The sequence below is a fragment of the Rhinolophus sinicus genome, linkage group LG02, assembly GCF_036562045.2.
Source record: "Rhinolophus sinicus isolate RSC01 linkage group LG02, ASM3656204v1, whole genome shotgun sequence".
Classification (NCBI taxonomy): Eukaryota; Metazoa; Chordata; class Mammalia; order Chiroptera; family Rhinolophidae; genus Rhinolophus; species Rhinolophus sinicus.
Window position 1 is genome coordinate 130900745 of NC_133752.1, and position 72089 is coordinate 130972833.

A 72089-nucleotide genomic window follows, 5' to 3' on the forward strand; every position below is an offset into this window, starting at 1 on the left:
ATATCCTTCCAAATTGTTTTTCACTATAAAATCATATATATATATATATATATATATATATATATATATATATATATCACATTAGTAATGTGTTAAGTAAAACAGTAATTATATATATAATTATTATGTCCAGCACATAGAACAGCACCAAGTATTTAGAACAGTGCCTGAAATATTATAGATGCTCAATAAATATTTGTTGAATGAATTAATGATTTGCTTTATAAAAATGGGATAATTATACATGTATATATAATTATTATATATCATTTTAATATAATTATATATATGTGTATATATAATTATCCCATATTTATCTGGCTTATATCACTCAATGCCTCTAGGTAATCTCTCCATACAGATTTAATTAATTCTTATGAATGGTTGCATAATATATCATGGCATGAAGGTAACATCAATATATTTAACCATATCCTTAATTGGTAGTCAAGATGCTTTTATTTTTCTGTCACTATAAATAAATAAGAGCCAACACCTATTGAGTGTATGCTATATGCAAAGCATATTTTTTAGCACTTTACACGTACAAAGTCAGAGTGAAGGTTATTCTGTCCATAGTGGAAAACTGAACAGGGATGGATAAGAAACTTGCCCAAGCCTATATAGCAAACTAGTCAGTGTGGCTCCAAAGCACCTTTCACTGAACTATTTCTGTACAAAACAGTAATCAACACAATTGTACATACAGTCTAATGGAATAGTGCTTTATTGCTAGTTGACAGTTTCCCAGGAGTGGAATTACTGTGGAAGAATATTTATATATTTTATATTAACAGATTGCTTTGCAGTAACAGTTTACATTTCTACCAGCCTATGACAGTGTTTTTTCCTGTAGCTTTTCCTCAATTAACATAACCAAATATTATTATTATTCCTTTTTTGCCAATCTGGTGGGTGAGAAGTGATATTTCATTGTCTTACCTATATGCTTTCCTGACAGTAATGAGGTTGAGTGTAATGTTTATTAGCCATTTGGATTTGCTCTACTATAAATTGCTGTATTAATCGGGATTCGCCAGAGAAACAGAATATATACACAGTATATTCATGTGATTACGTACGCCTGGCTAGTCCAAAATCTTCAGGGTGGGCCAAGAGGCTGGAGACCCAGAGAAGGGTTGCTGCTGCAGCTCAAGTTCAAAAGCTATGAGGCTAAAAACCCAGCCCTCCTTGCAATGGAACTACTAAATGGTCACACTGCCTGGACTGGAAGTTGAACTCACCACTTATTAGTGACTGTTCCTGAAGTAAGGATAATAAAAACTTGCTTCATAGGGTTTGTGGGAACATTGAAGGATTGCTTCTCACTTTATAACTTTTAACTGTTTCTTGTTCTATTATAGAGATTTGTCATTTTGTTTGTTTGTTTGTTTGTTTGAGCAAATTTTAAGAATATAGGCATAAAATCACTGCCTGTCATTTGTAAGACACACAGGATAAAAGCAAAAATCTTAACATAATCGTGTGTTTTGAGATCTTCTGTCCCTAGGTAACAGTCTGTTTTATACATGTGCGTCATAAAAATCTTTTATAGAAGATACACAAGGGTGGATTTCAGATAAATGTTCCGTTTCACTGAGGCAAGGAATTCCACCTATCAAAGACTTTCCCTATTTGTGATGCAGAAAAAAAATTTTAGTGGCAAAGATAAGACCAATCATCAAAAGAAGTCTTGTCTTTAGTGAGTCTAAGAACTTCTAGATTTGTAGAAGTGTAAAGGTTTGTAGTAGTGATGAACCTCTCACATCGTAGTCAGCTTGTATTGGGCTAGATAGGTATTAGTCACTTGGGGAAATCTTAGGCTAGGTGAAATACTTCAGAAGTTTTGCTTAATTACATCCGTCTGGCTTAGAAAGAGAAATACTAAGACCCTAGAAAATCACCACCAGAAACAAGAACTTTGAAAACTTACCTTCCAAAAAGTTATCCATCTTGTTTTAACTTTGGTTTTCTTACGTTACAACTTTGATTTTGCTTTAAGGATTAGAAATAATACACATAAAGTGCCTCGCACAAAGTGGCCTCACATTAAATGGTAGTTATTACTGACTGTCACTTGCTGCCATCAAGACCCACGTATTGTCATATTCGTACCTCCTCCCAACGCCTACCACATATTTGACGATCATACGGTATAAATACTTATCGAATGAGTGACATCAATCATAGGTTGCACTTTGCAGCCAAACCCTGGAGTCGGTCGTCCGGGTTAGACTCTGAGGCCACGGGAAAACTATGGATAAAACGGTCTCCAACTTGCACACAGTGCTAAACTACAATTCCCAGCATGCAGTCAAACTCTGTGGTTGCAGTGCATCCGAGAAAAGTCTCCGGCTCTCCATGGGCCACGTAAGAAAAACGGTGTAGTTTGCGCAAATGACTCGGGCTCTAGCGTACGCACACACGGAGACTGCGCAGATCAACTCGTCTGAGTTCTGCGGAACTCATTTTGAGCACAGGGACATTAGCCGGAAGGATTTAAAAACCGTTTCACTTCCGGTAACACGGAAAGCAGTTTAAACATGGCGTCCTCCAAATTCAACGGGTCAGCCTCAGCGCTTGGGAAAAGTGAATTTCGTAACCAGAAGCCGAAGGCGGAGGACCGAGGTAACGTTGTGTGAGAATCGAAGCCTGGCTTTGGGTGTTGAGTTGCGATTGTTTTCTTTCGCTTGCTGGGAACGTGTAATGTAATGCCGTCTTGCGTCTGTTCTCTAAAGTCGAGTACCTGTAATTGCTGACGATTGGAGGTGTTGGCCGGCTTGCCAAACCTCAGGCCAATGTGGTGTCGGCCACGTGTTCCTAACCAATCGCTCTTACTAGATGCCTCTAAAGTGAAGGTGTTGCGGAATACACCGTCTGTAAAATGATGAGGATTGGGAACTTGTGGAGGGCACTGCGGGACCTTGTGCTCGCGGCGATGGCTGAAGTCGTTGACAAAATGAAGGATGCGGTGGAAGGAGGTCATTATGTATTTGAGTGAACGCTGATAATGAAGAAATGAGGCAGACACAGTGATGTGGAGAAGGGGATCTCTGACGTGTCCTGAACGCTAGTTTGTCAGTTAGTGAAGAATTTTTGGAACACGTATAATTATTCCTGTTTGTCAGATTGCTAAAATATCAGTGGACATGGTTCCTACTCTTTGCCCTGCTTTTAAGTTGCTTCCTTGTTTTGTAGTCTGGTTTTATCCATTTTCTTCAGTATGAATGACAGGAAGAGAGGCTAGGGAAATAGGCCAGGACCTGAGGAACCATTCTTACTGGTGTTAAAAACCTTTGACTCTTTATTCTATAGGCCTTAAAAAGGTTTAAAGATGTTTTGTTGTTTTTATGCACGTACGTAGGAGAGTACAGCTTAAAGAATAAAACCAACACGTGAGAAAGGAGCACTCAGACCATTGGGCAGAATAAAGCATTACCATACCCCCAAAGCCCCCTACAAACACCTCTCAGATCATTTTTTTTTTCCTTTCTGAGACATGAAGTAACTATTCTAAATCGTGTTGATCATGCTCTGCTTTTTCTTCATAATCGTTATCACCTATACACAAAATTGTTTAGTTTTGCCTGTTTTTCAATTTTCTATGAATGAAAGGACAATAGGCATTCCTCTGTGTCTTAGGCTTAACATTGTATTTGTTATTCAATCAGAGCAACACTTGAAGCTGTGGTTTGTTCTTTTCACTACTGTATGATGTTCCCATGTATTAGGTTGGTGCAAAAGTAACTGCGGTTTAAAAGGTTAAAAAAAATAATAAAAATTGCAAAAACCGCAATTACTTTTGCACCAACCTAATATGAATATATGCTAATTTACTTTCATTTTACCATCGATGGACATTTGGGTTGTTCCCATTGTTTGCTATTATAAATAATGCTATAAACATCTTTGTACAGACCTCCAGGTTTACATGTTCAAGAGTTTCTGTAGGTTATGTACATGGAATTGGAATCCTTGAAGTGTAGGGTATGTGCTGGTGATGCTAAACCTCTGCCAAAGTGTGGCAGTTTATACTCCCACTAGCAGTGGATGAGAGTTCTCATTGCTCTTCATCCACACTAACACTTGGAATTATGTGAATTTTGAATTTCTTGTCATTTTGGTAATTATAACATGATGTCTGAGGTTTTAATTTGAGCTTTCTTTACTACTAGTGAGGTTGCACATCTTTTCACATGTGTATTTTTCACCAGTTTTTTTTTTTTTTTTCCGTAGCCATTGAAGCATTTATATTGGGTAAAGACTTGGTCAGATGTGCATTTTAAGTAATGACCGTTGTAGATTTTGAGGGTTTTGGGGTTTTTTTAGGATATTGGGAAGTGAATGATAGATGAAGACTACCTAATTCTCAGTGATTTGATCGAGAAATAGCAAAATGGATGTCAGTATAAGAAACAGAAAGCACGTTTCGCTGACCGGGGTGGATAACGTGGACCTGCTTCTCAGGCATAAGAATCTCCTAATAAGATTGTTAAAACAGATTCTCTAATCAGGGACAAATCTCATCCCTGAGATTCAGATTCAGTAGGTCTGCAGTGGAGGCCAAGAATTGCATTTGTAACACACTCTCAGTTTATGCTGATGGTGCAGGGGTATGGATCATGCCTTTGAGTAGTGCTGATTTAAAGTATAGCTGTTGGATTTAAAAGGTTCCTAAAATTCAGGACCAAGAGTTTTAATCAATGATGTGGGAGATAATTTATGGTCCTTCCCCTTAGGCAAGTCACTAATCTTTTTGGACTGAATGTCTTTTATAAAATGTGGAAAATAATCCTGATTTCTTCTACCTCTTATAGTTGTCATGAAGGATACACAGAAAGAGGCACATGAAAACGGGAAACCTAGAACCCTATACCAGTGATTATTAACTGAAAGCGTGTACCACAATATCAGCTTTTAAAAGTTTTATGCACATGCACACATGCAAATACATATACGTATATACACACACATACTCAGGCTTCAACTCTAACGTAGTGTATGTAGTGCAATAGAAATTTCTTGAGTATCCAATATCTGTCAAGCATATATTAATTAGTGTAGATCCAAGGAGGGTCCCTGCCCTTAAGGACCTTTGTCTTATGAACCTTTGTCTTATCTGAACCCTGTACGATAATTTTGTGTTGATGATAATGATAGAGGCCTGGATTTTGTTGAATAATCTAAAAAGCATAAGAAGAAATGCAAGACGAGTATGGGAAGCTTGTAAATGTATGCATATTACGTGTTCAAAAAGTGCCCAAAAATAGGTTAAAATCTGGTATGTAAATTTTTTCCTGTAGATGAATCAGAACTTCTCACTGTTCCTGATGGTTGGAAGGAACCAGGTTTTTCCAAAGAGGACAATCCTAGAGGACTCTTGGAGGAGAGCAGTTTTGCAACTTTGTTCCCGAAATATAGAGAGGCTTACTTGAAAGAGTGCTGGCCATTGGTACAGAAAGCCTTGAATGAACATGTATGTATGTTTTATGTATTTCTTTGAGGTTTTGCTTTTGCTTATACCTTTACTTTTATGTAAGTGCATGTGTGCTGATGGATTTTTTTTTTTTTTTTAAGGTGCTAGCATAACTGGTTAATTTGATTCCACTGGTATTTTAAACAGCCTAGATAAGCTTTATTCTGGTAACTCATTTGTTTTCAATTTTGTGAGTAATAGATTACTTTGAAAAATTCACATACCTTTAAAACTGTTGAGATTTCATGGACTGTCTGAAACTCCTGTGAACTCCAAGTTTCAGAATGCCTATTCTGCGCTATGGCAGTTGCCATGCACCTGTGCAGTTTGGGTTGAGGCATGTTCCTGTCTAATTGCTTAATTTTCCTTTTAAATGAAAGATGTGGCTGTGCCATCTTGTCCATTTATTGCTGCTGCCGTGCCCCTAGAGCAGAGTGTTTGTTTTTGTTTGTCAAACTGTGGATTGAGATCCATTACTGGATCCAGAAGTCATTTGGTGGGTATAATGAGTCTTTAAGAAATGAATGTATCGCATGTGGTCAGGATCATTTCCTGAAGCTTTTGGTTCATTTATATGTGCATGTATATGAGTGTGTATATGTGTACTAGGATGTGATATGAAATATATTTCATATCTGCTCTGGAGTAGTTTGTGCCCATGGGTATGAGGGGGGCTTGGCAAGCTGCAAGCAGTATTTTACAGCTGTCTATTTCTGGGATTGGACCGTGGGTGTGTGTGTGTGTGTGTGTGTGTGTGAACTCATAGAGACCCCACCTTATGTTGATCACTCACTATGTTGAAATATTTTTCAGAATATGCTCGCAAGTCAGAAAATAGCGTGTTTATTTGCTTTGTTGAAATTCGGTTCTTCCTATTGAGAATTGATGCATAATTTTTCAATTATTGGTTCTTTATGAGCCTATAATAATTTGTTTTTACTTTGTATTTAGCTAATACAAACCAGCTTGAAAAATGTTTGAAACGGAAAGTCCATTCTCACCCTAAGGAGCAGATGGTGGGTTAGCACTAGGTCCAGGATAGGGGAGCCATGTAGCTTTACGTTTTTACCGTAGATCTTAAGTGTGGCCTCATTTGGATTGATACATATTTTTTAAACTAGAGATAATCTTTATCCCAGTAAGTACAAAGTATTTTAAAGCCAAGTAACTGTAAATGGTTTCAATCGTCTGAGTTTCTATATTCCTTGAAGTATGAGAGTAATCAAGTATTCTTTATATTAATTACCCAGCTTCTTTAAGGAGGGAGTTGATAGAATTTCAGAGAGAGCTTAATGCACAGTAATTAATAGGTTAGGATGGGCTCTGTAATTATCTGAAGTTGAGTTCATTTTACACAGCTCCTGTTTGCTGTTTCCTCCCTGTAGCATGTCAATGCAACCTTGGACCTGATTGAGGGCAGCATGACTGTTTGTACGACAAAGAAGACTTTTGATCCGTATATCATCATTAGGGCCAGAGACCTAATAAAACTGTTAGCAAGGAGTGTTTCATTTGAACAGGTAAATTTAGAGTTACAGAGGTTTTGCTTTATTTGTGACAAAGTTAGAGGCAACGTATAACACTGCACCCATCCATCCCTGCCTGCCTCCCTGCTTCCCTCCCTCCTACAGTTTTCGTTATTGTGCTTAGATATCAGTGTAGGCTTTGAAAAGAAATGTAGTTGTAAAGAATATTGATGGACTATTTTCTTTATTTTTTCAAAAGGCAGTACGAATTCTTCAGGATGATGTTGCATGTGACATCATTAAAATAGGTTCTTTAGTAAGAAATAAAGAAAGATTTGTAAAAAGAAGACAACGTCTTATTGGTCCCAAAGGATCTACATTGAAGGTACTTTTTATCAGTAGAAAACTTGAATATCTTCCTCTGTCATTAGTTTTTCAGTGTACTTCAACTGAATTTCAACTTACTGTTCTTTTGATATAGGCATTGGAACTCTTAACAAACTGTTATATTATGGTTCAGGGAAACACGGTTTCAGCTATTGGACCTTTTAGTGGCTTAAAAGAGGTGAGAACTACTTACTATCTTCAGTTAATTTTCAGCAGAGAACAAATTAAATAAACTGTTTACAGTGTAATAGTTTGTTAAATAATATATTGTTTTATAATTATTGTATTTTTTAAGAATATGCTTTGTTCGATTTCCCATTAGTAAATACTTTGTACTTCATAGAATGTGAAGGAATCATCACTCCTGGACCCTAACATATTATGGCCAACTTTTGGCAATTACAGAGACATCCATTTGTCAGTTAGAAGGTCTGCACATCATCACTCCTTCCACGACAAATTTTAAATGAGTATTTATTTAAGGTCTTAGTCTGTGGCACATATGAGACACACGATGTTACATGTGCTCAAATATTAGAGAATTGAACAGGTCTTGTTATTTGCAGTAACCTATACAGCCAGTAGAGCTCAGACTTTGGAAACTTCTTTTCCTTCGAGATATATTTTCCTTTGTTAGAATTTAGTGTAATGTTAAATGTTTCACCTGCACATTTTCTTTAGCTTGCCAAATTAAATATTACGAGAAAATCTGTGGAGCAGGTACTGCTTCAGTTACCGCCTTTTGCTGCTGTCACTGTCTGGGTCTGGCTGTGAGGGCCTTTAATAGTAACTTTATTGGACCTCATTCTTGCAAATTATCTGCTCTTTTCTCATGGGGGCAATATAGTGAATACTTTATAGTTTTATAAAGTATAAATATACTATCATATTTAATTCTTGCAACAGACTCTTGAGGTACTTTCATTTCCATATTACAAATGAGAAAGCTGGAACAGGAAAATTAAGGGGCTTTCCCATATGACGTGGGCGCCCCATTATTTGAGCCCTCGTTTTCTGACTCTAAATCCAGCCGCCTTCCCCCTAAATTGTATAACCAGAGTGTTGTACTAGTTATATATGTCAATTTTCGTAGTACAATTGAGAAACTTCATTGTACCCAAGGGAGGTTAACTATTATGAAAGCTCTAACAGCCACTAAGAACAGTTGAAGGAACTATTGTATTCAATTTGGTAGCCATTGCCTGGTTCGCAGGATATTTTGCAATATGTTAATCCCTGTCTACCTTCTACCTAGTTCATTAAAATCTTTCAAAGTGACTAATTCATTTTTCTTTGCAAATTTCAGGTTCGAAAAGTAGTCCTAGATACTATGAAGAATATTCATCCAATTTATAATATAAAAGTGAGTGTTAATTATATATTGCTATAACAGTGGTTGTCAGACTTCTTTTAGCTATTGAAACCTGTCTTGAAATTAATTTTTTTAAATGACCATCTAATATACAAAACAGATAAAGCAGAGCTATTAGAGGTGAAGTTCAGCCCACTCAACTCTACTCCAGTCCTGTAGGTACCATGTTTTCCTGAAAATGAGACCTAGCCAGACTATCAGCTCCAGTGTGTCTTTTGGAGCAAAAATTAATATAAGACCTGGTCTTATTTTACTATAATATAAAACCCGGTCTTATATAAGATTGAGTCTTATATTAATTTTTGCTCCAAAAGACGCATTAGAGCTGGTGGTCCGGCTAGGTCTTATTTTCGGGGAAACACAGTACTTCTTGAAAGCTTAGGTCTCGGGAGCCCAGTATTAACGGGGACACTGTAATGTACTATATAGTTCTAACACAAAGAAAAGCTTCATAGAATTTGTTATAGATGATGCCAATCCAATTTTCTTATATTGTGAGCCCATGTACTATATTTAAAGATATGATTTTTCAGAATTCTGCCTTTTTCTATTAAATAAAGCCTGGAGTATTTCAAATTGCATTAAAACTTTTTTTGTTTGTTTGTTTTTTGGAATTGAATACTCTAATTATTTAGTGTTAACCTTTTGAAAGAGACCTGTTATATCCCTGTGTGCACAAATCATGATTGTACTTGGAAATGTAACCATGGTATAATGAGTTGTTTTACGATGGGTATTTGTTGAGCAGTCCACTTAAATTTGATGAATTTAAGTTAAAAACTCTATTGGATTAAGGTGAAAGAACAATTTTGAATACATTGGGACATTAAAGAGAAAGAGAGCTAGTTGTGCATCTGATGTCTGGTTTGCATCTTCTCATGTCCCAATGTGTATAAAATTCAAATGGAGTGGGAGAAAGGTGAGAATATTGGTTTTGTCTGATCATGGGAAAGTTTGTTTTTTCCCCCTGTGATGTTTCAGGTGCTACTGAAAGCTTCCCTTCCTGCAGGGAACATTACTGAAAACGGTTCCTGCTATTATTAAGTTGAATTTTAAGGTTTCAGTGAAGTAATGGTTGAAAAGCTGAATTAGCCTCCTTTACATCTCAATTTGTTTGAACAGTTCTGCATTTCTTAATCTAAATTTCTAAGGATTTTATGATGCTTGGTTAATTAAGCATGTTTCAGATTACCTATTTTTTCTTTATGGAATTGGTTGAATTCTACCGAAGAGACTAAGAATTAGTTACCCCTTTTGTTAATTTTATTATTTATAAGAACAATATTTGTAATGTCTTAGTTTGACAACTATATGATTTTTGAAATTAAAAATTTTTACACTGTTTGTACATTGCATGACTATAGACATTAATGATTAAACGAGAGTTGGCAAAAGATTCTGAATTAAGATCACAAAGTTGGGAAAGATTTTTGCCGCAGTTCAAGCACAAAAATGTGAATAAACGCAAGGAACCGAAGAAAAAAACCGTTAAGAAAGAGTATACACCATTCCCACCCCCACAACCAGAAAGTCAGGTCGGTATTAAATGCTGAATTTTGTTACATGAGGGGGAAATTGTTAGAATTGATTTTGTCAGAAACTTTATTGGGGGTATTTCAGGTGGAGTGTGTGTGCACGCGCGTGTGTGTGAGTGTGTAGAGATAGAAGAAGGTAAGTGTAAATATTAGGCTAATTTTGAGCTAAGTGCATGGGGGTGGTGATGGGGTTTCACATTGTGAGCATAAACTCTATCAAGGTGGTTGGGTCGCTTCTGTCTCTGTAAGTGTTCCATGGATAAAACAATTTAGAGATTTCACCCACAGTGCTCTCTGTTCTGCTTTAGCATCATTCTGTGACTGTGGAGCAATATGACTGCTCCAGTTTTGAAATCTTAATATTTATTATCTACCTTTTTTCTAAGTTATGAGTACCTCTCATTTTGTCAATTGTCTTCTGGCTTCATTTCCTTTCCAAAATTTCCTTTTCTGTCATGCCCATCATTGTTTTCTTTCATGCTCCCTTTTCCTTCCATCACACCTGCCCAGCAGAACTCTAAAACTTGGTTGGAGCAGTCATAAAACTGGAGTTCTTTCCCGTAATATCGTTACCAAACGGGTGGAGAAGGTCATCCCTTTGGATTATGTCCACTATAATTTATGTTTCCAACCTGAGTTAGATAGTCCTCAGTATTGTCGGGCAGTCCTGTATATCCTCTTAATTCTCTAGGCACCCTCCCACTCCTAGCAAATGACACTGCATTTTATTTTACTGTAATATTTCAGACCATCAGACAAGAACTCTTTCAACTTCCTTTTCTCTCATCTACATTACTTTTTTCCATCTGTAGCAATCCTTTCTTTACTTGCTCTTTTAATTCTATCTTTACCCATCTCCTGAGGGATCTTGCTTCATTATTCCCTCCTTTGGAAACTCTTCCCTTTCTGCCAGTTCTTTGTGCTCAGCGTATAAACACATCCCATTCTGGGTACTGTCTTGTCTTCTACACAGCCCTGTGTTTGGAGTTTTTTAGGTAAGGTCTGACGAAAGGTCAAGGGGGAAAAAGGAATGATGATCATTATGGTGAACAGTGGACGTGCTGTGTCCAGAGGTCTACTCTGGAAGGGAACAAAAGTGAAGCCAGAAAGAAACTGATAGTTGGAAAGTGGAGTGATCTAGTTACTAAAGCCTGTGTCCATAACCCTGGCTATACTTCTGATGGCCCTACCCTGTAGTTAGTAATTGTCTTTTCTTTCTCCCCTGTAGCTGTAAGCTTCTTGAAACAGTGAGGTCTCAATTGATTTATTCTGCCACTTAGTTGCTAATAATTTGTTTAACCTGTGCGTGCGTCAGTTTTCCTGTACATAAAATGGGGATAATGATAACACCTATCTCAAAGAATTGTTAATGAGAATTAAATGAATTAGCAATTGTAAAGAGATTACAACTGTAAAGAGTTTAGAATGTTACCTTAGATATAATAATACTACGTATGTATAAGATAGATCAGTTATCAACGTTGACTATATATTGAATGAATGAGCTACAGCTTTCTCTAATTACTGTTTCATTAGTCACCAAATCCTGACAATTCTGGCTTTTCATTTTGCATGCCACTACCTTTATTCCAGGCTTTTATCTCTTCTCCATTCTTCTGTACCTTCTAAAATGCTGCTTTGGTCTCTTCACTCTTCTCAGAAGCTTCAGTCGTTTCTAAATCAGGTCCTACGTCCTTCGAAGGCCTGGCATTCAAGTTTCTTCAAGCTTCCTCAAAACTGTCTTTCTAGTTTCCTCTTACACTTTTCTGAATCACTGGCCTTCCGCCCCACTGAAAGCAGTCAGTTGTGTATTCCATGAACACATCACCTACTTTCCTACCTCCATGCTTTTGTGCCTGTATTCCCTTCAGCTTAGAGTACATTTCATTCTTTTTTTTTTTGGTCACTCCTTGTATGAATTAATCAGATTTTTGACCCCACTGTCTTTATCTCAAGGACGTTGTGACTTTCTTAGGAAATGACACGTTATTTCTGATGTAATTGTAAATACTGGTTTCAACAGATTGATAAAGAATTGGCTAGTGGTGAATACTTCTTGAAGGCAAGTCAAAAGAAGCGACAGAAAATGGAAGCAATAAAGGTAAGACTATGTCTGGCTCACAACATTAAGAGCCAAGTTCATAGAAACTTGAATTCTTATTTAGCTATAAATTGTGTTTTACTGATATACTTTTTATTAATAATGTAGGCTAAACAAGCAGAAACTGTCAGTAAGAGACAAGAGGAAAGAAACAAAGCTTTTATTCCACCTAAAGAAAAACCAGTTGTGAAACCTAAGGAAGGTAATGCTTGTTTTTCAACTCGTGGTATGATGTGAAAAAGTCTGTTACATGAAGAGTAAACCCAAAGTGAATTTGTCTGAATCTCTGAGTGTTAAGTAAAGAAATAACCATATCTTTCATTAATTCTCTTAGCATTTCATTATTCACTAATCTTAGGGACAAGAGACGACTGAGGTCACTTATAATTTAATGGTAGCTAATGTCTTTGTAAGAGTATCTCAGACCGATAGTCCTCGCCTGACCTCTGGTTGTACTTGAGAAGGGCGCTTTGTTTTGAAAGATAAAAGCCAGAGCAGTGACTCCTCTGTAAAAATAAAAATAAGGCCGTGAGACCCCTTGAGCTCTGCTATCATGCCTCAAAAAGAACTTAACAGAAGTTGTTCTTTTCTTCTCTTATGTGATCTATTGCATAAAGTGTGATTCCTATATTGTTAACATGGATTTCTCATCACCTTGGACTAAAGGACACCAACAAAATAATAGGAAGGTCTTACACAAGGGCTATTAAACAGACGCTTGGAGGAAACACTCTTGTGTCTTCTCCATTCCTAGCCTCATTTTGATTCATCCTCCTCTTGTGCATTTTCTTTCCCACTGGTGACCTTTGTGCTATTCCCAAAGTAACTCTACAAAGTGCCAGTGGCACAGTGAGGGTAGGGGTGTCATTGGCAGCATTGCATATGACCTATTGGTCAAAACCAGATACAGCATTACTGTTTTAGTGTCTTGTATAACATCAGTGTTAACAGATGTAAAAATACTATATTCTATTATTTAGATCATTGGTTGTCTAAAAGTTAAAAATATCATAAGCATTATATTTGCAGTTTGTAAAATCCATTAGTTATATACTTTGAAGGTAGTTCAACAATAGTTTAATCTCAGTTTATTAGGACTGAAAATGTAGCTGTTCTATAGTGGAGGCTTTAAATCTCTTCTCAAGTTGCTGGGTAGTTTGTTTGATGACATCTTTAATCTTCGGCTTCTTTTATGCTCTGAAGACTTCTTAAATGGCAAGAAAAAGTTGCATTTTTTTGCTGCTTTCTTTCTCTGTTTCATTCAAACTTTTGGCATTGGTTAGATGGTTGAGCTCTGTTAGGAGGCCCTCAAATACTTTAAGATTATTATTTTTATTACCAAAATCTTGTTAAATAAAATTCTACTAGTCATTGAACTAATACTTGGAAAACTATTTTTATGTGGTATTAGGTGAAGTAGATTTTGACCTATAATTTCATGATTCGTTAATTAAAATTATTAAAGCTAGCACTACATGTAATATTCTTCATGAAATGTAATTTTAAATTAGTTTAACATGCAAGATGGAAAATTGGCATATTAATGAGTGCCCTAAAGTTCCAAACTGTTGAAAAGAATGTAAGTAAACGTAATCCAATTTTAAGTATCATTTGCAGGAAAAAATGTAGTTTTAATATAGCTGAATCCAGTAATTGGTTCAAATAGCTGATCTCTAATGCCATTTTCATGTATACGTGTACTAATGTAATTTTACAGTACTTTGCGATTTTTTTTTCCTCTTAAAGCAATTTCTAATTTTCCTTTAGGCAGATGACAGGTGTTTTATATTTTAGAACATAACCTTCCAGTTATAACAGTATTCTGAAATTATTGTCCTAAATACATATTCTTTATGTTTTATTTGGTAAAATCTAAAGAATTACATATGTTGTGTTTTTAATTTATCTAGCTTCTACTGAAACTAAAATTGATGTGGCTGCCATCAAGGAAAAGGTTAAGAAAGCAAAGAATAAGAAACTGGGAGCCCTTACAGCTGAAGAAGTTAAGCTTAAAATGGAAGTAGATGAAAAGAAAAAGAAGAAAAAATAGTAACATGCAACAAGAAAACCACAAAAAGCAAAAACCAAACAAACCCTGAACAGAACTTATTAAACTATCTCCTTTTGTGAAGGATTTTGAGATATTAGGGCATTAGTTGCCTTATGTGTAAGAAGTAATACTCTGATTACTTTTTTCTGAGTTTTTTTTGTTCTTTATAACTGTGCTTATATATACATCTGTTCTTTATAAATATAAATTATTATATTCCCCATTTGTTTTTTGGAAAATTTTATACTAGAGGGTGGTATATATATGTCTTTGTGTACATTGCACCTAATCTGTTCCAGGCAGGTTTTGTCTAAGCATGATTTTAGGAATAATTGTTTAGGTTGTTATAATAAAGATTTTTTTGAATGTGGCTATTGTAATCATCCATTAAATCAAATGATGCTATTACTTAGTCTTTTTTTTTTTCTTTTAAAATATTTTTATTAAAAATATAGTTAGCACACAATATTATATTAGTTGCAGGGGTACACAGTAGTAATTCAACATTTATATACCTGAAGAAGTGATCACCATGATAAGTCCAGCAACCATCTGACACTGTACCACATTGTCACAATATTATTGACTATATTTCCTATGCTGTATGTTACATCCCCATGACTTATTTGTTTTATACCTGGAAATTTGGACCACTAATTGCCCTTCAGCTTTCCCCTGCTTTTTAATTTTCAGTTACAGTTGAATTCAGTATTATTTTATATTAACTTTAGGTCTATAGCATATGGTTAGACATTTATATAATTTAAGAAATGATCCCCCTGGCTAGTACCCACCTGGCACTATACGTAGTTATTACCATATTAGTGGTTATATTCCCTATGCTTTATTTTACCTCCCCGTGATTGTTTTGTAACTACCGATTTGTACTTCACCTTTTTCACCCTGTCCCCTGACTTTCCTCCCATATCACTCTGATAAATCTAGTACCTACCTTACACCATACATAGTTACTATAGTGTATTGACTATAATCCTTACGCTATACCCTACATCACCGTGACTACTTTGTAACTACCAGTTTGTACTTCTTAATCCCTTCCCCTTTTTCACCCACCACCCCAACCCCCTTCCCATCTGGCAACCATCAAAATGTTGTCTGTATGAGTCTGTTTCTGTTTTGTTTATTTTGTTTTTTAGATTTCACATATAAGCAAAATCACATTGCATCTTTCTTTGACACACTACACTCAGCGCAGTACCCTCCAGGTCTTGCCACCACAGATGGCAAGAACCTATTCCCTTCCATGGCTAAGCAATATTCCATTGTATGTATGTACCACCTCCTCTTTATCCATTCATCCATCAACAGACGCCCAGGCTTCCTCCACGTCTTGGCCATCATAAACAATGCTGCAATAAACATATGGATGCACACATTACCTCAGAGTAGTGTTTTGAGTTTCTTCGGATAAATACCAGGAAGTGGGATTACAAAGTCCTTCTTTGTTTCTTCTTATAGCATTTGTTTTAAAGTCTATTTTGTCTGGTATTGGTTTGCTACCCCAGCTATTTTGTTTCCATTTTTATGAAATAACTGTTTCCATCCCTTTACTTGCACTTTGTGTGTGTCTTTCAATCTGAAGTGAGTCTCTTGTATGCAGCATATATAAGGGTCTTGTTTTCTTATCCATTCAGCCCTCCTATGTCTTTTGATTAAGCATTTAATCCATTTACATTGAAAGTAATTGTTGATAAATATGTAGCTATTGCCATTTTACTATTCATATTTTTTATTTATTTTTCCATCTTAAGTTAGTTCCTCTAACATTCCTTGCAATAGTAGTTTGGTGGCGATGAATTCCTTTAGCTTTTTCTTATCGGAGAAGCTCTTTGTTCTCCTGTTTTCTGCTACCTTGTCTTCCAAATTGTTGATTCAATCCTCTGCTTCATCTAGTCTGATAGCTTTGCTGGGTAGAGTACCCTTGGTGGTAGGGCTTTGTTTTTCATCACTGAGTTTCATGCCAATCCCTTCTGGCCTCAAAGTTTCTGTTGAGAAATCAGCTGACAGTCTTATGGGAGCTCCCTTATAGGTATCTGCTTTTGCTGCTTTTAGACTTTCTCTGTCTTTAACCTTTTAATTTTAATTATAATGTGTCTTTGTGTGGGCTTGTTTGGGTTCATCTCTTTTGGGACTCTGCTTCCTGGGCTTGTATGTCTTATTTTCTTCACCAGGAGGAAAGTTTTCTGTCATTATTTCTTCAAATAGATTCTCAATCCCTTGCTTTCTCTCTTCTGGTACCCCTATGATGTGAATGTTAATGAGGGATGTCCCAGAGATCTCAACTATACTCATTTTTTTTAAATTGTTATTCTTTTTTCTTTTTGCTGTTTTGATTGGGTGTTTTCTGCTACCTTGTATTCCCAATCCTCTGTTTCATTTAGTCTGCTGGTGATTCCTTCTAGTGCATTCTTCATTTTAGTTATTATATTCTTCACTTTTGACTGGTTCTTTTTTATGGTTTCTATGCCCGTTTTTATGCTTGCTATCTCTCTGTTTAAGTTCTCACTAAGTTCCTGAGGATCCTTATAACTTATTTTGAACTTTATATCTGGTAGTTTGCTTGCCTCCATAGTTACTTTTCTGGAGTTTTCTCCTGTTCTTTCATTTGGGACTCATTTCTTTGTTTCCTCATTTTGGCTTCCTCTCTGTTTGTTTCTATGTATTAGGTAGGGTTGCTACGTCTCCCAGTCTTGGTTGGTGGCCTTATGTAATATGGCTCCTGTGGGGCTCAGGGGCACAGTCTCCCTGGTCACCTGTGCTGGGTGCTCCAGGAGTGTCCCTTGTGTGGGTTGTATGTGCCCTCCTGTTACAGTTGAGCTTTGATTGCTATTGGCACATCAGTGGGTGGTGTTGAGCCTCAGGCTGACTGGTTGTGGGGTTTGCCCACACCCACAGCTTATGGGCTGCTGTGCAGGGGGCTTACCCCATAGAGTGGGATTTGCCCCACTAGACTCTGGTGCCTGTTGAGACCACCGTTTGTGTGCTGCTTGTAGGGCTAATTGTGTGGTGCTCTGCTGTGGTTTGAAGCCAACCTCCAAGTGTGTTGGTTCTGGGGCCTCTTGGGAGGGGCTCCAGTGCAGGCCCAGGTCAGCCACTGCCTGTGACTGGCAGGGGGGTCCCTGGTAGGAGCTACAAAATGATTCATGGTTGGTTGCTGCCTGTGCTGTACTTGGAGGTGAGTGGGAGAGGCCACGTTGCAAACTGAGGACGGCTGCCACCAGTACTGGGTCTCAAGTAGCTCTGCAAAAAGCCAGGACACTCCGAGGCCTGTTGCCACCTGCTGACTCCCATAAGGTTCAGCTGCTAATTAAAGCCTCCTGCAGTAAGCAAGTTGAGTGGGGCAGGGTCCCAGTGAGTCAGCAGAGTGGAGCAGTGGAGCTCACCAGGCCAATCAGATTCAGATTTGGCCTGTAGGGATGGACTCAACACCCTGTGGGAAAGATGGCCCCCACCTGCCAGCTGCATGGGAAGAGGATGCCACAAAGGGAAAATCGGGACTGTCCCGTCCTTGCCTGGAAGGACTCTTCCCATATGTCTCCAACGCCTCCAGAGTCACCGGACCTCCACCGAAGCCCAGGGTGAGTGCCTGCGCGGGCCCTTTGAGAGGATGTCTGGGTTTCCCTAGGCGTTGTGTTCCACCTGGATGGTCAGAATCCCCACTGTTTTTCACAGCCAGAAGTTGTGGGGGGCTCTTCTTCCCGACACCAGTACTCCAGGCTGGGAAGTCTGGTGGGTTCTGGGGTCCCTCGCTTCTTCATGGGGAACCTCTGTGGCCGAGATATCACTCCACATTTTAAACGGCCACACATGGGTGTGGGGCCTGCCTGTTTTGCGTCTCCGCCTCTCCTATCAGTCTCGACATGGCTTCTTTATATCCTTAGTTATAAAACTTCTGTTCAGCCAGACTTCAGATGGTTCTCCATCCTGATTGTTTTATAATTTAGTTGTAATTTTGATGTGATCACGGGATGAGGCAAGCGCTGCGTTTATGTACTCTGCCATCTTGGACCTCCTCATATAGAACTTTTTATTAATTACATGTATAGTTAGAGGGCTTGCTCTACATTTCCCTACAAGCTGATGGAAAAAGTACCAGAAATAGGTATGATAATGGAGGATGTGATAATGGATGAAATAATAGGATGTGATAATGGCTGAGAGGTTCCACAATATGCTGTCTGCCATTGGTTAGTCTTTAAATATAATTATATCCCAGCATTTGATTTTCAGGAAAATAAATGCAGGTGTTTTTTTTTTTTGTTTTGTTTTTTTTTAAGTGCTCTTTCTACTGATAACTAGTGAACATCTAGGCTTGTTTCTTTTTGTAATCTCAGTTTATGTTTTCTTCCAAGATTAAACAACCCACAAGCAAAAAAGAGCAAGGTCTCTTAAATCTCTTAATTACTATGGTATTTGGAGTCTGAGAACGTGATAAACCAGAAAGACGTCAAATTGTAAGAGAGTGAGGAAAACCAGATATTTAGAGTTTAATTAATCTAGAGTAATTGCTATTTTTTTAAGAAGTCATATTGAATGAGCTTTTAAATTTTTTTTCTGGATTATATTAGTCCAAAAGAACTAAATGAGGCCATTTGTTCTTGACCAAATAATAGCACTCAGTATTAGTATGGGTGGACTAACAATGAGAAAGAGAGATAGGTATCTATTCCGTACAGACAGTGGCCAGTCTGGATACACAATGGAGTAGTAACCTGTGAAACAAACATACAATATCCTCTTAAAACTGGTTCTCATAATGCAGTAACATAATTCCAAAGATCTTAGTGAAACAATTTAAGATTTATATACATACGTGTGACTTTGTCTCGCTGTGGGTTAGCTGTAAAGTCAGAAGAAAACAATTTAAAAAGTAGGTTACCGGTAAGGCTTTTGTTTTATTTTAAAAAGCCAAGTCTCTAATTATAATTAACTGTCGCTTTGGCTTTGTTGCAGTGTTTGTCAAGATTTTTTTGTGCTACCTGCACTAACTTGATAGTTTCAAATCAACTTTTTAAATATGAACTTAATATATAAATTTTTTATATACCACTATTATAAATGGAAAGTCATTTTACATACCATAATTACCAGATAATAAATATAATTAAAATAAAATTAAAACATTAGAATTTTAAAATAAAGATAAAGAATTATTAATAATCAGAGTGAGCAATTTATTAAAATATAATCCTGAAAAGAAATTCCTCCCTTAGAAGAATGATACTATTTATGATCGATCAACCATAAAGACACATTGGTCTCCTCTTCCATTGACTCCACTAGTTAAATAGTCTTGTGTATCTTCAGTATGCCCAGCACATTTTGCAAAACTGCCCTGATTTAGCCTCCATGGATATTCATTGAACCTATCAACACTATTGAGAAGACCACAAAAGAATTTTTTCCTCTAGTGTTTGCCATAATTTGTCAGAGATGAAGTCTGTTTAAATAAATCTTTTATCTTCTAACCCTTACCCCCATGCAAGTTAGCATGTATTTTTCTTGAGTCCAGGGGCTTTTTATTATTCAACATACAGCCTTAGTTTTTTGTGTTTTATTCTACAAGGTTAGAGACCATCTCAAGCTGGATCTCCAAGATCACAAACTAAAACTCCAGCAATGTTCTTGATGTTACCATTGTGTCATTACTAATTATCTAGATTTGCAAAATGAAATTTTTTATTCCTTTTTTTTTTTTTTTTAGAAAACATGCAGTCTATTAGTGCTTATTTACCAGCCAGAATAGCCATCGTAGATATAAAGGTAAATTAGGTTGGCATAATTCCTACATATTTGGAATTTAGGATCCAGTGGGAAAGACAGACAACTAACTAATGGCAACAATTATTCTTTAAATAATTTATAATAACTATCCCAGTTTTCGTCACTGATTTTCTTCATGGGCATAAAAACATCACCTAAAAATTTTGGCATAAAAAAACGCCCGAAACACCATGAGTAAATTCAAGATTTGGGATTACAGGGAGGATGAATTTGGAAAAAATGGATATTTATTGAGTACTATCGTCTGCCAGGTCCATGTTCAAAAAAAAAATATATACATGTACATACATGTTATTGAGTTCTCACAACAAAACTGATATGAGTGAAGTCAAGAATGGTTGAGCTGGGAGAGAAATGACAGGCTCAGAAAGTTGGTGAAAAAAGTGCTGCTGTGCTTGGAGTAGTACACTGAACACTTGAGAGTTCAGTGTTTACAAATCAGGAGGAAGGGACCAAGCAGTTTAAAAGAATTTTATAATTCTAGACCTAGTAGGGACCTTAGAAAACATGTAAGCAGTGGGACACTTTCGCCAAACAAAATTTACGCAGTTAAATTCGGTCCATGCTATCCCGCCCCTGCTCTAAGCGCCCAACCCCAGCCCGGAGCTCTGAGAAGGTCAGTTGGTTACAGATGTGGACACAAAGGTACTACAGGATCTGCACCACTCCACTAGCTTAACAGGTTTCCTTCCTTCACACCACGGGGAAAAATGAGAAATATACTGGGATGGAAAGGAATGTGTCTGGAAGAGGAACCATAAATAAACTCTTGGCCAATTATGTATTAACAGTTCAAAGTTGCAAAGCAGAATTTTGCCGGGAAGTTTTTACTAAAACATCCTTCACGTTATCGTCATTGGCCTTCTACATTGTTCTTCATTCATTAGGTGCTGTTTTGCTAACAAAAAGTGCCACACTGCAGCTTTATTTCATTCGTTTAGTTCTGTAGATGAAAATACAAGCCAAGACTGCCTTGGAACGTAGTATCAGAAAATTCAGAATTCTATTCCTTTGGTTATCTTTGTTACACAAATTTTTGATCTTGTTGACATGAGCAAATCTTGGATCTACAGTTTCCAACATGTCATTTTTTTTGGTGCTGATTAGAGCTAAATGAAAAGGGTATTATTTACTTCCTTAAATTTATCTTAAACATACATTCATTCCAAGGACAATGAGCCCTTGGTTTGATTGCTACCTGATGCCAGCCTCCCTAAAAATAGATATGAGGATAAGACACGTTTGCATTCTTAACTGTAGAAACTTACAGTAGTTCCCAACACATTGTATTATCAGAGATTGTTTCTTTTACTCACCACAGAGATTGTCCAAACACATGTCGTTTTGGGGGCAACCACTGCAGGTGGATCCTCTTTTATATGGCCAAGTTGGGTAATTTCCTCTATAAAATAGAAGAAACTGTCCATTAGAAGAGATTTTTTTTTTTTCAATTGCAATTTACTATGAATCCTTGACTAAATCCATAGGATGGAAGCCCACAGATTCAGAGGGTTGGTAGGAGAAGTGGAGTGAGGGAAGGAGAAATGGAAGCCTGCTGCATTTGGGTTCATTCTACGTGCCTCTGTCTAGGAACCTGCCTTAATCTACATCATCTCATTTAGTTCTTAAGAGAATTCTGGGAGGAAGTTGTTTTTATTTCTATTTTAGACGCGAGGAAACTAAAGCTCTAAGAGATTAAGGAATTTGCCCCAGATCACAATGTATGTCAGAGTCAGAATGAGACCTAGATTTGCCTGGCTTCAGGGCAGTGCTGGCTCTGCTTACTGTCTGGCCTGTATGATAACTGCCATCCAAACACTGTCCGCCTTAGAAAAGGCAGCATGACCCACTTTTACTCTCCTCAGTCTACAAGGCTCCATAGTTTTTATTGGATAAGAACTACCCATTTGTCTGGGTAGGTGCCTAACAAAAGAACATAAGCAATCATGGAATTTATAAAGTGTCATTTGTTTTCACATAAAATATGTGCTATGAATAATAGATAAAATTACTGAGTACCCCTCGTGTGCTGGGCACTATTCTAAGTATGAATGAATTCATCTTTACAGTGTCCATATGAGGATGATACAATTACTTATTTATCTGCATTCTATAGCTAGAGGCTGAGGCACAGAGTGTAAGGAATTGACCAAGGTCACAGACTAAAAAGTGAAATAATATCCGGACATTTTATGTCCCCATGAATATATTCTGAGTAGCAGTGATGAGAAGCTGTGTATTTGTTTCAGTGAACTTGCCACTGCACTAATCCTTTTTGGATCTCTGCTTTTGGAAAGGAGTTCTTATCTTTTTGTGTCATAGTACCCTTTGGCAGCCTGAGGGAACCTATGGACTCTTTCTGAAAATTGTTTTTAAATGCATAAAGTTCATAGGATTATAAAGAAAACCAATTAAATTGATTATCAAAATGGTAAAAATATTTGCTATAGTAACATCTGCTTATTAAGAATTAGATAAGATCTAGCAGGGAGTCTAATAATTACACTAAATTCAAAGTAGTGATGAATAAAAACTATATTTTGTGATAATCTGCCGCAACTGGAATGTGATATGAAAACATCTGATATTTACAAAGATATAATAATGCTAATATGAAGTCACAGATGTTGCTGATATGACTGGAGTATTACCTTCATTCATAATAAAATGTTATTTTCAATAGGGGTTAGTGAAAATAAAGGTGTTACTTTTTTTCTAATCCAAGTTCAGGGACTCCCGTAATACTATACATTTACCTCCAAAGTTAAGAACTCGCCCTTTGGAAACATTATATTAACATCTCATTTCCAACCCAAAATATATGTTCTAATCTCTTTTGGCTCCAAATTAAATTAGGTTATTTCAGAAATTAAATTTCCCCTCATGCTTACTCTACACTGTGGAAAGTAGTCAAAGAAATGCAGTGGCAACTCTAATAACAAGTATAAACGATGTCCAAATGGACATTACTCATTGGAATATCTTTCATTGTTAGAAAGCACAATACTCATTGAGAGGTTAAGTTCTAGGATGTTTCACTAAAACCATTTATGCTACTTCATTCTTTGTTTAATTGTGCATTGCAAAGTATAAAGAAGAAAGGAAAATTGCTACTTCAAAAACAAGCTAAAAAGAAGGCAGTTGTGAGTTCTAGGGAAATGGCAGAATTCATCTTGGGAGAAACATGACTGGCAGGCCTGGATTTGTCTAGATGGGAGTGACTGAGACAAAGGGACTTAAAGTATTCTACCCAATAGAGAAGCGGGGAGTTTTAGTGTTTCCCCTGAGAGATAAAGAGTTGGGGGCCTGGGACACTGAGGAAGAGAAAAGACGGATCTTTAAAGAAAAAGATAGATATGAGTGAGGGTCCCCAAGCAGTGGCGGCCAGAGTGTACTAAGTACTAGACTATTTGACAGGATTGTCATTTCCTCTTCTGTGTTAGAATCCTCTCTCACTAATCCACTACTCTGTTACACAGCATAGCCTTGCTCAGTAGGTCCTAGAGGAATAAAGGAGAGTTGTTTCTGTATTTGGGATAATAGACCGTGTTTCCCCAAAAATAAGACTTAGCCAGACAATCAGCTCTAATGTGTCTTTTGGAGTAAAAATTAATATAAAAAAATTATACTATTTTACTATAAGACCGGGTCTTATCTAATCTAATTTAATATAAGACCAGGTCTTATCTAATCTAATCTAAGACCAGTGTTATTTTTTGCTCCAAAAGATGCATTAGAGCTGATTGCCCAGCTAGGTCTTATTTTCAGGGAAACATGGTAGGTCAGAGATATAAATAAATAATTGTATCATCCTCATATGGACACTGTAAAGATGAATTCATTCATAGTTAGAACAGTGCCTAGCACAGGAGGAGTACTCAGTAATTTTATCTGTTATAGAAGCAGCCAGGAGAGGGGTCAAAACTGCTGGGCACTGGAAACAAGCTGAGGGCATCGCTCCAGAGCTGTAATACAGGTGAAGGAGAATTAAACACACCACACCCCATTCTGAGGAAATCTCAGAAGTATTGGGGAGGATAGTGAACTTCTTAGAATTACGCTGAATGGGGGCCTATGATGTTTTGTATACAAAAGAAACAAGCTCAGAACGAAGTGAGGACCTTTCTAACTGGTCTCTGTACTTCCCACGTATACCCTCCAATCTATCCTCCACACGTCATGCAGGCGGCTTGCCATAGGTAACGCAGGACTCACTAGCTTTAACTATTTGGATGGCTTCCTCTTGTGATGTGAACGAAGTGAAATTCGCCATGGCGCTCAGGCCCTGTAAGATCTGAGCTGCTTTTCTCCCAGTTGTGTCTCATTCAGGGGGCCAGGCACCCTGGTCTCCTGTCTGCTCTTTAATCCTCCCTGTAGGAGCTTTGTAGTTGTTTTCTCCACAAGACATCTGTTCTTGGAGTTATTCACGTATCTGGTTCCTTCTCATTCTTCATGCCAAAGCCTAAACGTATCACCGAAAGCTCTTCCTTGATCGTTTTAGCTCAGATAACGGCCCTGCCAATTGACAGTGTCGATTACCGTATTATTTCTATTTCCTTCATTATTCCTATCACAGTCAGTGATATTATTTATATTTTTATTGCCTATCTGCGCCATAACTGTAAATTTCATAAAGGCAGGGACTGTGTTTGGCTTGTTGTCCTTTGAAGCTCAGTAAACAAATATATTTGTTGAATAATTGAATGTATGAATATATTTATTTGTATGAATAGATGAATGTTACTCAGTCTTTATAGAAGCATTATAGCTAGTTACAAGTTTTATAACTTAATATTGTTTATAACTCTGAAGGTAAGTAAAGTGACTAAACCAGGAGAATTCACATTTGTATTTCATTATAACAACAATAACAATTATGAACACTTCTCAAACAATCATCATTGCCAAGCATTGCATATACTTGGTGTTTTACATAGCTTTCTCATGTAATTTTCATAGCTACTCAATAATAGTAGGCACTGTTATTATCCTGATCTTTGAGAGAGGAAACTGAGATTCAGAGAGGTTAAGTAACTCATCTGAGGTCACACAGTAAGTGACCTAAAGTAGTAGATCTCAAGAGCCTGTATTTTAACCATTAAGCTATATAAATGTCATGAAAAGTAACCACTGATTGACATGGCTTTGGCTAGTTTTTTCTGGGTTTCCCTTATTTTCTGACCCTGGGGTTTCAAGTAAAAGTTTTTATCTTTTGAACGACACCTGATTTTCAGTCTCCTCACTCCCACCCACAGACTATCAAACATCTCTTCTGAACATTACTTCAGGAAAGAGAGAGAGGTTTTTTTCTAATAAATCTTCACGAATGCCAAACATTGGTAAAATCCAAATGAAATTTGAGGGCAACATTAAAGAAAAAAATTGTTATATATGACAAAGGGTTAAAAGCTTCTAAATATAAGCAACTACCATGTTTCCCCGAAAATAAGACCTAGCCGGACAATCAGCTCTCATGCATCTTTTGGAGCAAAAATTAACATAAGAGTTGGTATTATATATTATATTATACCTGGTCCTATATTAAAATAAGACCAGGTCATATTAATTTTTGCTCCAAAAGTCTGGCTAGGTCTTATTTTCGGGGATACGCGGTACCACAAGTCATTAAGAAAATCACTCTAGTAGAAAAATGAGCAAATCATATGATTCACAAAAGAAGGAATGTTAATAAGTAAAAAGATAATCACTAGTAGTCAAAGAGATGCAAAAGAAAACATGAAATGCCATTTTTATCAAATTAGAAAGTACTGGGAAATTATAATATCCAGTACTGATGAGGAAGTATAAACTGATATAATAATAGTGGAGGACAATTTTACATTATGTATTTTTAAAAAACTTAAAAATGATCACACCTTTTACTTAGTATACCATTTCTAGGAACTGTAAGGAAATAGATGTGACCAAAGACTTATATTCGAGGTTGTTCATCATAGATTAAAAATAAAAATTACAGGGAACAATCAAATTCTTCAATAGGATGAGCTGTTGTGTGGTCATCAAGAGCCAGACAGCCCAGGTCACAGTCCAGCTGCAACATTCACTAACTGTGGGACTTTGGGCAGGCTACTCATCCCTTCAGTGCCTCAGTTTTCTTATAAGAAGCTGAGGCAGTAACAGGACCTGTCTCATAGACTTTTTGTGAAGGTTAAGTGAGTTAATATATGCGAAGCACTTACAGCAGTATGTAGCACATGGTAAGCATTATACAAGCATTATCGCTCGTATATTTTATAGCTATTGATGTCATGCTTAAAATTTTTATGACAGGGAAATACTCATCATAGTATAATTTTAAGTAAAAAAAATGGAAAACGTGTATTTCCAGTATGATCTCAGTTTTCTAAATATATGTATGAGGCATAAGCACATATATGTAAGTTTAATGGAAGGTGGGGGAGATGTCATGTGTCTTCCCCATTTTCCAAACAGAGAAAAAACTGCATCCATTTCAAAAACAAGACTGTCAAAAGTAAATGAAATAAGTTATATAAACTGAGGAATTCAATTCAGAGTTATGTTTGTTTTGAAAATTTTGTAAAAATTGCCAAGTTTTTAATAAGCCAATAAATGTAGTAATATCATACATTTTGTGCTGTACCATTTTTGTGCTGTACCATATCCAATTAATCTGTGTCCCTGAAAACCTTTTAGTCTTGCTACTCTTAAAAATATGTTTGTGTTTTCAGGTAGTATTTATAAAGGGTTTACACACACATACACACACACAAACACACATATAAAGAAAAATATACCAGAATGTTAATGGAATAGATCTCTGGGCAGAAAAATTAAGGGTCATATTAACTTTCTTTTCTACACTTTATTTCTATTTTCTGTAATGAAGTTAATGCTTTTTAAATAATTTTTTAAAAAATTCAGAAAGAGGTTGATTTGGGCACTTACGCTGGTCCATAGTTGCATATAAAATGTGCTGCGTTAGAAAAGCCAACACCAGAAACGTGAGGACAAAATTGTACTGCACAGCCAACTTTGTAACTATCTGCCCAAACAACCTGAAAGAAAACGGATTTTTAATAAGCGAAAGATATAAAAAGCACATTTGAGTATGATTAGGCCTTCATAAACATGGTGAGGTATACGCGCTCTAGTTAGGACACTTACCACCAGAGAAGTTTTCAGATGCTCAGAACAAGACTTGTAAATTATTATGAATGGTGTGTGTGTCGGTGTGTGACATAAACATATAATGAATAACAGATAATTTTTGAAAGTGCAGTGAGGAAATAAAACAGAGTGGCATGGTAGAGAGTGACTGATAGGGAAGAGGGGGGGTGCTTTAACTTGGGTCTTCAGGGAAGACGTCTCTGGGGAGGTGGCATTTAAGCTGGAGAACGATGAGGAGGCAGACCTCAGAATGCCAGTGAAGGACAATTATATGATGGAGGAAGAGTATTCCATGCGGAGGGAGCCCACAGGGCAGAGGTCCCGAGATGTGAGTGGCGGAAGGAAGGCCAACAGAGCTGGGATCCAGTGAGTGGGGGAGGGTCGGAGGTAATGAGGTCAGAAGCAGAGCAGGTCCTGGGGAATCTCGTAGGTAAATGAGTGATAGGCTCTTTTTCACATCAGAGGAGGATCCCATGTTTTTATGCAGTAAATGGACTGAGAAAAGCAAGGGAAGAAAGAGGGAGGGGCCTTGGGAAGCTGTCTCAGTGGTACAAGACACAGAAGAAAGATCACTCGTGGATGAAGGTAGCGGAGCTCTTGAGAACTGGTCAGGTTCATGGTTCAGCTTAGAGGTAAAGCGGAAAGGATTTTCTTTTCCTTTGAGTGTGGGGCAAGAGGGAAAGAGAAAAATCAAGTTAATGTTTTGGGCCCAAACACCTTTGTAGAGGTGAGGAAAACTACAGAAGGAGTATGGTGGGTGGGAGCATGCATGGGGTTTTCTGTTCAAGTCGTGTTGCTTTTGAGATGCCTGTCAGAGGTCCAAATGCAGGCTGACTTGGCTGCTGGATAGAAACATCTGCAGGTCAAGACTAGAGATACAAATCTGGAACACATGGGACTAGATTAGATCACACAGGCAAAGATAATAGCAGAGAAAAAGTAAATGAAAGCGTGGGATAAAGAACAACTGCCAGCAAAGCAGATTAAAAGGAGCGGTCAGTGACATCGGAGGGAAACCAAGAACAGCCAGCTCTAGGGAGCCGGACCCCATGATCAGAAGAGCTGCATACTTGATTTAATTCAAGGCTGTCACACATTTTAGCACATTTAGTGGCAGTTTTCCCTTATTTTCAAACAAGGGGCTCCACATTTTCATTTTGCACTGGGCCCCACAAGTTATATAGCTTGTCTCAACAGAGTGGTATCACAGAAGCCTAAAGAAAAATGTGTTTAAAAGCACTTAAAAAGTATTTTAAAAATATTTTAAAAAGTATTTAAAAGCCATTTAAAGCACTCCTTTTTAGAGTGATACTAAATTGCATTTTAAATTATTTTTTACTCATTAATTGTTTTGCATCTTTGTGACAAGAATTGTGCTGAACTTGGGGGATGCAAAAGTGAGTGGGCTGGAGCCAGTGGATGCCTAGAGAAAAGTCATCATGAAACCATTTCGCAGGCTTCTGACCACTGTGCAGAGGAAGCAAAGGGTGCTAAAGACATATATAGCATGGGCCCTGCCCTGAATTGGTGAGGCGGAAATGAAGCTGGAGGGAACTGGTCTGAGAGCCCGCAGTCTTCCAGCAGAGGGCGCCATCCACCGATGAATCCAAGGTGAGAAAGGCTCAGAACTGACCCAAGGCCATTGTGGCTGCAGAAAATGATCAAGATCACGTAAAAAAAAAAAAAAAAAAAAAATCAATAAAAACCGCTCCCCGGGGAAAGAGTATAAACTAAGGGAAGAGGGGAGCCTAGGATGCAGTCTGAGCTTCTCTAAGTCTTAAAGGTGGGGTAGGAGGCAGAGGAGGGTCGAGGGAGAGTTGGCAAAGCGTCAGGGAGTGCAGCTGCTCCTCCTTCTGTCCTCCTTGGTTTGGCAACTGGGGAGGATCTGGGAAGGCAGCTACTGGGCTCCCACAGACGAGCAGTGCTCTCTTTGGGCAGGGACAGCCCGCCCTGCTCCCTGATCCAAGTGGGGTGTTTTCCTTTCACCTCACACCCAGGAATCCCCTGGAGGGAACTCCAGGTAACCAAATGGTTCGGCCTCTATCTCTTTAAGAGGTCCTAGCTTTATGGCCGTTAATTCTCAGATTTGTTCCTTGTACTTTTACTTTCCAATCAGTTTTCTATTTATTTAAAAAAAAGTCTTACTTTCTATTCACCGCATCTCAAAGTGATTTTACCTGTTTAAAATGCACATTTCTGGGACCCATCTCAGAGGGACTGACTGAATCAGAATTGTCCTTGAAATCTGTATTTCAACAAGTTCCTCTGGGGATTCTTATGCATGCTAACTGGGTTCACTGTTGCCTGTATTCCTTTTACTACTACTTTAGCTCATTTTATATAGTTTTATCCTTTGGTCTTTGAGCACCTCTTCCTGGGTAGATGTATCTCAAGTATTCTTAATCTTTGGGTTCACCCCTCAACTTTTAATGTTTTATGCTTTTCTTCCATATTCTACCTTATTTTCGATTTCGGGTCTCTTTTTTCCAAGAGTGTGCAAATGCTAGTTAGTATTCATTTTTGTGTGTTAGTTGGTGTCTTTTTGTAAAAGTCAGGTTGTAATTAACATACAGTAAAATCCATCCTTTTTAGATGTACTGTTCTATGAATTTTGCCAAACATATATTTGTGTAGCTTTATTCATATTTAAGATCTAGAGCCATCACCCCCAGAAGTTCCCTTGTGCCCCTTTGTAGTCAGGCACTATCCCACCCCCAGCCCCTTGCAATCATTAATCTGGTTTTTGTCTCTGTACTTTTGCCTTTTCCAGAAGGTTATACAAATGGGATTGGTTTAAATGTAGCTTTTGAATCTGGCTTCTTTCACTTAACATAAGCATTTGAGATTCATATTGTCGAATCCATTAGTAGTCCCTCTTTTTCATTGCTGAGTTGTATTTATTGCATGGATGTACCACAGTTTATTTATCCATTCAAATTGGTCTCTTTTTAAAAGCTTCATGGCTGTTCAAATTCTGGGTTCAGTTTATGAGCTCTGGATCTGCAAAGCCTGAGTTCATATCCCAGCTCAGCCACTCACTGTGTGACCTTGGCATTAGCTTCTTTGTCTTTTAAACGAGGATAACACCAACTCAGCAGGCTTATTTTGACATTTTAAATGGGCTAATAAGAAAGTGCTTAGAACAGCTTCTGGAGCATAGCAAACACTCAGCAAATGTTCATGTTTACTTCTCTTATAGCTAGTTTTTTTCCACTTTAAAGTTTTTGAGATTATATTTTATCAGGCAGATTCCTGTTTTTTTTGTTTATTTTGTTTTGTTTCTTTTTTCATTTCTTTTAATATGGTAAATAAAAACTCCCACAATTATAAAAAAATAAGAGCTCCTCATTATTGAGAAATTACCCAGTGCCAGGCTAGTGTGAAGCACTTTACATGCAGCATCATGTTCAGCCTCAGCTGTTGCCCCTGAGTTTTACAGTTGAAACTTGGAATCTCATTCTCCCTGACCAGCAGGAAGTACTGTGAGGACAGCCCACGGCTTAAGCAAGATGCCTTCGGAGTGCTTTGCCTTTTAGCAGAACCAGGAATGAATCTCTATGCCTTTCTAACAGACATGTTTCATTTGGGGAAATCCGTGGAGGCAGGCATGCCTCTCCCTTCTGGCTAACAACCCCTTCCCACCACTTCCCCTGTCCGTTCTTTAGTTCGTTATCAGATATGGTAAACTTGCGATGCATAAAAAGCCAGTTAGAGAAACTGTGAAACATGTCACACCTGCATTGGTTCTGAGAGGGTAAAAAATAACAAAAATTTCAAGAGGGTTGGGGTGGAGGGTGGGGTGGGGAGGGGTGGGTGGATAAAAACAAAAATGAGACCAATAGTGCCATCTAGTGGGCATTCTCAATGCTACCAAACCTAAACTGCTGCCCCGCCCAGATATTTAAATTAAACTATTTCCAAACTTTGCAAAGCTGTACTGAGGGCAACAAAATATCTAATTTGAATAACCTTCCATATTGATATACCAACATTCTCCCACAATGCAAATCTATCCTTGGTGAAAACAGAGCTGAAATGTTGGGTTAACATGTCAAGAACTCTCACACCTTTTTATGAGGTAATAATGGATCTGAATTTATTGTTTTTATATTGTACAACTACCCTTTATGGGCCACAGTCTGAAAGTAGCTTGCTTTGTGTTAATAGAAGATGAAAATAGGTGGGAGGTTATAATATCTGCTTGAGGTAGTTTCCAGCATGAATTTAGAATGACAACTGAGTAGTCTTGAATCTTCCCAGCAAAGTTTCATGCAAGGATGAAAACAGGCAGTCTTTAACTAAGCTGTCAGAGCCTTTTCCAAATATAACTGGAGGAAAACCCGCTCATGGAAGAGATCTGACTTTTGTTCAATGCTTATTACATACTAGTACTTCACTACATAGCTTACATACATCATATTATTTAATTCTTACAACGTACCTGATACCCAAATCCCAACTCTTCCTCTTACTGACTAAATGACACTAGGAAAACAACTTCTGGACCTCTCAGAGGCTGTTTATTCATCTATAGAGATAGTGCCTTTCTCAGAGGTTTGTGGTGAGGATTGAATGAGATCTTAAACGTAGAGAGCTGAGTACCACACTCTCTTAAAAAGTGATTGCTGCTGATGCATCTTCCCAGAACCAGGGAGTCCTTGGGCACGGCTGCATGAGGAAGGTCCCTCTTCTGAATTGGGGATGGAATATAGTGGTCCCTTAAGATGAACAGGTTAGGATCACTCGGCTTGGGCTCTGATATCTGTGTGCCAGGAAATGGATTTTAGGAAATGAGTTTTCTCATGTCCAAAATATTGGCCTTCCTTTTTGCCCCTAGATGTAAGGGGAAATTTTACAAGCAAGCTTAGTTAATTTGGGGAGGGCGCTTTCTAAAATTTCAGGCCTATATGACATAAAATCAAGTTTTGGCTCTCTGGAATGATGGGCATAGAATGCCCTAACTGGCATAGTTTACAAGTCTGTTGTCAGTTTAACGGCCTTCAGATCTCTATATAATTGGTATGCTGAGCTCTTGGCCATTCTTCTGAAGTACCAGGTTCACATGTACACACTGTATACCTTCTAGTCTTGTTCATGTTGCCTGGAGTTCTTCTCCCTTTCCTTTTCATTTGACAAACTCTCACTTCGTTTTCAAGAGCAGACTCATGTCTCCTGCTCTGTGAACAACTCTTATGTCCCCATATCTCCCTTTGGCCAGATAAGATGCTCTGTCCTCCTCGCTCCCATGGCACTTTGTTAGTTTCTCTAAACTGTGCCAGCCATGCACTATAATATGTCCATTTACACATAATATGTCTCTCCCCAAATAAGGTCAGCTCCTAAGGGGCCTTCTCAGCTGTGTCCCTCATTCCCCCGCCCACTCCTTAGTTCTTCTCTCACAATTGCTTCTCTGTGATTGTACTCCCCAGTAAAGTGTTAGCACATAAGCTATTGTCTCAGGTTCTGTTTTTTAGGAATCTGGACCAAGACATATGACCAGTGTCTTACAAAGTGCGTGGTGTAGAGGAGAAGCGTAAACACTGCCTGAATGAGAGTTGCCACCCTCAAACTGACAATTATTTCTGGATATTTAAACACCGTAATGCATAATGGCACAAGTACCAGCTTTCTTGTCCTCTAGGACTTGTGGCAATCCAACATAATTTATTTTCTGGACAAATTTGCTTGTAAACATAAACCAAAATTGATGATTTATGGGATAAGTCTAGAGAACGCTTACTTATATTTCCAAGAAACAGACTAATGCTCCTGATGATTTCATAGCCCCTCCTTTCTTACAATAAGCTTGAGATGACAATTGTACTGAAATCAGTCCTTTCCTTCTCATCATAATAATCTCCTGTAACTGTGCTAAACTTGTTTTACCTGTAACAATACCAGTGAGATCAAAGCCTTTATAAGGCTGAACTACAACATTTACGCTTTAAAAACACTGGATATTCCAAGTTAACTGCCTTGTTAGAAATGTTTTTGCCATCATACCTCATTTCAATAAATTGTGGTACATTCAAACGAGTCAAACATAGGTTAAGTACCTTTAGTTCTTGGTTTCACAAGGAGTGGCAGGAAATAAAAGTAAATAAACAAAATGTGTCCCGCGTAGGAAGGCAGCATAGTAAGCAAACTTCAGAAGAAGCTATCTAGGGATTTCTTTTCATCATGTTGCAAACTTGAGTTAGGGTTAGAAAGCTAAAACCAGCTTGAGAAAAAAAAAAAAAATCTCAGTGGGAGGCTCTGAATGTGGCTTCGGGACTAATACCATTGATTTGGGGGCAGAAAAGCCACAGGATGGTTTCTACAAGTTTATACTTGGCCTCTCCATATGGGGTGGGACTTGTTTTATTCCTTTTTGTGGTACTTAATAGGTTCTCAGTCCATGTTTGAAAGAATAAGAGGATATGAAAGCATCAATCTGTCTGAGAGGCTTATTTCTCCCAATTTTATAATCCCAAAACAACTGCCTCAAATTTTATATGGCACTCACACGTGAAAATCCATTCACTGATAAGGTCCTTTGATTGCTCGCAAATGGAATAAAGCCCCAAGGAAAGATAGCTGTTATCAAAATTATTCAAAGCCTTGGTGGGCCTTACATTTTACCTGTGTCCACACAACTGAACTCTTCAACCATTACCTCCTCTAGTATTAGAGTCTGCTCCATTTATTCATTTTTAAAAGTAAAAATAACCCCTACGCTTTCATATTTATAGCTGCACTAGCTTCTTGTGTATTTTGTTAACACCAGATTCTAGTTTTCTCCTCACCCCTAAAAAGAAAGTTTCAAAAGTAGAACACAAGGCAGATCCTTACCTGAGTGTAATGGCCACAGACCTTATCACATTTCCGAGTCTCGAAGTCATAGGATTGAATTTCATTGTACCAGCTTGTGATGGCCGAAGACACAGAAAAGATGGAGAGAGACCCAGTCCAGATGTTTTCTCCCAGTGAAGTGAAATTTGGGTGCAGCTTGTGGGGTTGCTGCAGCTGTATATTATGTGCAAATTGACAATTTCTTGCCCATGTTTTTGCAACCTGGGCTAGTGCTGAGTCCCAAGTCTGCAAAAATAAACATTAAAGAACAGGAGGGTCAAAAATGGAACCTGTTATCCAGCAATGTAACTGGAGTGAGTATAGTGGGAATTTGAATGGAGCATGAGGTGTGATGACAAGAATAGAGAAAGAACCACTCACTGCACACAGGTTCTTTCTATAAATGTCATCTTCGAGTATTTACTAGAGCTCGTAGGACACATGATCATCTAATTTTGTGGAATTTAGAATTTAAGTGAGAGACACTGAAGATCTATTACAGGTTCCCCCCCCCCCGCTATCTGAAAGTAGAGCAGACATATGAAACCTTTGGTAAGCCAAAATGGTATAAAGCGGACAGGCAATTACCTTACGACACATCTTGCTAATGGATGCACAAAATAAATTGAGATAAAGCACAGGTGCTCACAGACATAGGTCAAAGCAATGGCGGCTTGAGGCTGAGATGCTGAGTGTGGTTCCTGGGAAGGAGCTTGGCGAGGCCACTCTCTCTGCTCAGGTTGCACGCTGCCTCTGTGAGGGCTGGAAAACATACACTGCACACTATTTTTGCTCTCTGCATTGTTTTTTGTTTGTTTGTTTGTTTGTTTGTTTTCATAGAAGTGAAATCCACTTCAGATTTCTTTCAGTTAAGCAAAAACAGGTACTAATGTAGGTCTTTTGTAAAAGCGAAGTGACATAAAGTGAACTTTCGAAAAGCAGGGGATACCGGTATGTGCAAAACACTGTGCTGTCTTTCACATATTTTGTATAACTTAATAACCACAGTACTTTGTTGCCTAAGCGTCTCAAAGCCACAGAGCTGGGATGCAAACCCAAGCGAGACTGAATCAACCATCTTTTCCCCACACTCCATGTGTCTTTCTGAGAAAGTCAATACCTTGCTGGCACCGAAAAAAAGGAGAGACAAAACAAACGAACCAAAAAACACCTCACAAAACTGAGAAGAAAGTAACCAAAAAGAGAAGTACAATCTATAACCAGAGGACAGGGAGTGTCCAAAAGAGAAGTAAAATGTGCTGGCTGAGCTCGTCAGAACTACACTGGGTTTGTTTTGATCACAGATGGTGAATTTACCGACCACATTAACCACAATAAAAAAAAAAAGTCACTCAAGTACCAAGGGTTTACCTCCCAAACTGATACACATTACTTGTTTTTGACTAAATTAATGCCACACACACTGATAATTTCCTTACCATGTATAGCATATCACTGGCTCTTGGCTTCACCTCTGATCGGAATTTGTTATGAATTCGAACACAGTCTTTGATAAATGTTTCGTTGTTGATATCTGGTAAGCCATTTGCTGGATACGAGTACCTGGAGATTACAGAAACCGTCCAGGCTGTCACAGCGAGTGTGACTCGCATCCTCAGTCTGGCGTGGCGCCCCAGGAGGCTGGAATCCAGAGCCGCCGCCGGTTCTGAGACTGTGCTTGTTGCTCTCTGTTTTGCAAAGCACAGCCTGCTTCAGCTGTGAGAGAACAGAAAGTGGAACATGAGTTCATCACAAGTTTGAAAAAAATGGGTTTCTCCATATATGGTTTGCAGCTCCTTTTGTGCTCTTAACTGTCTTTTCAGTGGTTCTCAGTGACACCGCACCTATTACAACAGAGATTTTTATGAGGCTGAGTCAGATTTTTGTTTGAGTTGGGGGATGCTTCCAGGGAAATTGTGGAATCTCCAGAAATAACAGTCTCAATTTTTGCAGAGGTTCTGGTGGTTAAGTAAAAACACATCTCTTACTTCTATAAATGTTTTGCAAAATGCTTTTTAAAAACTTTTTTTAAAGATTCATATCAGCACACAGTGGTTGGACTATCTAGTTAACATCTTAACTTGACCTAGATGTATCCTTTTACATACATGATGAGTTTTCTTATTTCTTGGGGAGAGACGATGTAGAATTCCTTATACCCCTATATATTCCTCTCTAATTTGATTCTAGAAATATTTAGGCTCCAAAAGGCTCTACTCACCTATTGTATTGAGAATGAGAATGGGTAGGTGGGGATGGACAAAGATAAAGGATCCAGAAAGGGAGAAAGACTATACTATTTATCAACCAAACAAACACATTGCTGTTATATGGTCTGTGTGATAACACTGCACGCAATAATAATAACTTGGTATAAGCCAGTTTTATGTATGCCAGTGTACGATATTGATTGGACCACTAAGTTTGCAAACTTTCCACTGTGCACTTACATGGTGAAAAGTTCATGAACTTAATTGTCCGACCCCTATATACAAGTGAACTCTAATCTATATCCTATGAACAATTAGTTGGCTCTGAAGTACTCTAGTCAGAAATCTGCACTCCAGCGGTGATTTTAACACTTCAGAGATGGTTATGGAAGTTGACACCAGAGTTTGTTAATTAGAACAGAAAATGGTCAAGAGTAATTTCTACTGGTGAAGTGAGTAGCATTCAAGATGGATGGTTTGTAGGAATATCATGCCCTCCTTCCATTGCATAAATAAGGTGTCAAGAAGCAGCCAATCACAGCTCTCTAGAGGTCAGTCCCCTGCCTTGACTCAGACCTGACTTGATACCTGGCCAGTCCTGATTTCAAATGTCTTTCAGGTGAGCCTCTCATACACTTGTATGGTTGGAATGTCTAAGGACAGAGCAGCACTGTTTTTATAACTGTTTACTAATGAATGTTCAGACAATTAACAGGATTTGTCTAACTAGCATCCACTGCATGAGGTTACCCATTTGATGAAAAGAACCGATGTTTGAGGCCATGTTAGTTTAGGTCAGTTGGCAGCAGTGGTGACAAGTACCAAGCTAGGCTTTTTCATATTATTTTATCTCACTGTGCTCTCACAATAACTGTGCGAGATATATATCGTTATCTCTACTTTACAGATGACAATATTGAGACATAAGGAGGTTAAATAATTGGACCAATAGCATGACACGAGTAAGATGTTAACATAGGGTGTGTCTGATTGCAAATCCTGTTCCTAGTTGTTAAAACACTAGTTCTGTAAATCGTCAGATTTCTCTAAGCTCTAGGTGCAGTCTTGCCCCTCGCCCATCCTTGCCAGACCTGCATAGACCAGTTTTAGCAAGAATCCCGCCAAGTCAGTTTAGAGAGCATCTCACCTACTCTTGATACTGATCACTCTCAATATCTAATCAAATTCCCCAGTCCCCACCCTTGACATCTGATCATGCTGGCCTGCTCTTAGTAATTTTCCAGCTACCAACCCCTTTCCTCCTCCCCAACTCTGCTCCTTGGCTATAAAAGCCCAGCTGTCTCTGTCGTATCCGGAATTGATCCCAGTTCTATACTGTGGTCTTTTTCCCCCATTGCAATAGTTTCTGAACACAATTTATCTTTACTGCCTTAACTAGTGTCCGGCTCTGGTTCTCTGACAATATGTGGAATCAGATATATATATGTCTATATATATGTATGTATATATATTTATATATAATAATATATATATAATTCTGATGTTTAAAATAATATATGGTCTCAATGCCCACATGATGATGGTACTTGAGGTAGAAATTAGCACAAGTACCAAGAGGGTAACTGGACATTCTATATTTGAAATCTTTAAAACACCCATACCTTGTTGCCACACAAGAAAAGTGGAAACTTAATGCAGAGGCTGTTTCCTCCTTGCTCATCTCCAGATTAAATTCTTGGAGGGTTTTGAGCAGAGAAGTAACATAACTGACTCACGCTGTAAAAGGATCATTCTGACTTCTGGGAGGAGAATACAGTGTAGGGGGCAGGGAAGAAAGCAAGGAAATTACTTAGGAAGCTATTGCAATAAGGGTTCAAATATGAGTAAACTCAATTTCAGCATAACGATCTGCCTGTCGCTACCTTTTCTGTTTTTCTATGGAGTAATGCTGTTCTGATTTGAGTAAGGCAAGAGAGAAGTTCTTAACTGTACATGCCATCAAGTTCCTTCAGGGCCTCTCTGCTGGGGTGATCTCAAGAAATGAGTCATATGCTTCAGCAGCTGCACTAGCAGCCACTCAGTAGCTGAGCAAAGATCTTTGTATGAATTGCAAATTGTGGGTAGGAATATCAGCTCTTGTTTGGAGAGGCTGAGAGAGCTGGTGTGTAGTTACCAATAGCAACCTTCACCCTTTAGCTTCTACCCTGCCCAAGACTGGGGGAGCCTAATAGTTGTATGTTGGACTATTCCACTTACTCGAAGAGGTCAGCTATCTTCTGCCAGTTCACTACAGCAATTCATGGCCTGTATTTTCCATGGCACGGTATAGCAACCCCCAGCATGTTCTCACATGATGTTTACTTCATAAGGATCCTGGAGAGTATGCATTTTTGATGAGAAAATTGAGGGCCAGCATTAAGTAATTTGTTTAAATTCACAGAGTTAGTAAATAGAAGAAGTGAATTCAACTCAGGGTTCTCTCTCTTCTTTATACCAGTGACTCAGACATCTTGTTGTGCATTGCAATATTCTCCCCACGCTTTTAATCAGCCCTCCCCAGTTTTTCTGGGGTATAGCCAAAGTTTGAGAACTCTTTTATACCATGCTGCTTCTCTTGGCCCTGATGACATCTGATCCCTGGCAAAGAGTTTAGGCTAAAGGTACTCATTTACCCTCATTCACTGTATCTTAGGATGTGGGGACCAAAAATCCTCCCAGCTTCCTACTGCTGCTTCCAGGCCATTGCTACACAGCCTTTCCTCAGCAGGCTTCTTTGAGGTGTATGACATTCATTTATGTGGAATTCGACTCTTGCCGTCAGCATCCTCAGACCTCCTCGGCACCCCTCGAGGACTGGGCCGTTGATCCATAATCCTTGTCTCCATTCGAGTTGTTTAACATTCTGCCCAGAAACTTCTTTAACTAACTCTACTTCATTGATTTGATCAAATCATTCAGAGACATATCCTGGTCCTTACCAACTAGAGTTTGTCTACTTCTAAACTCCTGCTGGAATTGCTCTACCTCCAAATTCCTACTCTGTGGCCACAATATGCTCCCTCCCACCTCTCAAGCACTGGCACTTCCCTGCTACTAAATGTGCTCCCCATTTTTATGTTGAGTCACAAGCTTCTCTCAGCCCATCATCCCCGACTCCACCCTGTTTTTATTTTTTTTCTTTATCTTGCCCAGGCACCAATTATCAAAAATCACAAGCATGTTTATACCTGTATCTTCAATACTCTCACTCTTGGGATTTCCCTGAAATCTAGCTCAGCGAATCCTTGATCAAAAAAGGTTTGTCGTTCTGGTTTCTACTAAGTAGAACTACAGAAAATAGAAAAACTATGCTGACAGACATCATCACAGTTTGTTGTTGCTCAGCACCATTTTAAATCAGATCCACTTGTTATTTTGAGCAGTGGTTTGTCCAAACCTGTTGCACAAAGTTCTCAAGCTACCTACCCATCCTGAGATCTGGTCTCCTATAAGCTTCTCAGCAGGCACCAAATGCCGGGTTTTTCTGCCACTTGCTGTTTTTGTTCCTTTTGACCCATTTTCTCACTTTTTTTTCTCTGTCAAACGCCTACTCATCACATAAGGCCCAACTCAAATGCTGCCTTTTCTATGTTGCATTTTCTGACTCCCGTAAGCATCCCCCTTCCTCTGTGCTCCCTTATTGCCTTTACACACACGTCTTTCTTTTTCACTAACCTATGAGGCAGCAGCAGTCTGTTTTCATTATATTAGCTCTTACTGTCTTTCCCTCTGTCTTAGCTCAGGCTGCTATAACAACATGTCATAGACTGCGTCGTTTAAGCAACAGAATTTCATTTCTCAGTTTCTGGAGACTGGTCCTTCCCACTTTCTGGGTGCCGGATGATTCAGTTCCTGGAAAGCCCCTCTTGGCTTGTGAAGGGCCACTTCCTTGCCTTGTCGTCACATGATCAAGAGAGAGCTCTGGTCTCTTCCTTTTCTTAAAATGACACTAATCCCAACAGGGGTGCTTCACCTTCATGAACTCCTCTAAATCTAATTATTCCCCAAAGGCCCTATCTCCTAACACCATCTCACCAGGGGTTAGAGCTTCAACGTATGAATTTGGAAGGGAGACAGAAACAGTCACTCACTATACCATCTAATTCAGCATCCCCATGTCAAATCATATTAAGTGAACATAAGCCTACTTGGATATTGGGTGATATGGGCTCTAGAGCTGAGGCATTTGCAAGAGCTTAGTCTTTAAATTTGTGCTGTCTGAGGTCTCAGCCATATGGGGCTACTGTGCACTTGAAATGTGGCTGGTCCACATTGGAGTATGTTCTAAGTGTAAAGTATGCACCAGAAGTTGGGCTTGGCATGAAACAATCTCCTCAATTAGGATGTAAACTATCTCCTCAATACATTTAATATTGATTACATGTTGAAATTATAATATTTTGGATATGTTGAATTAAGTAAGATCTATTATAAAAATTAATTCCGTCTGCTTCTTTTTACTTTTTAAAATATAGCTACAACAGAATTTAAAGTAACGTGCATGGCTTTTATGATATTTCTGTTAGACAGCGATGTTTTAAATAAATAATTTGGGATGTTTAGTATGACTATAGTGACTAACAGAAGTCTAGACTGATAGGATTTAGGAATAGTTTCAACTAGAAACTTTGTGTGTAGACATGTCTTTACAACAATATTTTGTTCTTTGTAAATCTCTAAAGAGACTTAGAGATTAGAATTAGAAAGAACTTGTGGACAATGCTATCCTGTTGCATTATCAGAAGATTCTGTAGTTTCTGTCATAACATAGTCTTGTATAACAATAAAAATATAGGCATCCTTGTTATCCAAGTATTTATATTCAAGTCACCACATTGCAAGGTGGCGTGGGGTAGCTAAAGCAGTCGTAACACATGCAAAAAATGTGTTAATAAATTTATATAGAATGACTTCCGATTCAAACATTCCTATTCCATTATCACTACCACCTAATCCTTGCAGGAGGAGTCAACGTCTTTGTAATTCTCTTGCTAGTTGCCCAAAGCTGTCAACATCTTACAATACAAGGCAAATGCAATAGACTAAATCACTTGCAACGTGAGGTTGCAATTCTTGCAAAGGACTCAGTATTTCAGAAATTTATTAAAAAGCTGTTGACAAATAAAATGCTGGCTAGAATGAAATCAGTTAATATTTGAAGGAGAACAAATAAGCAAAATACTGACTCATTAATCCTTAAAAAGAGAATGATTTACATATCAAAGTGTTACAAAAATTCTTGGGTAAATCGATGAACTCTTTATCTATCTATCTATCTATCAATTTCCAAATTTTTACTTCATTTTTCAAAAGAAAATCCCATTTAAATAATTTTTTTTCCACACTTTATTTTGAATTTTTGATCCTCATTTAAAGTATCTTTGCTTTAACAGTCCTTTTCTGATACCAATTATCAGATAATTGTGATGGCTAAATTTTAAAAATCATTAAAAATTCAAACAGGATAAATGTACTTTCTAAATCAATAAAAATGCAGAAATGAATAAATATTAATAGATTAGTGCTTGTGTTTATGAAATGTTTACATCATACTGAATAATACTGCTAAATTTAGTCATTCATGAGTTAAACTTGTGAGGCATCTGAACATAACTCAAGTGTTTACAGGTAGAAACACAATAATAAATGGTCAAAGAGATAATATAGCCAGTATAATCTCATAGTATTGAGATTTAGTCAATCAATGCTTACACAATTCAACTAGCTGCACATTTTTAACATAGTTCACTTCTCACTTCCAAGAAGATTATTTTGAAGTTGCTCAACTCAAAAGGTAATTTCACTGGTTTCAAAAAGAATTGAACTATTTTCTTTCAACATTTTTTTTTTTCTGTTTTCTTTTTGCAGTTTCTTAGCTAAATAAAGCATCATCTAAAACATGTCCTGTCAGCTGTGATACCAGGGGCAAATTTGTTTTCATTACAGACCTTATAGGATTATTTTATTTCTTAAATTATGCATATGTATATCTTTAATATAAATAAAATTTAAGAAACAAAGTATTTTAATTTTAAAATTTTTTTTGATTGGGGAATATTGGGGAACAGTGTGTTTCTCCAGGGCCCATCAGCTCCAAGTCGTTGTCCTTCAATCTAGTTGTGGAGGGCACAGCTCAGTTCCAAGTCCAATTGTTGTTTTCAATCCTTAGTTGCAGGGGGCACAGCCCACAATCCCAGGTGGGAATTGAACCGTCAACCTTGTTGAGAGCTTGCGTTCTAACCAACTGAGCCACCCGGTCGCCTGAAACAAAATGTTTTTAAAAGCTTTAGTTCATTATCATTGCTGACTAAAATACAGTCTTTTGTGTCTGACCCAGAAGTCTCATATTTTCTTTCAGTGTCCTTGAAACTGTGGTTGACTAACTTGTTAGCTTGCAAACAGCATAAAATCTCAGACCTTCTACAATTTTTGATGTGAGGCTCTTCAGATTTTTCTCTTCATTCTGTTAAAGAATAAAGAAGTGAATTTGGAAGTGGATTCATTTAAGGGTTTTCTCATTCCATCTAAATTGTTGAATCTATTGACAAAAAATTATTCCTTATATTCACTTATTATTCTTTTAATTTCTCTAGGACCTCTATTAGTGTCCCTTGTTTTATTCCTGATATTGGCAGTTTTAATTTTCTCTCTTTTTTCTCTTGCTCACTCTTGCATTTTATTAATCCAGTGCAGGGACTGATAGTCCTTTTGTGAGATGGTATCTGTCACCAATGAGACTGCAACTGACAACTTCACTAGTGGGTCTGGAAATGTAAAAGGTCACTTTGATTTAAACAAGAACAAGAAAAATAGAACTAAAATATGTATTACTTATTATTAGTTTTTTAAAGGAAACTATCAGCTTGCTTTGAGCTACTGAGATATGTCAGCACTAAATCACTAATAAACATGATTGACTTTCAGAGGTTTGCCGTTAGGCCTAGGAAGCAGTTCATTAACACAGCGGTTTCATTTTGAGTTTCATTTTTTTGATGTTGGTTTTAAAGGGAGAAAAGGTGCCTTAGGTGCACAAAATATCATCTACAGTAAGCTACAATAGGATATAATTTTTCTAAAGTAATAATAAGTTCAAAGGTGAGGAGCCCAGGGCCTGTGCACTAGCACCATGATATCAGTATTTCAAGCTCTTCCTATTTTCTGCTCCATCATCCTAAGCATGTGGCTTTCCCACATATGCTTCTTATCTCACGCTCACAAGACAGCTGCTCCATCTATGGCCTCACATCTGCACTCCAAGTATGAAGAAGAAGGAGGGGGAAAGGCGTGCTGCCTATGTCAGACTGGGACAGCAATGGAGATAGCTAACTTCTGCTTTATGTAGGATGCAGGACAAAGAAAAGTTACCTCGGGAGAAGTTACTCAGAGGGCTATCAGCATCCCAGCTCACAGAACCCATGATGGAATGGGTAGAGTCCCTCCAAAAGATATGTGGATGTCTTAACCCTTTGTACCTCAGAACGACCTTTAAAAATAGTGTCCTTGCAGATGTGATCAAGTTAAGATGACGTTGTTAGGATGGACCCTCATCCAATATGACTAGTGCCCTTAAAAGGAGTGAAGAAGGGATAAAGAGAGGAAAATGTCATGTGAAGACACAGAGACACAGAAAATAGTGTGAAGATGGGAGCAGATACTGGAGTTGTACCGCCACAAGCCACGGAATGCCTTGGGTGATTAGAAGCTGGAAGAGGCAAGGAAGCATCATTTCCTAGAGGTTTCAGAACTTGAGAGGATAACACTAAAATAGAACAGCTTAGAGGAAGGTTTTCCTGGGAAGGTAATCCCGGGAGGGTAACAAAATCAGCATTACTATATCTCTATAAAAGAATCAGAAGTAGAAATAGTAAAGAAATAATTAAACCCAAAGACCTTAGTTTTTAGAATAGCATGAAGTTTTTGAATCATTATATTTATAAAAATACTATTTTTTCTTGTTTTTAAGTTATATCAACTGTTCAATGGACTACATAATATTAAACGTGCAATTATAATCTATTTTTTAAGGAGAGGCAATTATTTAACAAATGTTTAATACAATTGATATTTATAGTCTTGTTTATTAGAATATAAATAATAAATTTAGCATTAACATAGGTACAGAGTTACTTTTACGCAAAAGTCAACTTGACATTAAATAATCTGTTAATTGATACACCTAAAATTTATTTAAGTTCTAGAAATTATGTATAAATTATAAAACTGTTAAGCTGGGGTCAAAAATGTATGTTTACATTACCTGATTGTTATACAGAAATGTATTATGACAGAAGGTGGAGAGGAAAGAGGAAGAAATGTGGGGAGAAAGCCTCAAAGAAGAAATAGAAAAAAATAGTGGAAGAAGAAGCTGAGAGGCAGAGCAAAAATAGTGTCCCACCAAGGAACACAACTGAGAAATATACATTGAGTAAATGTGGAGCTAATTTCCTGAATTGGAAAATTGCATTGAAAATTGTCAATTTTTACCAATTTGAAATTAGTGTCCATCACTCATATCAAAGACTAAGGAAATTACCAATCTAGGTGCTAGATCTAAGCAGGACTGGTCCTAGGCACTTCACCATCATAGGCTCCTTTGCCATAAAAATATTAAAAACTATATTTTATGACTATACTGATATAAAGATGAATATAATCCATGCTGGATGTATCATATGAGGTGGACAATTATGTTCATGAACGCATCCTAGAAAAAGTGCTACATACCTCATTACTGAATATCACTATGGTCACCTTTGAAGTACTCCCCTTGGGAAGCTATGCACCGATTCCAGCACATAGTCCACCCTTCAAAGCAATTTTGGAACTTTTTCTGGAATGGCCAGCAGAGCTGTTGTCGTATTACCCTTGATGTCCTGAATGTCATCAAAATGTCTTTCTTTCAATATTTCCTTTATCTTCAGATAAAGACAGAAGTCATTGGGGGCTAGATCAGGTGAGCAGGGAGGTTGTTCCAATACAGTTATTTGTTTACTGGCTAAAAACTCCCTCGCAGACAGTGCTGTATGAGCTGGTGCATTGTTGTGATACAAAAGCCATGAATGGTTGGCGAAAAATTCAGCTTGTCTAACTTTTTCATGCAGCCTTTTCAGCACTTCCAAATAGTAAAGTTGGTTAACCTTTTGTCTAGTTGGTACAAATTCATAATAAATATTCCCTCTGATATCAAAAAAGGTTAGCAGTGTCGTTGCAACAAATTCGCAAACTTAATTGTCAGACCTTGTATGTTTATTATTATCATATTCATCTTTCCTTTGATTTTAAAAGAAAAGTAAAACATTTTCATGGGTCCCTAAAAGTGTAATAAGCCCTAGACCCTCACATACTGTACCTACTGGCTAAGTCAGCCCTAGATACAAGCCCTGGTCCTGTGGAGAGAGCCGCCAGAGTAACAAGTCAAAACAAAAAGGAGATGGAGGAAGGTCTGGAGGAGACCAATGAGCAAAGTGGAAGGGACTCGGGACCAGCTGTCCCTGCTCTTTTCTCCTACCAAGTGGTCATTGAAAACTTAAAAAACTTGCAGAGTCCTGGACTTTGTTATCCCCTCTTTATGGGACTTCTGGGGCATAAAGGAAGAACTCTCTCCCATGTCCCCATCAAGGTAGAACTGAACTCAAGTAGTGGGGAATCTCCTTTTGAGCAGGAGGATCAATAGGCACTGTTGTTCATATATTGTGTTAAGAAAGGACACACACATCCAATAAAAGGAGGCAGGTTATATAGAGAAAATTCATGCAGTGCAAATTTTTATAGCCATTAAAAAGAATGTAGGTTATATTTTATTATTATGAGACAAGAATACATAATACAATGAGATTTTCTTCCCAACCAAGTTGGCATTGTCAATCAGTAAGCCTTGTTCCAAGAGTGGACAAATAAGACGGGCCCGAGAACCATTGACCTGGGGTATATCTCACTACACAAGGTCCACTAATGGCCTGTCATGTCACACTGTTGTCTCAAAGTGAGTCAGGATTTGGTCTCCTTTAAATTATATTCCTGTATTCCCAGGCATTATCTAACTGTGGACATTTTATGCAATAATTCCTAGTATCATCAATACATCTTCTGGCTACCTACAGGGGTTAGTTGTGTAGAAGCTCACTGTCTCAAAACTTTCTAAGTTTAGATTGTTGATGTTTACAAAGCTTCCACATTTCTCACTCTTGGCCAGGATGCAGAGACAGAAAGTTTTCACGGGTTCCCATTTCCTGCTTTATCTTTACTGTAGCTCTGATCCATAAAAATCAGTTTTCTTTTTTATTCTGGCTGACGGCTCCTAAACCAACTATTATTGTACCATGTTCTGCGAACATGAACCTACATCCAACCAAAAAGTGTAATCTGTTAAGATTATACTTTTTGCGTAGGATTTAGAAACCATCTGTAGAAGCAACATTATTTTGGTTGTGCACAAAATGCAGTCATTTATGTAGAGTGAACCTCTTTCAGATCCTTTTCATTGTATTTAGGAACTTGGTATAAATTTTACTATCTTGATAGGTTCCAAAACATGGTGTCTGCTTTACATTTCTGTTCATGGTCTGGCTGGCTATTTTGTCACATAAAATTTTCCCTGGGTTCTTAGGGGAAAAAGTTCACACATTTAATAACTTATTATTCCCACTTCTATTTACAAATTACAACTATCCCATTAGGAATTGGCCACATCCACAATGTTCATTCATTATTGCCCATTCAGGATAAACTTTTGTCCAAGTCTATTGCAATAGACTTAGAATGACTGGATTAATCTTGAAGTCTTCTCAAGATCCTTCCTTAAAGGGTGCAGGAGTATAGAGTAAGAATGCTAAGAGCACATTCTCCTGTTCTCTACTCTTCTTTAAAGTGCCAATGTAGGGTTTCCTGATTCTGTCACTACCTACCTTTTTCTCCCTCTGCATCTTTCCTTTGCCCTACCAGAGGAGACAGCTTTGAGAAATACTCCAAATAGCAGCAAATGTGGCATGACCCAACTCTCCTCTTTTATTAATTCCAGCGTACATCCAACCTACATTCTGTGGAGTTCCCCTTCACCTGGGTAGGGAGACTTTGAGTTTCAGATCTGCCTTCTCCGTGAGAAGCAGTGTTGATCCAGCCCATCAATCTTATTGTTGAAATTCTAGCAGCCACATTTGTATAATGAGGCACAGATTACTGGAATTTTAATGCTCCTGTCTTGGAGACATATAACTGAATCTCTGTTCTTAAAATAATGACTGGAATAAAAATGGTCTAAAATAATTACTCGAGTAATTATATGAGTTACGTCTCTCATCTCTACCTCCTCATTGTCAACTCCATCATTTAGAAACAATTCAACTGGTGATCTATCTTTACTGGCCTTCATTCTTTTAATCTGGAACATGACTCGTTAAACAGAATATTGCTCTGTCCCATTCCTATTTTGTCAAGTAATTGCTTAAAGTGCCTGTTTTAATTTTCATTTATTCCTCTGCTTTGTGGTTGATAAAAATGGTTGAAAGTATGGTTGAAAGTGTGGACAAAAGAGGCGTTCTACAGAAAGTAACCTCACGGGGTAATCTGATCATCAGCTTCTAATTGGGCAGGTCATGGTGAGTAGTCACACTCCAGACATATAACTTGTTTTAGTAAAAGGTTTATCTTTGCCTTAAGCAAGCCCTGTCCATTGTTTTGTGAGTCTAGGTTAACATGCCTTTGAAATATGCCCGTCCAGTCTCAGTAAAGCACATAACCTTGTTAACTATCCTGTAATCCAATCCCCAACTTGCTTTCTCTCATCTCCATGTCATCTTTCTTACTTTCCTGCCTTAATTTCGAATGCATAAAAGAAACTGCAAAACTGTCACTCTTCAGGACATTTGAGAACTTGCTTCCTGGCATTGTCATCAGTTTTGGCTCAAATAAACTCTTACAGAAATTATTTACAGGCTTGGACATTCTTACATTGACAAAAGGATCACTTCATATTGTATTCCCTTGTCGTTCCTATCTTCTACTATCTGTGATATAAAATGCTATTCCCTGATCTTTTGATATCTAAGTTTGGGTCTGTATTCGTGAATAGTTTTGTTTTTTAGCCTTTTTTGGGGGTCTTTTTCAAGACTTCAGACACAAAGTCTCACAAAAACAAAAATATTGTCAACACCAGAGAATACCTAGTGTAACTTATTGCTCCCATAGGTGATGAGCCAGGTAACCTTGGGATCTGTTTACTGACTGTATCTTTTGCTGATTACAAAATGGACAACTCCAAGGAACAAGAGCAATTTCTGGAAATGTGTCTATTGAAACCGAGCTTCCAGCCCCTTGCATACTCCTGTTGGGGAGCTAACACTGCCAAAGCTTGCATAGATAAATATATTTGTTTGTCTCAATCAACTGTCACTTTCCTCCTCTGAATGTGACTGATGGGTATAAACATGACTAATCCATATTTTTAGAGTGGTGTTTTGTTTAAGTCTCGGCCTCAGGGAGGTGGCTTCCTCTTGTTTACTGACAGGTTTCTGAATATATAATTTCTGTGGAATCAGGTTACTTTGATGACCTTCCTGTTTTTTTTTTATTTAAATGCTTTCCTGACAATACTCAGGTTGTTACTGGATTCTGATCTAAAAAACATTGGAATCTCTCATTAGTAGGTATAGTCTCATCCAATACCCAGTAGCATGCCTATGATTTCAGACGGAAAGTAGTAAGTAGCTGAATCAAGGATTATTAAGTCTAAAAGCCCAATGTTCTTCCCTGTAGCGTTCCCCAGCTTTCTGCCAGAAGTACAATTTCCTATTGTGCCCCCAGGGGGCGGGGAGGTTGGTATTTTGTTAAACTTTCCTGTCTTTCAACTTTGATTACTCCAGATTCCTACTTAATGAAAACTTCCTTACTGTCTCAGTGGCAGCAGCAGGGTTTCCCACTTATTTACATCATCCATATCAACAATAGGCTCTGCTATGCCTCAGAACAGAATTTGTTACTGATTTGCTAGCCTAACACCTTTTACTCTCTCATCACTGCATCTTTCGCTCCCCTCAATATTTTTTAAGATTTTTATTAAAACTATAGTAACATACAATATTATATTAGCTTCAGATGTACCCATAGTTATTCAACATTTATATACCTAAAGAAGTGATCACCATGGTAAGTCCAGCAACCATCTGACACTGTATCACGCTGTCACAATATTATAGACTATATTCCTTATACTGTACATTACATCCCCAAGACTTATTTGTTTTATACCTGGAAATTTGAGCCTCTTGTTTTCCTTCACCTTTCTGCCCCCTTTTTAAATTTTTGTTTACAGTTGGCATTCAATATTATTTTATGGTTATGTCAGGTGTACAGCATAGTGGTTATATTAGACATTTATATAATTTAAGAAGTGATCCCTCTGACTAGTCTAGTATTCACCTGGCACTATACATAGTTATTACCATATTATTTCCTATATTTCCTGTGCTGTACTTTACATACTCATGACTATTTTGTAACTACCAATTTGTGTTTCTTAATCCCTTCACTTTTTCACCCAGCCCCTCAACCCCCCTCCCATCGATCACCCCAATAAATCTAGTACACATATGATACCATAAATAGTTATTACAACATTATTGACTATATTCCTTATGCTATACCCTACATCATTATGACCGCTTTGTAACAATCAATTTGTACTTCTTAATCCCTTCCTCTCTTATTCACCTATCCCCCAAACCCCCTCCCATCTGGCAAGCATCAAAGTGTTCTCTGTATCTATGAATTTATTTCTGTTTTGTTGTTTGTTTATATTGTTCTTTAACTTCCACATATAAGCAAAATCACATTGCATCTGTCTTTCTCTGTCTGACATACTCCACTCAGCACAATACCCTCCAAGTCTATCTATGCCACTGCAGATGGCAAGAACCCATTCCCTTCCATGGCCGAGCAATATTTCATTGTATATAAGTACCACCTCCTCTTTATTCATTCATCCATTCATTAATGGACACCCAGGCTGCCTCCACATCTCGGCCATTGTAAATAATGCTGCAGTGAACATATGGATGCACATGTCTCCTTGAAGAAGCATTTTGGAATTCTTCGGATAAATGCCCAGAAGTGGGATTACTGGACCCTTCTTTTTCTTTTTTTTTCTTCTTCTTTTTTTTTTTTTTGGTGTAGCTATTGCTACCCCAGCTTTTTTATTTGTTTGTTTGCATTTTTATGAAGTATCTTTTTTCATCCCTTTACTTTTAGTCTGTGCTTTTAATCTGAAGCGAGTATCCTGTAGGCAGCATATTCAAGTGTTTTGTTTTCCTATCCATTCAGCCACCCTATGTATTTTGATTGGAGCATTTAGTCCATTTATACTGAAAGTAAATGTTGATAAATACATAGTTATTGCCACTTTATTATTCATGTTTTTGATATATATATATTTTCCATCTTAAAGCAGTCCCTCTAACATTCCTTGTATTACCAGTTTTGTCATGATGAACTCCTTTAGCTATTTCTTGTCTCAAAAGCTCTTTATCTCTCTTTTGATTTTAAATGCCAGCCTTGCTGGTTAGAGTAATCTTGGTTGTAGGTCCTCGGTTTTCATCACTTTGAATATTTTGTGCCAATCTCTTCTGGCCTGCAATGTTTCTGTTGAGAAATCAATTGACAGTCTTATGGGAGCTTTTTATAAGTAACTCATTGCCTTTCTCTTGCTGCTTTTAGGATTCTGTCTTTGTCTTTAAACTTTGCCATTTTAATTATGATGTATCTTGGTGTGGGTCTGCTTGGGTTCATCTTGTTTGGGACTGTATACACTTTCTGGGCTTGTATGTCCATTTTGTTCACCAGGTTAGGAAAGTTTTCAGTCATTATTCTTCAAATAGTTTCTGAAACCCTTGTTGCTTCTCTTCTTCTGGTACCTCTATGAGGTGAATGTTGTTAAGCTTGATGTTGCTGACAGGCTGTGCCTCTACCCCCGTTACCCTCAGTCACCGTCCCTCCATCGGAGCCCAGGGTGAGTGTCTGTGAGCGAGTAAGTCTGTGCACAGGCCCTTTAAGAGGATGTCTGGGTTTCCTGCAGCCTCCTGTCCCACCCTGACAGTAGGAATGCCCAGTGTTTTGCACAGCCAGATGTTGTGGGGGCTCTTCTTACAGGCACCAGTACTCCAGGCTGGGGAGCCTGGTGTGGGTTTGGGATCCCTTGCTCCTCCAGGGGGAACCACCACAGCCAATATATCACCCCTAATTCTCAACCACCACACAGGGGGCTAGCCTATTCTGCATCTCTGCTCTTCCTATCAGTCTCAACGTAGCTTCTTCTTTATATTCTTAGTTATAAAACTTCTGTTCAGCTAGATTTCAGATGGTTCACCAGGTTGATTGTTCTATAATTTTTGTTGTAATTTTAATGTGTTCACTGGAGGAGGCAAGCACAGTATTTATCTACTCCGCCATCTTGGCTCTCTGTCCTTTTCCCTCAATACTGAATATCGTTCTTGTCCTAGGACCTGAGTTATATTGTACATTGAGCCCAAGCCAAAAATCTCTGTTCCTGATAGGCCATTATACTGTGACATCATCATACAACTTCAGCTTGTCTGTCAATTGGAATTTTCATCTCAGCCTCCAGAAATTATTTCCTCATGGAAGAGAGTTTAATCTCAGACTCTTTAATCAGAATGCCCCACTTTTTTTTTTTTAAACAATTATTTTTATCCCTGGTCAACGTGAGAAATGTCCAAACCTGTAGAGTTTATGAATTTATTTGATCCAAACTGACTGTTGCTGGGAAGCAAAATCTCAGTGGATTGAGAAAATGGTCTGGAGAATGGCAGTTTTGCAGTATATTTTATCCATTAGAATAAAAGGAGGAGACATAAGGAGGGTTACATGAAATCCATTAGGAGGTGGGAGAAAGCGAAACAGGGAAATCTCTGGGACTGGATAAAAAGCAAAATGGAGAGTCAAACACATACTTTTTTTACATTGCTGGGTTACAGGATAGTAAACATTTACAGTACATAGGCATGATATGCGGGGAATAAGACAACAAAGGGTTTTCTGTCTGGTGCTCTCACGCCTGTGGTTGTGTCCAGAAGGGTCTGGAAAAAAGATTACTCTGACATTTCAAAGTTATGTTACTGTAGATGCAAAAAGACAATATACAGGATCACTTAAGGTAAAATCTGACCTTTGTCAAGGTAGCTACAGATCTAGGTCGTGACTACCCACCATGACCCACTTTTAGTTAAGAATTTCTATGTTTAGACCAGACTTTCAGTTCCTGAGTTTGTAAGGCCCACAATGCCTGCCTCCCCTGAGCTTGTCAGTTTTAGTATGTGGCCCCCTTTTCATCCACACCCTCATTTCCTCCCTGGAACCTCAAAAGCTGTAATATATACTGCATATATACTTTGACCCATGTGGAGTGTCAGTTACTGCAGGTGGATCCTCTTTACCCACTGTGGCAAACACAGAGGCACATCTCTTCAAGATAGAATCTGCCACAAGTTCAGTTAGCTGACAGCCTCCAGCCGCAGCACCTTTGGAATCTGCTGTAGCATCTTAGTGAAACACTTTCCCTGTGCAACCCCAGTCTGACTGAGTGTAATAGCTGCCCAAGACATTTCTGCCCAATATGTACTTCTCTCAACTTGAAAGATCTCCATGGGGGATTTTTGCACTGCAGCTCCCCCTTGTGTGGGCTAAGATTTTCTGAGTTGCCTTGCAGTCTTAGCCTCTTCTGACCGAATTCCATAGGTGTCAGACATGTGTTGTTATCTGAAGGTTTGCCTTACCTACTCCCGGTCTCCCAGCCTTTTGTGTGTGTGTTTGTGGTCCAATAAAACTTTATTTATAGATAATAGAATTTGAATTTTATATAATTTTTATGTGCCACAAAAATATTTTTACTTTCATAAAAATTTATTTAATTTAATTTATTTTTTAATTAGTTTCAGATGTATAAAACAATGTAATAGTTAGACATAAAAGTTTATTTTATTTTATTTTATATTTTTAACAATTTTTTTTTTTTTAATTGAGGAAGGGAAACAGGACTTTATTGGGGAACAGTGTGTACTTCCAGGACTTTTTCGAAGTCAAGTTGTTGTCCTTTCAATCTTAGTTGTGGAGGGTGCAGCTCAGCTCCAGGTCCAGTTGCCATTGTTAGTTGCAGGGGGCTGAGCCCACCATCCCTTGTGGAAGTCGAACTGGCAACCTTGTGGTTGAGAGCCCACTGGCCCATGTGGGAATTGAACTGGCAGCCTTCGGTGTTAGGATCACGGAGCTCCAACTGCCTGAGCCTCCTAAAATTTTTATTTTTTATTTTTGGAACAATTTGATTTACAGAGAAATTGTGATGACATTACAGAGAGTTCCCATATACCCACATCCACTTTCACCTATTATTAACATCTTACAGTACATTTGTCATAATTAATGAACCAATATTGATACATTGTCATTAACCAAAGTTCACACTTTACTCAGAGATTCTTAGTTTTCACCTAATGTCTTTTTTATGTTCCAGGATCCCATTCAGGATATCACATTACATTTACTAGTTAGGATTCTAAGTTTAGATTCTTCTTCGTTCTAATGGTTTCTCAGGTTTTCCTTGTTTTTGATGACCTTGACAGTTTTTAAGGAGTATTGGTCAGTATTTGATAAAATGTCCCTGAATTGAGATTTGTCTGATGTTTTTTTCATGGTTAGACTGGGATTATATGTTCTTGGGAAGAAGACCACAGAGGTAAAATGCCATTTTTATTATGTCATATCAAGGATACATGCTATTAACATGACTTGATAATATTAACATAGTATTGACTTTGATCACCCGGCTGAGGTGGTGTTTGTCAGGTTTCTCCTCTGGAAAATTACTCTTTTCCCCCTTTCCCATACTGTATGCTTCGATACTTCAATTTTCACAGGTATCAACTAATAAGTCTCTTGTGCTTCTAATTCTGTCTTGACATTACCATCAGGAGGATCTGAACTGGCATAGTTGGTTTCAGTAACTATCTAAGGAAGCAGATGCTTAGTTACTAGAACTGAGCCAGTTTTCACACCTGGAAAGCACTGACTGAATAGATGGCTGTGTTCCCAGGAGAAACCTCCTACTAGGCACTATAAAGATCCCCCTTGTACTTCACAAAAGGTGACTCATGGACATTTACTTGAATGTATATATGCTTGAAAATATGTCCACACAATTGGGGAACTATTGGACATAGGATCTGAGTTGACATTGAATCAAAGCTTCATCCTAAGGTCACATTCAAGCAGGACCAGAGGGCATGAATAAACTACACCAGCAGACATCCTAAACTTCCATTTATCCACCACAGTTATACCAGAACCTGTCTCTCAGCTCACAACTATGACTATATTGAGGGCAGTCCTGTACCTCTAGATAAAGGTAATAGAAAAAAGCCAAATCGTAGTTTATCAAGTGGTTGGCTTTACATATGGGTGTAAGCTGAAAATGGACAATGGCTGCATTACAGACATACTCAAGAGTATGTCTTAAAGGACAGCAGTGAGGGACAATCCACAAGGTGGAGATTTGAGTGGTATACCTGGTCACCCATTTTGCATGGAAGTACAAGTAGCCTGAGATGAGAAGCAATAGGGACACAGGGACAGTAGCAAATACCTGGCCAAAGATTAAGAGTTTAGCAGGAAAATAATTGAAGACTAGAACTATGAGAGCCTGGGGCAGAGGCATGTGAATGGAGATATGGGAATGATGCGTAAAACTTTTTTACAGCTTAAATGCTCACCAGAGGCATTGGACAGCCAAGTGGACAAAATTACTCAATCAGTTGACATTATCCAGCCTTTGTCCTTTGTCCACCCAGAATTAGCATGACGGGTAAATGGAATTCATGCATGCCACACATAGGTCCATTTGCATGGACTTTCACTTATCAGTACTGACCTAGGTATCTCTGTATGTACAGTCTACCAACAATGGAGATGAATGTTGAATCCACGAAATGGCATTATTGTTTGAGGAGACAAACTGGCACTTGGTGACAAGTTGAAAACGCTGGGTTCCTTCTGTCCTGGCAAAGCCAGAATTTTGTTCTGTTTGGAGTGGACGCGTAACATCTTTTCTGGGCACGGATTTGACTTTTCTGCCCTCACAGTCTTAGGCAACACCACCATGTGTGGGTTTCTTGAGTGCCTGATCCACAGGAATAGATCACCACACAAGCAAGTATCCCGTCTCACTTCACAATGAACGATTTTCCAAAGGGGAGTCCTGACTATGGAATCCACTGGTTGTATTATACACAGTATACAGTATAGAAATTTCTGACTTGATAAAACATTGGGATGGTCTTTGAAGGGACAACTAACATGTCAATTTAGAGGCAATACTTTGTAAGGGTATGTTGCCAATAGGGAGATTACATGGGACCAGGAACCAAGGGGTGGAAGCTGGAGTGGCTTAAATACCATCACTCCCATTGGGTGACTTTGTGCTCTGCAAGCTTTGTGGTCCTGTTCCCCCAAACTGGCACATTCTTGCCAGGAGACATAGCAAGGTTTCCTTTAACCAGTAAGTTATAGCTGTATAGTTTTATTTTCTGCATTGGTTAGTGCTAAGTGGGACAGACTAGTCACCAATGCTGCAATGTCCTAACTGGAGTAAGTCAGAATGTTAGTGATTATGGTTTCCTCTAATGACGAGGTCTATCAAATATGTTTAATAAGGGGAATATCATTAATACTTTTCAGATTTTAAATGTTTCTAAAGATCTTGTCAAACACTGCCCATAATCGCATTTCCCTCACTCAGGTGGTACTTTGAATTTGAATGGGCATGTGCTTCTGGCAATTTCCACTTTCAGGACAAAACTGTTGAATTTCTGCTAAGGAAGGGAGGGAACAGATACTGTGCAGTGCTGCCCACTCTGCCCCAGCCCACCACTGCTAACCAACCCGGGTTCCCAGCAACATTATGTTAAACGGTGTAGAAGAGGTTCATGGCTTTGCTAGATAATCGCAGGTCCTACCAACTCCAGAGTCACCAAGCCCTTATGGCTCTAGCTCCTCCTGCATTGTTTTGTGTTGTTCCTCGTGAGCATTCTGTACTTGTTCCTCCTTTTCCCCAGCCTGTCTGTGTGTAGCATCTATTACCACACAGCACTGCAGTTCACTGCTATGGGAAATTGAGGAACTCACAGCAAACTCAACAGTCGTCGCATTTATCTGGTTTCAGGGAGTATATAACATGTTTGATCTTTGACCATTTTAAGTGAAGGATTCAAAATAGCATTGGATCACTAACATTTTGTCGATATTTATTAAGTGCATTGGTTCTTTCACACTTTCTCAAACTCTTAGCTAAACCAAGGGCAAGTATAAAACCAACATGGCATCACAGTATCATCTCTGTCCCCTTTATTATCCCAGAATTTTCCGCACAGAGATTTATCCATGTTGGATATGGAGTATTTGTGTCATTTCCATTGGCTGCCACTCTGCACAACTGCTATATTGGCAATATAAGTGGACTGATGGGCAGATAAGGCACAAATGCTTGAAAACATCAAACAGGGTTTACTTATGTAAAGGACACAAAAGAATGTCAAAATACACAGCAGAGAGATCAGCAACATTCTCCAGGATCAAGAGGGTGCAAATACCCTAGTACTAAACCTCACTAGCAGATGTATGGTTGCAGAGGTTACAGTATAAATGAATTAAAGATTACAAGCATATCCGTCTTCCTCTGGCCCAGTCATATGCTGGAGCATTCCTGCACATAATGTAGTGTAGACACTTGCTGGATATTATCTTATCGGGGCTAAGAGCATGTCAATAGTCTCAGAGTTTTACAATGCAGAATAGAATACACAGCACTTTAAGGAATGAACCAAATGCTCATCTATCACTCTAGGCTACTGAGGTAAATACATCCTGGTCAGAGTACATTCCTGAACTCGGTGCCATGGAAACAGAATAAGAGTCATTTCCCCTGACCTTTCCAGGATTCATGCTAATAGTCTCTTATGCTAGCTGAAGGAGTCAACCTGTAACTTGTGTAATAAAGATAAAAATAAGAATTCTAAGCATGTAGGGTATGTGTGGCTCTGGGGGAGCTGGAGACGATAGTGAGAACAAAGACTTTGGAAATAAGAAGACATTCTGTTCCTGTGACTACATGATGCAGTGAAGGATATCCATAGATTGAGTTTTCGTGTCATTATTATGCATGCTGTTTCAGAATAATGAAAATTTTATTCATTATTTATAGTCAGAATGTCCTGTAAATTGAATCAGTTATAGAAATCCAACTCAAAATAACCTAAGGAAAAAGGTTAACTTACTGGATAGTAACAGGATATATTTTGGAAAAAAAAAAATAGTTCATGTGAAAGGTTGGAATAAAACTAGGCATCAGAGACACCAACAGTCTTTTACTTCTTCTCTGTTTATATTTCACTCTTTTCTTCTATGCAGTTTGATAAATAGCCTTAGAGCTTTACATATTTAAACCTTAGCCACCAAGTATAACCTGCCTTGCCTGTCTGTCTGGATTCCCAAACCCAAGACCGTGATTGGGGCCAGCTGTGGTCAGTAGACCGTCCCAAAACTAGGAAGAAAGAATCACAGTAACAAAATGACAGCTCCCATGGTAATCTGTGGGTATGGAAAGGTGAGGAAAGAGAATGGAAGAACAATTTTCAGAAAAATGAGAGTTTAAGGAAATATGATAACATATAATACATCCATAATTTACACGTGGAAATAAACCTACAGTAGAATTTCTCAACCTCAGCACTGTTGCCATTTTGGACAGGATGATTCTTTGCTGCAGGAGCTGTCCTGTGCATTGTAGGATATTTAGCAGCATTCCTGGTCTCTACCCACAAGCTAGCAGCAGCACCTTTCTGGGCGTGATGATCAAAAATGTTTCCAGATATTGCCAAATGTCCTTTGGGGGGAAGCAGCAAATTTGCCCCTAGTTAAGAACCACTGGCCTATAACAATTATAATCCATGACATTTGGAGGATATGTTGAAGAATAGATGTAGAAGAGTAGAAGTTATATATACAGATACATAACAAGTTAGTCGTACTGGGAATTGAACATGGTATCATGAAGAATTTCTACTCATGTATCAGAATGTTCAGAAATTAATTTATTTTCAATCATAAGTCGAATCACTTCACAAATTCAAAGTCTATTTTCTTATTTTAAAAATGGAAGCAATACCAACTCCACAGAATGGTTTTGAGTATTAAATAATTACATGAAAGCACTCTGGGAGCTATGAAATAGTATACAGATGTAAAATAATAATAATAAATACAATCACTGTAGAGAACCAGGCTTTTTCTCTATCTAAGGATTTTTCTCAGAAGGCTGGGTAGAAAACAGGCTGACATCATAGAAATAAAAAATTATATATAAAGCAGAGCTCTTGAAAACAAATGAAAACAAACGAAAAACCAGAAACTATCAAATCTGAGAAGATAGTTCAGGGCTTTTTTTGCATATTTTTCATCTTGTCCCAGTTAAGAACAGGCTTTTAATATAATAGATTTAATAAACATAGAGTTTATACCATTTGATGTATTTTGCTGTGTTAGGTATTTTTATTCATTTCATGTATTAGTATTACAAGGGGTAAGTAGTTAATTTATGTTACTAATTTACAAACCTTTACTATACTTTTTAAATAACAAGTAAATAATTATTTTTTTAAAAATTTATTTTATCACATAAATTCAAAAGCAGATTGCTCATTCACAACTAAGTAAACTTTTGACATTTATTAGCCCTGATAGAAACAAATTATATAGCTTAGCAAGGCTTGAATGAAATATTGAGCATAAAGTAGAAATAATAAATTTGTCTCCTAACAATATGTACAAGTACCACTTAAACCATTCCAAACATATATACTACAAAGATAAATAATGGTATTTGATGCTTTGATATCACATGGAAAATATCGTTACCACCACGATCACCACTACCAATAACAATTATGATAGTAATGATAAAAACAACAAAACCAAAAGTTATTAAATGGTTGTCCTGAATTTGGGATGGTCCTAAGCACCTTCCATGTGTGATCTCAATACTTGAGAAATTTATTAACTCATTTAAAAAATATTTAAAACACAGAGATACAGACATATTTAGAAAATGGAAATCTCTTCCTTTATCAGGATAACAGTTAAATTTTAAGATTATAGGCTGTCAAATCTTTTTTAGCATTTCTATCATCACATCTTTATCTGTTCTTAGTGCCCAAGAGCTTGCCTTATAATATTTACTATAAAATACATCTTTTTTGTTTCTTTGTTTTTTAAATTTAAATTTGTTGAACAAGTATTGAAAAGAGAAGGGAATAAAAGATATTGCAATCGTGATTTGTACATATCCTTAAGAATCTCAATGTTCTTTTTATAAACTTTTTGGCCTTTTTTTGTATTATACTTTTGTCCTATGTACATCTTATTCCTTTTCTTCCTCCTCCTCCTCCTCCTTCTCTTCCTCCTCCTCTTCCTCCTCTTCCTCCTCTTCCTTTTCTCCTTCCTCTTCCTCCACTTCCTCTTCCCACTCCCCCTTTTCCATACCCTCTTCGTCCTCCTCCTCTACCTTTTCCTCCAACTTTTCTTGCTCTATTCCCATTACCTCAGGGGTAAATATCATCTTTTCTTCCAATAATACATTTGGAAAATGAGACTGCATTACCAGCACAGTTGTGGCACATAGTGAAAAACATAGTGCTCTCAAAAAGAAAATAAGTATGCAGAGTGGATCACACACAAGTGGCCGGGGCACTTCCCATTTCGGATACCAAAATCGATAATCTGTAAATAAAGAAGCAATTGAAAGGGGGATTTCACATCAAGTAGTTAAATCATTTAAAAAATAGAGGACAACAATACATACATATGGCTTGTTCACGCTCCACGTTACCTAGAAAGGAAAAGAAAGTCCGTAAGGAATTACATAAAATTTCTTCTTTCTCTAGAATATAAGATAATTTTTCCAACAATGACATCATTCCCTAGTTGTTAGTCATCATGCTATCATCTTTGATTTCTCCCCTCCAATCAGTAGCCAGTCATGAAGTACCACCCATATTTTCTTTTAGTAAACATTAGCCTGGTCTGCTAGAGGGAGCATGGGAAGTATGAGTGTGGAGATGTGAATTCTAGTACTAATTCTGTCTCTAAATCACTGTGTGTCACCTTATATAAGTCACTTCACGTCGGCCTTCTAAAGATTGTTCCAGTTTCAGTATTCTGGGATTCTATAACATCTCTTCTTTTCATCTCCCCTCCCCACCCCCCTGCAATCATTCCAAATTAATTTTCTGAATCTACTCATTCTCCTCATTTAATTCTTTTGTTTTGTAATTATCACCTTCAGATTTGTTTTAGTTTTTTGTCTACCAATTAAGATTCAATACTTATGAGTAGTTTTTTCAGTGCAGCTTTTTGCTTTTCCGTTCATCCCATCTTTCTGGTGAAAGTCATCCTCTAGGAGTTTATTGAGGAAATGCTGATGAGAACCGTGTACACAGGTTACGGCATGCTCTTGTCTACTTGCTTATACTTGAATAATAAGTTTGGCTGTACATAAATTCTTGGTTGACCCTTTTCGCATTAAGGAGAGTGTAGGTATCACTCCATTGTCTCTTAGCTTTGACTGTTACTGTAGAGACGTTTGAGATCTTGTGATTGGATTAGGTTTTGCATCCTTGGTGGGAATACCACAGAAGTGATGCTATGCTCTTCTCATTGCACATCTCAGGTGGTGTAGGGTTTTGTTCTTCATTTTTCCCATTGCCAACTATGTTCACTTTGATCACTTTATTAGGGTGATTTCTGCCAAGTATCTCCATTGTGAAGTTACTCTTAGCCCCTTAGTAATTAAGTATTTTTATTGGGAGTTGCTTTGGAACTAGGTAACTAGGTAAGCAGATAACTGTTCCTTACCAAACTTTATTCACTTATTAATTTATGTCAGTATGAATCATAGTTACCTATTTTATCCAGTGAGTTATAATTGATTACTATTATTTTTTCCATGCTCAAACTGTCCCAGATTTGACCAGTGAGAACCCTTTAAGATGGCTCCTGTGTCCTTGTGTGTCCTTTTTGTTACATATCCCTATCACTCTTTGAGTACTTCCTTGTTTTAAAGTATAAAAAGATAGTCTGGGTTTATCTTCTATTTTCTCTGCCCCAGCCATGGAATCCAACCTTTCTCCAATGAGCCCTGGTTCCTTTTAGTGCAGACTACAATTTAGAAACCAAGATCTGTGTGCTAGTTGTACTCATTGCTTTGGGGGTGGAGGAGTCACTGCTCCAAGGCCATCTCAGAGCTAGGAAATATATGCATGTATGTATATAAATATTTGTATCTATGTTTATATTTATTGAAATCCTTAAATTCCAATCATAAGATTCATGAGTGTTTTCTTCCTTCACATATTTGTACTGCATGTTTTGACAGTGAGAAAACAAGCTACCATTATCCTTAATCTATTGACTTATTTGATCAATTCCCCAGGATGCTTCCAATCTCCCATCACTGCCTCTTCTCTCTCTCCTACATGGGTACCCTCCTCATCCTGCTTATGCTTTGACACTCCACACCAGGCTGGTGGACTTGCCAGATTTAGCAAATAAAAATATAGGAGGCCTAGTTAAATTTAAATTTCAGAAAAGCAACAAACATTTTTTAGGGATATGCTTATATTTTGAATGAAAATATTTTTCATTTATCTGAAATTCACATTTAAGCTGGCGTCCTATAAGCTGATCCTTTACTTGGACTCCCTCCAACCCTGCTCAGACTCTGAAACCCAGCTTGGACTTCTCCAATGTGTGATCTGTCTTTACCGCACTAGGGCTCTGACCCCTCCCATACCAGGCCACCTACCCCATATTAAAGCTGTCCTCTCCTAGTTTGGACTCTGGCACCTCATGTGATGGTGCCCCTAAACATGGATGCTCTTTTACCTGCTTAGCTTTCAATATCTCTTGCCAGACCACCCCTATGTGAATCTTCTCACTCTGCTTGGGCTCTAACCCAGTGCCATCCCATCCCTCCAGGCCTTCCTCACCTCTCAGATGCTGATGCTCTCTGTGCCAGGCTTCTCCCTCCCACCCCACGCTGATGCCCTCCTCACCTTGCTTGGGCTCAGATACCACATACTGAGTCACATCTGCATGGACATATTCCTTCATCCTGATCTGTCTCTGATATCCCAAGCCTGACGTCATGATTCATGGACACTGATTTGCCCCATGAGGGTGCTAACTTCCAATATAAGACCATATCCCCATGTGGCCACCACCATTACCACCTTGCTTAGTCTGTCTCCCTATGTCCACTGCACTGTGTGTGGATTCCTTGTTATCCTGCTTAGGCTCTAACACATCGCACCTGGCTGCTCTCTGTGTGGACGCCTACCTTGTTCTGAAATACCTAATGGCCTTAGGATTGAATTTTTCAGGAAGAGAAAGAAAAGGGGAAGGGGAAGAGTAAGACTTTGCACCTTGATTCAAGTAAACCAAGGGCAGAAATGTTAGGGCAGATGCACGCCAGCAGTGGCATTATGATGAAACCGTCCACTACTTTCTTTAACACAAAAGCATAACATTCCCCTTATGTAGTGTCTGAATTTATCCCTCACCACATCTCTAAGCATCATGTATACCAGGTATAGTTATACTTTTGGATTATATGGTCTTGTGTTTGGAAAAACTAAAAGAAAAGTTTAATCAAACACGTATTCTACTTTTATCTTTTGAATATTTGGAGTGGAGGGAAATTAAATATTTGCTACTTTATTTCTTTTCTATTTATAAATATTGTGGAACATCTCATCTTTCCGAGCAGTCATTCTCAAATAAGCTGCTATCTCAAGAATTAACTGTGAAGCTTTTTCAGGATATAACTTGTTCTCATTCCTTTTTTCAGACATTGTGGTATGGCCTTAGGGGCAGGAATAGAGGTAAGAGTGGGTAGAAAAGGCTGTGTAGTTTAGAAAAATCTAAAGATGATACTGTTTCAACCCTCCTTTGATAATATAATAACCATTCTGATCAAAGGAACAATAATAACGTGACAATGAAAAACTAGTGTTCAACACTTCATTTTTCTTGTGGTCGTAATGCATTATGGATTTTTTTCATGTTAAAGTTATTTTCTTTATCTTACTGCATAGAAAATCTGTGCATCTGTCATATTTGCTGCATTGACTACAAATTACTCCTGGTTTATAAGGCCTTCTCATCAGAGTCCCTCTGCAAAAAAGCAGAAAACATTTAGTTAGAAAATGTCTCAAATTTTATATGTTATTTAAATAATATGGTTACCCATTTTTAGTTTATAAAGGTGATTTAATTAAGAAAAAGGACTCAAGGAAGTACTTAAATGGGAGATGTTATCTTCCCCTTCTTTTTTACCCCAGAAAACAGTCTCTTCTGAAACTAATTCCCATTTCCTTGAAACAAAGTATTATAAGTTAAATATGAGTAAGTTTTAAAGCTTCTTTCATCTATATTTGTAGCAAAATTTTCCTTTAAAAATGGACTTTATAGAATGTTTTATAATTAATTGCTTTCTGGTTGGCACAAATGTATAAAAAGTTCTGTAGAAGTGACATAATTAATTTTCTGAAGAGTATGCAAAATACTGAAGTGCCTATTGTCCCAGAGACCCAGCTGCATGGATTACTTTGAGATCTACATGAAAAATACATAATACATAAATAAGTATGGAATTTAATGGAATTTTATAAAGTTGGTTTAATCCATTGCACAGAACGTAGAGGAAAAGAGAGAAATTTTTACATTAATTGCCCAAAGCTAAGTAAGGAAAAGAGGCCCCAAAAGAAGATATGAATTGGGAAGCTTATATAAAAGACCTGGGATAAGAAAGACAGGGAGATAGCCTGGAAAAAGATATTTTTGAGTGAGCAGTGGGTCATTAACTTTGGTCATTTAAACAGGTTTTTGCTTATGTATTCAGTGTGTATTGGAAGGTATAAAAACAAAAATTAGGCATATAAATCCCTGGAACTTTTCTTAGTCTCAGATCTGGCCATACCTTCCTTATATTGCCACTTATCGGACATGTGTCCAGGCCCTAGATAAGGGCATGTTGCCTGGATGGCCTCATCGGTAACTATACCCATGTTGATGTAAAAATAATTTTGTAATAGAAAAATGATGTGGCCATGATGAATAGATATTTAGCAATATCTATTTAAATTAAAGATACACATGGTCTTTGGCCTAGTAATTCCATGACTATGAAATCATATTACAGATAGTAACTCATGTGAGAGTTACATATCTACCTGGATAATTAAGGCTTGCAACAAAAATAACAAAATAGCCTAAATGTCCATAAAAAGAAAAGTATTGTTTAAATAAATGTTCACACATCCATTAAAAAAAAAATAACACTGGAGAAATCTTAAAAAGAATCTGGAAAATCTTCGTGTATGGAAATGGAAAGACTTCCAATCATATCATTAAGTAAAACAATTAAGGAATACCACAGGAAATAGTGTGCTCCTATTTGAATTATGAACACACATATGCAGATTGATATACTTTTATATATGCACAGAATATATCTTTTAGGATAAAACATTAGGGATGATAATCAGAAGACAGAGATGGAAACATTACTTTCTCCTTGGTACCTTTGAATTTTCTTTCATGAATATGTATCAAGTATTAAACATATTTTTAAAAAATGAACTAAAATTATAACCCATAGAAAACAACAATAAAGAGGCTGTGTATCATATGAGATCTAAGGTCCAGAAAAAATTGTAATCTGAGGAAAATATATAACTGCAAATTTCTTCAACATTAATTAGGATTAAAGATAAAGGAATGTTGTATATCTTAACAAAAACAGCCACAGTACAACAGCTCCTTCCCCTAAAAAATACTTGGAGCATTGAATGACTCACAATAATAAAATAGAAAAGAAAGGAATGAGAAAGGATAAATAAATCTACAAATCTTTTCTTTTGAAAAATCAATATAATAGATTAAACCCTCATGAGGCCCATTAAACAAGAAAGGCTGAAAAATATTCACTATTAAGAATTTTTCTACATTTTCTCTTCTTATAATTCTCTCCTTGTGCCTTTTTCCAGAGAGAACTTGCTCTTTCAATTCTTACCCCATCACTTATATGTTCTAATATATTCTATCACTCTTTATTTATTGATGGCTTTCTTTAGCTTATAAAAATGAATTAGTAACCCAAACTATAAATAATCGCTGTCACTCTACACATCTACCCCATTTCTTCTCTTCATTGCCAAACATTTATATAAAGTATTCTAAATTGGAATTATTTTTTAAAGTGTAAGTTATGAGCTATTAAATGCGTTATGAAATCAGATTTAGTGTTTTACAACTAACTTTTTAAAATATGAGATAGTTTAGAATGTTATATTTAACTTGGAATGAAATATTTAATATAACATGTTTTTATTTTATCATACATAGTAAGGCTACATATTTTTTATAAAGTTTTTCTTTCAGTTATATACTATGTTTCATAATTTTAAGATATCCATTTTTTCATATTTCAATATCTCTGAAATCAAGATACATGTTAATATTGATGGTGTATTAAAATCACAGTTGGCCAGGCAGTGAATGTCATATGGTTGTCACTGTTCATTTGTGAACTTGTCATAGCTCTTCATATTGTCATCACTTCAAATGAATCACATACAGTGTTTGCATTTTGTGTATTTAAACTGCTATTCAAAATGTCTAAATGATTATGATATATCATTGAATCATAAATTATTGTGCATCCAGGAAAGCATGGAAAGAGAACAACCTCACATATAATGAAAATAGACTGATGAGAAAGCAAGTCTAAATGTTATTTTAAAAATCTGCCAGCCCAGTTCTAGTTTCCCCCTTACCTGACTAGCCTCTCTTTATACTTTTTTGCTGGCTCCCCTGCCTGAAGTTGAAATATTTTAGTGATGTAGGGCTTAGTCCTTAAGAATCTTCTGTTTTCCATACTTACATTCTCACAAGGTAATTTCATTCAGAACTCAGTTCTGCTCCAGGGCCTTTAGACCTGCATTTCCCACTACGAGTGAGAAACCTGTCTCAGAACTTCATCTGTGGCTGCTCATTTGTATTTACATTTCCCACATATATTTTTCCACCTAATGTGTTGGAAATAGAACACTTGATCTACCCTCAAGTTCTGCTCCTCTGTAACTCGTCCTTATCTGATATAATGGAATCACCATTCATCCAGTTGCTCAGACTGAAGACAGGCATCACCCTTGATTATTCTATTCCATTCACCCCTAAAGAAAAATCTATTGGTAGGTATTATTGGCTCCACCTTCCAACTCTATCCCGACTCTGACTTTTCCTTGCCATTTCCATGCTATGGCAGGCAGAATTCATGTCCTAGTCCATGGGCGTTGGCAGTAGTGGAGGAGAGCTTTTCTCCATGTAGTCATTCAGAGGCACTGGCCCCTGTCACCTTGTGGTTCTGCCACCCTCTGCATCGTACCCTGTACAGAGTCTGTGTATCCAGCTAGTAGAGGAAGGAAGACCAAGAGTGGGATGGATCATGTAGGAAGTTTTTAAAGGCTGGGCCTGAAGTGGCCTACATCCCATTGGCCAAAACTCAGTCACATGGCCTTATGCAACTTCTAGGAAGGCTGGGATATATATTCTAGCTGCTGTTCATGAAGTTAAGAGAATGGCACCGCCTGCCATACTGTGTTTTCTTAACTATTAAAGAAAATTTTCTTTACTAAGTAATTTTGGACATTATGATTCACTTCCTTTAAGGATCCCGCCTTAGATTCAAATCGTTTTCGTCAATCCTAGATCCCTTTGGCCTCTTTTCCCTCAAATACACATCTTAAGTCATATTAAGAAGTTCAAGTCTAATCTAATCAATGCTGTTTTATTTTGCTTAGAAATATATAAGTCTTCACCTTTGAGGTTGATGCCACATAAAGAGCAATCAAGCTGCCTTATGTGTGTAACCTTTTGTATCTTTGAAATTGAAAAATAACCACTGGAAAATGATATATGTAAATATTTTTTCAGTTCCCTTTTTCTGATACTTTATAAACTATCTTAATCTTTACATGGGCATCTTTATAGATTAGACATATTTTCTTTTCTTTGATTATTTCTGCTCCATTTATTTTTCTCTGTTCTTTAGGAGCACCAATTTGCATTTATAGATTTATCTGCCCTATATATTTCCTCTCCTTTTTTCATATATATTTCGATTTCTATTCTCCATCTTTGTGTTCTGAGAGAAATTTTCAGTGTTATCATTGACTCATATTTTCTCTATGGCCAAATCTGTCTTATTTTTCAATTCTGTATTAGTTTCCTGTGGCTACTTTAACAAGTTATCACAACCTGGGTAGTTTAAAACAACAGAAATTTATTGTCTTCGTTTTGAGGGCATGAAGTCCAAAGTCAAGGTATTGGCAGTAATATGCTTCCTCCAAAGGCTCAGAGACGTTTTTGACTCTTCCAGCTTCTGGTGGCTTCAGGAGTTTCTCGGTTTGTAGATATATCACTCCAACCTCTTTCTCTGCGTGCGTCCTCCTCTTCTATGTATCTAGTGAGGAATCTCCCTCCCCCTCTCTCATGAGGATACATATGATTGCATTTAGGGCCCAGCCAAATAATCCAGGATAAACTCATCACATATTTTCATAAGTTTTTTGCCATGTAAGTTAATATTCACAGGTTCTGTGAATTAGGACCTGGATATATCATTTGGGGGACCACTATTCAGCCCACCACACATTCTAATTTTTAATTTGGCTCTCTTATGTTCATTTCTACTCAGTGTTTCATAATACTATGATGGATTTATTTTTCTACCAACTATTCTTAAGAAAAATAGTTATGACTGACTATTTTGAGTACATATCAAATAAAACTTGGATTAAGTTGACTAATATATGTTCCAACCTAAATCCTTCACAAGTAGACTTGCCAATATTTGTATCAAAGGACATGTGGTTGATAGAAATTTCAAGACAAAGAAGCCTATGAGACAGGTAGGTGAAAAGAAGAGTAACTCTAGCAAGCAGTAGCTTCATCTTATCACTATAGCTATGGGATACCCCTGCGTTCACTACTGTTATTAAGGTAACCAAATACCTGCGCTTAACAAATGGAATTGTCATCTCTTCTTCCTCATTTTTTATTTTTCATTGTTTCAGGAGTATTTCATGAAATTAATCACTTTGGGCATCTTGACTCAAGTTATTCGCTTGGCTTCCAAGTATTCTTACCAGCATTGTTTTGGTTTCTCTCTTATCTTTTAACCTCTCTTCTTTTTCCTTTGCTAGCTCATTTGGCTGAGTTGAAATATTGTAGCGCTCTAAGACTTAGTTCCTAAATTAAGTTTCCATACTCACGCTCTCAAAAAGTGATCTCATTCAGAACTGTGACTTGTTTCTACCTCAGGGCACTTAATATTATCAGTTCTCTCTACTTGGAAACTTATCCCAGACCTTCATATAGCTAGTTTTTTTTTCATGATTAATTTATATTTCCTACATTTATATTTCTACCTAATGAGTTCAAACATAAAACACATATCCTGATCTTCCTTGAGTTAATGGTTATCATCATTTTGGAAGGTAGTTACTTCCTGTTGTAGGAAGGTATTCAGGTATAGGGTACATAATCTCATGCTAAGTAAGAAAGAATTTAAATTTCATATGGATAGCTTGACTAGAAGACTTTTTTTTTTTTTATTAGTTTCAGGTGTACAAAACAATGTAATAGTTAGGCATTTATATCCCTCACAAAGTGATAAACCCCTTCTCCCAATCTATTACTTCTCTGATATTGTATATAGCTGTTACAATTCCATTGACTCTATTCCCTATGCTGTACTCCACATCCTGTGACTATATATAAAATTATAGTTGACATCAGTTATTTTAGCTTCGGCTTCAGTTGTATACTGCATTGTTCAGGCATCTACACCGTCCATGAAGTGGTCTTCCTAATAAGACAGGTGTCCATCGGATACCCTACAAAATCTTTACAACGTTATTGATTATATTCCCCAAACTGTCTTTTGTATCCCTGTGGCAATTTGTGGTTACCAATTTGTGCTTTCTAATCCCTTCACCTTCTCCCTCATCCCCACCCAGCTCCCATCTAGCAATCCTCAGTTTTTCCTCTGTACCTCTTGAGACCATTTCTGATTAGTTTGTTCATTTATTCTATTCTTTAGAGTCCACATATAAGTGAGATCATATAGTATTTGTCTTTCTCACTCTGACTTATTTCATTTAGCATAATGTTCTCGAGGTCCATCCATATCATTGCAAATGGTAAGATTTCATTCTTCTTTATGGCTATGTAATACTTCATTGTATAAATATACCACAATTTCTTAATCCAGTCGTCTACTGATGGGCATTTCGGTTTTCTATATCTTGGTTATCGTGAATAGCACTGCGATAAACATAGGGGTGCATATATTTTTTGAATTAGCATTTTGGATTTCTCTGGATAGATACCTAAGAGTGGAATTGCTGGGTCATAAGGTAGTTCCATTTCCAGTTTTTTGAGATACCTCCATACAGATTTCCACAGTGGCTATACCAATCTGCAATCCCATCAACAGTGCACGAGGGTTCCCTTTTCTCCACATCCTCACCAGCACTTGTTGTTTGTTGATTTATTGATGATAACCATTCTGACTGGAGTGAGGTGGTATCTCATTGTGGCTTTTATTTGCATTTCTCTAATGATTAGTGTGGTTGAGCATTTTTCATATGTCTGTTGGCCATTTGTATGTCCTTTTTAGAAAATTGTCTTTTCATGTCCTCTGGCCATTATTTAATTGGGTTGTTTGTTTTTTGGTGTTGAGTTGAATGAGTTTTTTATAAATTTTGGATATTAACCCTTTATCAGATGTATCATTGACAAAAGTCTTCTCACATTCAGTAGGATGTCTTTTTGTTTTACTGGTGGTTTCCTTTGCTATGAAAAAACTTTTTAGTTTGATGTAATCCCACATGTTTATTTTTTCTCTTACTTCCCTTGCCCAAGGGGATATATCAGTAAAAATATTACTAAGGGTAATGTCTGCAAATTTACTTCCTATATTTTCTTTTAGGAGTTTTCTGGTTTCAGATCTTACATTTAAGTCTTTAATCCATTTTGAGTTTATTCTCGACTAGAAGACTTCTAAAGTACTCTTTTTCCTGAGATATTATGATTCCTTATATGTATTCATAAGATATTTGCCTCAATTATTAATTCAACCTCCAAAAAATAGTCAATTAAAAGTGTTCTTCATGTTACAAAACTGATGTACTCCTGAAATAATTTGTACAACATATATTTCAACACATTTAACCTGATTTTCCTTTGACTTTTATTGTCAATATAGGAATAAACTATTTTGGAAAATCATTTAAAGTCTATGCTAATTAGATATTAGTCTATGCTAAGGATAAATATTATGAAATAATACCAAAGTTAAAAACTCCTTTTTAGGAAGTAATACTTGGCTAATCTATACGTAATATCAATATGCCCAAATTATGATTTATTTCATTATGGAATTCAAAATATTTTAATATAAAATCTTTAATTAATCTTATATTTAATTATTTTATACTTAACAAAGACATTTATAAGAATATATTGAAAGTTAGGAAAACTTAACCTTAGAAAATTCCCCATTTATTTTTATATTCTTTTTAAAATTTGAAGTAACTTACCCTGGTGCATAGTTGCATATGAAAATTGCTGCATGTTTAACACCTCCAATTTTTGAACATGGAGTAACAGCACAACCAACTTTGTAAGACTTGTCCCAAACGAGCTAAAATAAAATATTCAAGGAAAACATGAAATTTAATTCTAAACATTTATTCTGTCATATTATAAATAATAATATATTCAATTCATATAGAACTTTTAACTAAACAATTTAAGAAATATGAACTATTCTTCATTTGGATGCAAGTAGAGAATTATGATGGGTTTAGGGAAGCATTTCCAATACTGTATTTTTAGAGAAGCACTTTAATAGGTTCTACCAATACTGTAGATAAAGATTTTGAGAAACTCTGAATCAGGTTAATGCATTAGAGCAGGGGTGTCCAGACTTTTTTCAGCGTTTTTTACCAAGGGCCATATGCGGTAAAATACACAAACAGTCGGGCCACTCACTCAAGGTGAAGTACGTTATTGCCTCACCTGGTTTATTTAAGTAAACTAAATATTTTTTTGGAATTTGCTGTGGGCCAATTAACAATGGATTGCGGACCGCAGTTGGCCCGCGGGCCGCAGTTTTGACACCTCTGCATTAGAGCCAAAGGAAGGCCTACCTGCTGAATCGATTTTCAACCTCTTTTTGAATCTAAGAGTTCTAAGTTATTGGCATAGAGGAAGAAGAAAAGAAAGGAGAAAAGGTTTGGAAGAATGGAAGTTGTGAATAGAAGGGAGAAAAAGGAAGACACTAAAATTATAGAAGGGAAGGAAAAGCAATACAAGAGTAAGGAGTAATTGAATGCTGTTAATGTTTCTCTTTTCTTTTGTTGAAGAAATTCCATTATAAAATGGAGTCTGGGGTCATTATAAAATGGAGTCATTTAAAAAATTAAGAAGATAGCTAGCTGGTTCTTATAAAAGGAAAAACACCTTAAAT

At 37.5% G+C, this 72089-nt stretch overlaps 3 protein-coding genes across 3 annotated transcripts in view; 1 reads left to right on the forward strand and 2 right to left on the reverse strand.

The window, feature by feature from the left end:
- Positions 1-2473: 2473 nt before the first annotated feature.
- On the forward strand, positions 2474-14792 carry KRR1 (KRR1 small subunit processome component homolog). Its single transcript, XM_019755068.2, has 10 exons — positions 2474-2628; positions 5304-5476; positions 6862-6996; positions 7202-7327; positions 7424-7507; positions 8636-8692; positions 10066-10236; positions 12260-12337; positions 12446-12539; positions 14248-14792. Exons 1-10 carry the CDS (start codon positions 2544-2546, stop codon positions 14385-14387), a joined length of 1143 nt encoding a protein of 380 aa, XP_019610627.2. The 5' UTR covers positions 2474-2543; the 3' UTR covers positions 14388-14792.
- Positions 14793-18860: 4068 nt separating this feature from the next.
- GLIPR1 (GLI pathogenesis related 1) lies at positions 18861-35903 on the reverse strand. The gene is made up of 6 exons (XM_019755069.2): positions 35612-35903; positions 34173-34418; positions 27120-27229; positions 21509-21594; positions 19222-19248; positions 18861-19120 (listed from the first exon to the last, which is right to left on the reverse strand). Exons 1-6 carry the CDS (start codon positions 35783-35785, stop codon positions 18987-18989), a joined length of 777 nt encoding a protein of 258 aa, XP_019610628.1. The 5' UTR covers positions 35786-35903; the 3' UTR covers positions 18861-18986.
- A 27637-nt stretch (positions 35904-63540) lies between these two features.
- GLIPR1L2 (GLIPR1 like 2) overlaps positions 63541-72089 on the reverse strand; it is a 16309-nt gene continuing 7760 nt past the window's right edge. The window contains exons 3-4 of the mRNA XM_019755027.2: positions 71158-71261; positions 63541-63664 (exon numbers count right to left, since the gene is read on the reverse strand). Coding sequence (XP_019610586.2) covers positions 63550-63664; positions 71158-71261 — 219 coding nt within the window. The 3' untranslated portion in view covers positions 63541-63549. The remainder of the gene's footprint in view (positions 63665-71157; positions 71262-72089) is intronic.

What these genes read in the sequence shown, in the direction of transcription:
- KRR1 (XM_019755068.2), top strand. Translation starts at nt 2,544, where the DNA reads ATGGCGTCCTCCAAATTCAACGGGTCAGCCTCAGCGCTTGGGAAAAGT. An exon ending in GCCGAAGGCGGAGGACCGAG is followed by an intron (nt 2,629 to 5,303) that starts GTAACGTTGTGT and finishes TTTTTCCTGTAG; the next exon opens with ATGAATCAGAACTTCTCACT. An exon ending in AGAAAATGGAAGCAATAAAG is followed by an intron (nt 12,338 to 12,445) that starts GTAAGACTATGT and finishes TTAATAATGTAG; the next exon opens with GCTAAACAAGCAGAAACTGT.
- GLIPR1 (XM_019755069.2), bottom strand. Translation starts at nt 35,785, where the DNA reads ATGCGAGTCACACTCGCTGTGACAGCCTGGACGGTTTCTGTAATCTCC. An exon ending in GTGTTTGGACAATCTCTGTG is followed by an intron (nt 19,249 to 21,508) that starts GTGAGTAAAAGA and finishes CTGACTTTACAG; the next exon opens with CTAACCCACAGCGAGACAAA. An exon ending in ACAGCGAGACAAAGTCACAC is followed by an intron (nt 19,121 to 19,221) that starts GTATGTATATAA and finishes TTTGTTTCACAG; the next exon opens with GTTACTACTCCATTGTGTAT.